Source organism: Bubalus kerabau, chromosome 5 (genome assembly GCF_029407905.1).
Source record: "Bubalus kerabau isolate K-KA32 ecotype Philippines breed swamp buffalo chromosome 5, PCC_UOA_SB_1v2, whole genome shotgun sequence".
NCBI classification, from domain to species: domain Eukaryota; kingdom Metazoa; phylum Chordata; class Mammalia; order Artiodactyla; family Bovidae; genus Bubalus; species Bubalus kerabau.
This window is the reverse complement of record NC_073628.1, coordinates 70,384,263-70,456,351: the sequence shown is the minus strand read 5'-3', so window position 1 is coordinate 70,456,351 and position 72,089 is coordinate 70,384,263. Positions and strand designations below refer to the sequence as shown.

Below are 72,089 nucleotides of genomic sequence, written 5' to 3'. Positions count from 1 at the left end.
ATCTCCAACTCTTCGTGACGCTATGGACTGTAGCCTACCAGGCTCCTCTGTCCATGGGATTCTCCAGGCAAGAATACTGGAGTGGGTTGTCATTCCCTTCTCAGGGGATCTTCCCCTCCCAGGGATCGAACCTGCATCTCTTATGTTCTTTACCACTTGCACCACCTGGGAAGCCTTTTATTCAAATAAATTTTATTTAAATATAAGACTTTATATACCTCTGGCTTTGTTTTATTTTAGTAGGTGTCAGAAGCTTGGCTGAGCTTGGAGGGTGGGGAGCTACCAGTTGTTGGGGTAGCCAGTAAAAGCAATAGAGCAGGAATGAAAGAGTTAAGACTTGAATCACTTACTACAATGAAATAAGAGAAAGGCTCAGGCCTGCATTGCATTTTACCCCATGAAATGGCATGTGGAGCCAGGTAGATAAGGACACTGCCCTGCTTTGGAGGAAGCCCTGAACAAAAGGCTCCAACAGCTTTAGGCACCCCAAGCTAGGGGTTGGGGAGGTGAATGGGGCTGTGACATAACCTAGGGAGGGCCGGGCATGGGAATGTAATTAAGTATTTTTTTTTTTTAATTTATTTACTTTAATTGGAGGCTAATTACTTTACAATATTGTAGTAGTTTTTGCCATACATTGACATGAATCAGCCATGGGTATACATGTGTTACCCATCCTGAACCCCCTCTCCCACCTTCCTCCCCATCCCTTCTCTCAGGGTCATCCCAGTGCACCAGCCCTGAGCACCCTGTCTCATGCATCAAACCTGGACTGGTGATCTGTTTCACACATGATAATATACATGTTTCAATGCTATTCTCTCAAATCATTCCACCCTCGTATTCTCCCACAGAGTCCAAAAGACTATGGGAATGTAGTTAAGTATTAAGTCAGAGTGGGGATAAGTTTTCTTTTCAAGGTTTCCCTTCCTTCCCCAAATACAGGCCTGTGTCTGCCCAAGGCCTCAGCTGGAGAACGGAAATGAAGGTGAGGAAGCTAGGAATTTAAATGCACTGAGTGGATCTGCCAGAATGCCTGCAGGACTTGCCTGGTAGATTGTGATTACTGTTGCTGTTGTTCAGTTGCTAAGTCATGTCCAATTCTTTGCAACCCCATGGACAGTAGATGTGGAGCCAAAAGGAAATATGCAATTGTACCATTCTTTTAAAAAAATAATTTTAATTGGTGTATAGTTGATTTACAATGCTGTGTTCGTTTCTGCTGTTCAACAAAGTGAATCAGTTATACATATATCCATTCTTTTTGGGGTTCTTTCCTATATTGGTCATTACAGAGCACTGATTATAGTTCCCTGTGCTATACAGTAGGTTCTTAGTAGTTATCTATTGTATAGACAGTAGTATGTATATGTCAGTTTCAATCTCCCCATTTTTTCCTCTCCCCTCTTCTCCCATAAGTTTGGTTTTCTACATCTGTGACAATATGTCTACAGTTATATCACTCTTCATATTAAAAATCAAATAACATTTATTGAGCAAATTCTAAAACTTCACAAATACTGTTTCCTGTTGTTACTTAACTGAGTCCTCATTAAACCATGAAACCATGCAAGTTTGGTCATATCTCAGTCCTAATCTTGAGACTATTAAAGGGCAGCTCAGAATGGTCAAGACACTTGCCCTGGGTTACACCCTACTAAAGGGCTGAAGCCACTTTTATCTCATTTCTGTCCTATTCAGTAATGTTTTATAACTCCATATCTGCTCAGGGCACAAAACTCTCAAAATGATAGATAATCCATGACAATGTAAATAGCTACTGTGTACATATTTCTCTCACTTTTTCACAGTTTTTTTTTCCCTACTGTCAAGAGACCCCTTTTGAACTGACAGGAAATAGCAGGCACACAGTTCAGAAAGGTGCACTTTGTCATGATAAGAAAATGATATATCTGAGATTTTATTGTTGATACCAGTTCAACCATTTTCTGCTATAATTTCAATATAGGATTTTGGTTAGATTTTAAATATTTATTTCCATTTTGTAGAAATCACTGTCTCCTGTGTTAAATACATTTTGGGACCGCATTTACTACTAGAGGGTAGAATCCTAAAAAAAGACAATGGTACCCTTTAGGAATTTAGATAACTGATGATATTATCTTTCATATTTTCTTTCTTGTAACTTTGTGTTGATGAAAGCAGGAGCTGGATGTAGAAAAAATGAGCAACATGCTGTCTATGCTCTGAAGTTGCTTAACATGCAGAGGGGCTTCCCTGGTGATTCAGCGGTAAAGAATCTGCCTTTCAAAGCAGGAGACATGGGTTCAGTCCCTGGGTTGGGGCGATCTTCTGGAGAAGGAAATGGCAATCCACTCCAGTATTCTTGCCAGGGAAATCCCATGGACAGAGGAACCTGAGGGGCTACAGTCCACGGGGTTGCAAAAGCACTGCCATGACTTAGCCACAAACAGCAACATGCGGAAGCATAAATAGACAAATATTTGAGAAATTATAGAAAGGAGTAACGGAGAAGGCAATGGCACCCCACTCCAGTACTCTTGCCTGGAGAATCCCATGGACGGAACAGCCTGATGGGCTGCAGTCCATGGGGTCGCGAAGAGTTGGACACAACTAAGCGACTTCACTTTCACTTTTCAGTTTCATGCATTGGAGAAGGAAATGGGAACCCACTCCAGTGTTCTTGCCTGGAGAATGCCAGGGATGGGGGAGCCTGGTGCGCTGCCCTCTATGGGGTCGCACAGAGTCGGACATGACTGCAGCGACTTAGCAGCAGCAGCAGCAGCAGAAAGGAGTAAATAATAAAACAATGGTGGGATGCTATTAAAATGCTTAGGCCTAAAACCAACTCACATATGGGAAAACATGGAATCATTGAACAAATTATTAGCATTGGTAGATTTAAAAGTATTTATTTAGAATAATGATATTCTAAGAAAATGGAATACCATGTGTACAATACTGGAAAAAAACAGATCAAGAATAGTTGAATAGAATAGAGAAAATATGAATTTTAAATATTTTTAATTTTCAACGTTGCTTCTTTTAGAGCTTAATATATAAGACTTTATTTTGTTGTTAATTTTTGGAATGATGAGTTTATCATTTTTACTTCATTTGGAAAAACTTGGGTGTTATTTTCTTAACTATTCTTAGTGTCTTTATTCTCTTTCTGGTATGCCAGTTACATATATATCAGATTATTTACTCTTGTTTCAAAATCCAACTAATATTTGTCCCTATGTATGTATGCATGCATATATGTGTGTTTTAGCTTTATTTCTTTCTTTCTATGGTTTTATTTCATAGTTTTCATTGTTAGATCTTCAGTTTGACTAATTATTAATTCTTCAGTGAAATATCCATTCCACATGTCTCTATCTTTGGAAAACTTTTGCCTATTTATAGACTTTTCATTATATACATGTTCTCATGTAAATTTTGGAGCATATGAATGATAACTTTTAAAGCTTTCATTTCTGTCCATATAATCTGATATTTCTTCTTGCTATGGGTCATATTTTTCTGTTACCTCACCTGTTTCATACATTCATTTGATGTCAAAAGTGATAAATTTTATGTTGCCAAATACTTGATATTATTGTACTCTTTTAAGGAAAGTTGTAGTTTTTACTGATAGGCGGCTAAGTTATTTAAACATGAATTTGCACAGCCGGAAGTTTATTTTTATTATTTTGGCCAAACCAGAGCAGTCTTTACTTTGTGGCTCATTCAGTCCCATTACTCTGATGAGACTGTTCTGGGCTTTCTATTGAATGGCCCCTATACTTAGCAAGGTCTCTGCACTTTGGCTGTTGGCATGTCCAACAGTTTCTAGCCCTTTTTGAGCTATGGTAATTCTTTCAACTTACAGCTCCTTGATAGTTGTTTTTTTAACCTGGAAATTAATTTTTGTCTGGCATTTTGGGAAATTCCATCCATAGATGCATAGATTAGTATCTAGGCAAAGACTCAAGTGGATCCCTAGGTAGAGCTTTCCTAAAGCCCTTTTGCTAAACAGCTCCTTTTTTTGTGGTCTTCTCCATCATTATCTTGCTCTGTGTTCTCTCCCTCACTGGAAGTCCAAATCAGCAATTTCCTTCTCTGAACAATCATAAATTTATACTAACTCTTTGCAAAGGTTGGAAACTGTAGTTGCCTATATTTTTGCTCATCTTTCTAGTTCTTTACAGTGGGAGTGGCAGTAGCGATTCTGATACTACCCCTGACTACAAGTAACACTTTAAGTATCTTTTTATAAGAGAAGTAAGTAATTAAAAAGTATATTTATTTGTGAAGATGTCACCTTTTTTTTTTACACAGAAAGTAATGAGAGAGAGGTAGAAAAGGAGAGGAAAAGGGAGAGAGATCAAAAGGAACCTAGAGAACATAATTGATTTTACTATTTCTGTCATCATAAGTGATTAAAACAAGTATTATAGACATATAAGTAGACAATATGAGTGATCTTTTCTGAATTCTAAATCCAGAGAAACCTGCAATGTCTACGTTTTTAAATGACTCCTGAGAGGATTTCTCTTCAGTTTATTGACATCCAATGATGATTTAAAAAAAAAAGTTTCCATGGTATTATTTCACCTGCTTGGACACCAGCATGTGTGAGTGTCCAGTCTTCATCACTGTCAGTATCCTTCATACATCTTTTTTTAGTTCTATCTTCCTCTTTCTGCAGTATACGAACCATACCTAGAATTACTTAAAAAGTATAAAGTGAAAGTGTTAGTTAGTTTTGCTTGGTCGTATCTCATTCTTTGGGACCCCATGAACTGTAGCCCACCAGACTTCTCTGTCCATGGAATTCTCCAGGCAAGAATACTGGAGTGGCTAGCCACTCTCTTCTCTAAAGGATCTTCCTGACCCAGGGATTGAACCCTGGTCTCTTGCATTGCAGGCAGATACTTTACCATCTGGGCCACCAGGGAAAAAACACAATCACTGAGAAAAAATGAGTATGCTATGTCTCTGGCTAGTGTAGGAATTCATTATTACCTCAGTTATTCATGTGTTTTCTGTCATTTAATGAATAAAAATGTTAATCTTAGTAAACACTGACAATACATAAAATATGTTTTATAATATTTGTCTATGACTTCCCTGGTGGCTCAGTGGTAAAAAATCCACCTGCCATGCAGGACTTGTGGGTTTGATCCCTGGGTCTAGAATATCCCCTGAAGAAGGAAATGGCAACTCACTCCAGCGTGCTTGCCTGGAAAACTCCATGGATAGAGGAAACTGTTGGGCTATAGTCTGTGGGGTTGCAAATGAGCTATACAGGATTTAGTGACTAAACACCAGCTACAAAAACAACACCATTTGTCTATACAGTCGATTCAAAACCTTTTTAAATCACCTAAAATCTGTTTCACTCCATTAATAGTATGCTATTATTTAATACCATTAGTAAGACGAATATAAGAAAAAGGTGTCTGGCTTTTCAGTAACATGATGCTGTTATTCATTTCTAAAGAAATGCATGCACCTTTTAAAGGAAGATCATTACAATATTCCACTTGTATAAACAAGAGAGGGGTGGTTATATAACTAATTCAATATTAGAAAAGACTAAACTTTTAATCACTTAGTGGGTATCCTAAATTACATAGATTACAGTTTCAGAGTTCAAATTAGAAACCAAGCTACATAATATTTTTAATGACTGAAAATACATTTAATCAAAGTATACTTCTATATTATTTTCTTTGTTTCACTTGAAAACTAAAAAAGTGAAAAACACTTTTTTTTTTTTTCGCATTACGATAATCATAGCTATGTCTAACTCCATATACCTCCTGATATTTACAGTTTAATATTCACTGGTACATATTTTATTACATTAGTTTCTTTAGATTTTGTCTCCAACAATTAAGTATTTAAAATTAGATATTTTGCAACAAGTTTAATGTTTCTGTTATTGACAAAATATTTTATTTCCTTTTTATTTTCTTCTTTCAACTGATATTCACTTACTACTATTTACTAGCATTTATTTTGTTTACTAAGTTGGCAAAAGTTATTAGAAGACTTTTAAGATCTCATTGATGCTTCTGAACTGTGGTGTTGGAGAAGACTCTTGAGAGTCCCTTGGACTACAAGGAGATCCAACCAGTCCATTCTAAAGGAGATCAGTCCTGCATGTTCTTTGGAAGGAATGATGCTAAAGCTGAAACTCCAGTACTTTGGCCACCTCATGCGAAGAGCTGACTCATTGGAAAAGACTCTGATGCTGGGAGGGATTGCAGGCAGGAGGAGTAGGGGACGACAGAGGATGAGATGGCTGGATGGCATCACTGACTCGATGGACGTGAGTTTGAGTGAACTCTGGGAGTTGGTGATGGACAGGGAAGCCTGGCAGGCTGCAATTCATGGGATCGAGAAGAGTCAGACATGACTGGGTGACTGAAATGAACTGAACTGAACTGAAGATCTCATTAATACATTGTCAAAAACAACAGAATCTACACAGAGTCAAAATATTGTGTGTATTACCCTGACGTATGATTCTGTGTCAAAATTTAATTTTCTAACCCTAATTTATTTAAGATTTTGTAATGTAAAATATAATAATATCTGAATGCCAACTTGGAAGTATTAGTGGCTGCTGGCAACCTTGAAAATCAATTATTATTCATTTTTCTTCCCTATGACCTGAAGAAAACTGAACACTGCAGTAAAAAAATGAAACCTGATGCCTTTCAAACAAGTACAGATGATCCATTTTTCTTCTCTGTAACAATAAATTATCATTAAAAGAGCTGTTGTAGGCATCACATCATTCTTTACAGAATCTTAGAGCTTGAGTTCACCTTTGACATTATGAGGTAAACTATTTTTGCTTCACATGAACAGTGTGTTTTCTTCAGAGGAAACCTCAATTTAAATTTTTAAAATTCTGTATAAGATTTAGCAATTTTATAATGTGTCTACATAAATCAGAAAGAATTTAGTCACACACACACAAAAAAGAAATTTTCAAGTAAACTGAATTATGGCAATCCCAGAAAGAAAAGTTTAAAGGTATAGTATCATAGAGCAAATATAGTTTCCCTACCACAGATGGTGATTGCAGCCATGAAATTAAAAGATGCTTACTCCTTGGAAGAAAAGTTATGACCAAACTAGAGAGCATATTCAAAAGCAGAGATACTACTTTGCCAACAAAGGTTCGTCTAGTCAAGGCTATGGTTTTTCCAGTGGTCATGTATGGGTGTGAGAGTTGGACTGTGAAGGAGGCTGAGTGCCGAAGAATTGATGCTTTTGAACTGTGATGCTGGAGAAGACTCTTGAGAGTCCCTTAGACTGCAAAGAGATCCAACCAGTCTATTTTGAAGGAGATCAGTCCTGGGTGTTCTTTGGAAGGAATGATGCTAAAGCTGAAACTCCAGTACTTTGGCCACCTCATGCAAAGAGTTGACTCATTGGAAAAGACTCTGATGCTGGGAAAGATTGAGGGCAGGAGGAGAAGGGGACGACAGAGGATGAGATGGCTGGATGGCATCACTGACTCGATGGACATGAGTTTGGGTGAACTCCGGTAGTTGGTGATGGACAGGGAGGCCCGGTGTGCTGCGATTCATTGGGTCGCAAAGAGTTGAACACGACTGAGCGACTGAACTGAACTGAACTGACTGATCATATAGCAAATGTAGTTTCCATAATGCTTTAACTGATTGTAGGAAACTGTGCTGTATTATACACTCATGTCTTCCTTTTATCAAATCCTGCAAGCAAATTATGAAAAAAGATCCAGTTTTGATTGTTTGATACCACTATTTTTTTTTTCCTTCCATATGTGTCCTTTTTGCTTTTTAAAAAAATCAACTGTGAGACACATGTGTTAATCAAAAAGCATTTTTATATTATTGTACTTGGGAACATATCTCCCATTTTTAATTTTTTTATTATCTGAATTTAAGGTTTTATGTATTTTAATTAATATTCAATTCTATTTAGGTAATGGATTTACAGCATTTCTTTAAACACTTTTAGACCTTCTTGACCTAAAGGAGCCACAACAAGGAATTTTAACTCAGAGTGAGTGGATTGGTAAAAACTAATAAAAGTAAAATTTTCTAATGTCAAATAAAGTATATGTTACCTATTTAAAACTCAACAAGACTTTGTTGGCTGGTTGAGTAAGATATAACTTGTTGCCTTTCAAAAAGTAGGGGGAATATCTCACATGCTTTGATATTAAGATCGAAAACTTATTCAGATTCTTGTCTTGACTCATTGCCAATTTTAAGGATTCAAAAATCATATGCTCCAGCAATTTCACTTCAGAGTGTTTTTCTTAAGGAAATTAAATCACTGATTCAAAAACATTATCTGCACTATGTTCATTTCAGCATTATTTATAATAGCCAAGATATGGAAAGAACACATGTTCATTGATAGATGCATGAATAAAGAAAGTATAGAATGTCTATTAAATGGAATATTATTCAGCTCTAAAAAAAATTCTTCCATTTGTGACAACATGCATGTAACTTGAGGTGTTACACTTGCTAAGATATAAAAGATCTTATAAAGATCTTACATAGATCATAGTTTAAGACATAAGCTAAACAGAAGAAGATGAACTTTAAACTTATTGTGATATAAAAATGTAATTATGTGTGGTGATGGATGTTAACTCATCATTTTGCAATACATACATGCATCAAATCAGTTTGTTGTATACCCAAGTGAAGTTGCTCAGTTGTGCATGAAACTTCGCAACCCCATGGACTGGGCTCCTTCGTCCATGGCATTTTCCAGGCAAGGGTACTGGAGTGGGTTGCCATTTCCTTATCCAGGGGATTTTCCCAACCCGGAGATTGAACCCAGGTCTCCCACATTACAGGCAGATGCTTTACCCTCTGAGCCACCAGAGAAGCCCAATATACCTAAAACCAAAGTTATTTGTAAACTATATCTCAATTTAAAAAAAAGGGATTTGAAATTCTCTTTAAAGATGGAGAGGTAGGAAGATTCTGAATTCACCTTCTTCAGACACACTGAATCTAGAGCTATATATGTGGAATAATTTCCTCTGAAAAGAATCTAAAAAGTGGTGGAGTGGCATTTCCACAGGAGGCAAACAAAAGGGACTCCACATTGAACCAGGTAAGAAAGGTTGAGCCAAATTCAGCATAAACACCACTTGCAGTATCAGGACCCAGTCAGGAGGGAACTCAAACCCTGAGTTTCTGCATCAGGAGTGAAGGGTTCATACCCCGGTTTGTGTGTGTGTTAGTTGCTCAGTCATGTCTGACTCTTGACGACCCCATGGACTGTAGTCTGCCAGGCTTCTCTGTCCATGGAATTCTCCAGGCAAGAATACTGGAATGGGTTGCCATTTCCTTCTCCAGGGGATCTTCCTGACCCAGCAATCAAACCCAGGTCTCCTGCATTGCAGGCGGATTCTTTACCACTGATCCACCAATGGAGGGTCATACACCACCCTATTTAGAGTTTAAAAGGAATTTTCTCCTTCCCATAAAGATGGAGTAAAAAGGGTCAGATTTGCTTTAATATCATAAACAACAACAAAGACAGACAAATATGAAAAAGACATTTTCAAGACACTGGACAACAGGCAACACAGGACAATAATCCTTGAGGGATAGGAAAAAAATAAGATAAACCCTGAGATGTCTCCATTTTACAGTCTTGAGAGAGATTCTGGTTGTACCTTGGTAGGAGGAATACAGGGACACCATGTGTTAAAGAGCTGGAGCCGAGAGAGCAAGTTGACCGGTACCGTTGGGGCTTTCGGGACAGGCTACCAGCCTGGAGAGAGCTGTGCAGAGGCAGAGTTCCAAAGGACCTTCCCTGAGACTGACGCACAGAGCACATTCACTAGAGAATGACTGGTTTTGAGGATCACATAAGCCCAGACACAGAAACCACCTGGAAGGATTATAAGGAACAGTGTATGGCACGTGCACAGCCGAGAATATTGTCAGTTTCTGCCAGCAGCCTGGAATATCTAATAATTCACAGAGCTCTTGGTACAGTACTCAGCAGGGCCCTGCTTGGGTGTGAGAAATAATGAAATCCAGACTAACTGCTTCTCTGGAGAAGAATTAGAAGAACTAAAAGCCATGCCAGAGATTGAGAAAAAATTTTTGAAATCATATACCTGGTAAAGTACTTGTGTCCAGAATCTATAAACAACCCTCAAAACTCAAGTGAAATAAAACAATGCATCAAGAATGGGCAAAGTATGTGAGCAGACACTTCACCCCAAGGAAGATATATGGATAGCCAATAAATATATGAAAAAATATTCAACACTGTTTTTTACTGGAGTAACAAAATTTGAAACTGTCAAGAAATGCAAATGTTGACTTCCCTGATGGTCCAGTGGCTAAGACTGTGTTTTCAACACAAGGGATCCCAGGTTTGGTCCCTGGTCAGGAAACTAGATCCCTTCTGCTGTGACTGGCACAGCCACCCCCCCCCCCCCAAAAAAAAAAAAATCTAAATAAAATAATCTTAAAGGAGAATTTAAAAATACGTAAAAAAAAAAACCCACAACTTTTAACCTATCACAATGGCTAAAATGGAAAGATTGGCTGTAACAAATTCTGAAGAGGGTCATCCAATTCATAATCTTATTTGATCCAAGTCTATTAAGAGATTTCCATTCACGCATGAATTTATTTTCTACTTGAAGACATCAACACTTAAAAATATTATCCTAATGTGAAGTTCACTTAGGAATCTAAATTTTTTTATAAATCCAATTTTATGAACACTCTTTATTTCTAAAGTATAACCAGCATGACTTACTATTAACTTTGCTTTGGAGAACTGCTGGAATTTTAAAAATTTATTTTATACATTTGTTAATAATTTAATAATAATTTAAAGTGTGTACATAAAAGATTCATAGCCTAATGCCAGGTAAACCTCAAAGACCATCTTTCCTGAAGTTTTCATAAAATAGTTTTGAAATTATTGGGGTAATACAATGTTGGTTGAAGTTAGGATATTTGGGCATAAAATTTTATGGTCAAGCTAAAATATTTATTTTATTAATATAGCTGCATAATCCTCCTACTGTATTGATCACTTTGGCCTCAGTAGAGTCCTGTGAATGCTGTTTTTAGTTCCTTATTTCTTATCACAAAGGTTTATTTTGACTTCCCAGATGTGTTTGAGCTTTGTTCCTTCATTTCAGCTCAGTATTCAAGCCTGTAAGTTAAGAGATCCAGTCCCAAAACAGAAACTATAATTTTGCCCTAGTTATTCAGATAACCACTCATGGCATTACACTTTTTAATTGCACCATCATTCAGTAGTTGTTTGTTTGCTAGGTTAACAGTGAAACTATTTTTAACTTGGTTTAATGACTGGAAAAAAGACTTGTTACATTTATAATTTATTACCAAATTTACAACATAATAGTCTCCCTAAAATACAATGTGTAATTTTCAAAGTGAAATATATATATACTTTTGATATGGGGCTAGTCCCTTTACTTTCACTTGTGACTTGGTTGAATTAAAAGAAAACATCATCAAATTTTAACTAAACTGCTGCTGCTGCTGCTGCTGCTGCTTCGCTTCAGTCGTGTCCGACTCTGTGACCCCATAGATGGCAGCCAACCAGGCTTCCCCTCCCTGGGATTCTCCAGGCAAGAACACTGGAGTGGGTTGCCATTTCCTTCTCCAATGCATGAAAGTGAAAAGTGAAAGTGAAGTCGCTCAGTCGTGTCCGACTCTAGCGACCCCATGAACTACAGCCTACCAGGCTCCTCCGTCCATGGGATTTTCTAGGCAAAAGTACTGGAGTGGGGTGCCAACTATGTACCTCCAAAATGACTTTTTGTCTTTTCAGACTCTAGGCAGACATTGTAATGATATACAAATCATAAGATTAAAGGATAATATCAATTAATGAAGTGCCAACTTTCTCATTTATATACTATTAATAAAAAGACACCTTCAATTTGCTTGATATTTTATACATCAGTTATCTATCAATAAAGTGGGGAAAAAGACAAAACATTAAATATTATATGACACTTTAGGATTACTCTCTTACTATCTATGTACAAAATTGATATCAAAGAAAAACTAATTAAATGAAGCTCACACTTTAATAGCTAGTCTATATTATCCATTAATATAGATATTACATCACAGAGGAAGAAGGTATGAATTAACAGATTTTCAAGATCCCAGCTAATGGCAGGAGAATAATACTTTCTCATAAGAGGTCTTATTGAAATGTGTGTTTCTCCATAGCTAACATAGTCTATGATATCCTGACTCCAAAAAGATTTGAATGACAGAGTAACTATGTTGGAATGCATCTGATTTATAATTCCACTTGTGTAATTATATACACAATTATATAATTATATAAATACACAATTATATAAGTACATATTATCATATAAGGGTTTCCCACTTGGCTCAGTGGTAAAGAATCTGCCTGGCAATGCAGGAGATGCAAGAGACTCTGGTTTGATCCCCAGGTTGGCAAGGTCCCCTGGAGAAGGAAATGGAAACCCACTCCAGTATTTTTACCTGGAAAATGCTGTAGACAGAGGAGTCTGGTGGGCTACAGTCCATGGGGTCACAAAGCTTCGGATATGACTGAACACACACACACATTATCATATAACATATATAATTTTTTCTCCATCCCATAGGTTACCTTTTAATTTTGTTGATTGCTTTTTTGTTGTTGTTGTTCTATAGAATCATAAATTGATTATCCAGGTGTCATAACTAAACCATACAGCCAAAACACATGTCAAAGAGTTTTTCTCTGTGATTTTCTCTAATAATTTTACAATGTCAAGCCTTAAATTTAACTCTTTATCCATTTTGAGCTAATTTTTAAAGTGGTGTAAGGTAAGGGTCTAGTTTTATTCTTTTGCATGTGAATATCCAGGTTTCCCAAAACAATTTATTGAAAAGACTATCTTTTTTCTAGTGTGTATTCTTGGCTCCCTTGTCAAATATTTGTTGACAATATATGCATGGGTTAATTTCTGGGATCTCAAGTCCTTTCCATTTTTCTTGTGTCTTCTTTTATGCCAATATCATACTGCTTTGATGGCTATTGCTTTTCTTATAGCTTGAAATCAGAAAGTGTCCTTCCTCCATACATTGCATTATTTTAATTTACATGTTTTAATTACCAGGAAGCCTGAATTATTTTTCAGAAGCTTATAGGGCATGATTTTTCTCTGGGCATAATGGGTGCTTGGTTTCTTTAGTTAAGGCTTAAATTGTGTATAACAATGGCAAACTAAAATAGCTATTGATTTTATGTGCAAATGATAAATAACGAGGTAACTTTAAGGAAGTTATAGCTTTCTTGAATTAAAATGTATATAAAGTTTTAAATAAAAATCAATAATATAGATGAGATTGTATGATAAACATAATGATTTGATTTGATTACCTGATAAATATAATGCTTTCCGGGATTTTTGATATGCTGACATTCCAAACCATACTTTCCATCTTAGCCTATTTTACTTAAAGCATAGCTCATTGAAGAAAATGTCTTTGTCTACTGAAAACCAGATTAAAATTATCTGTGCAATAGGATATTATTCAGCAATTAAAATGGATAAAAATTATGCTACATGGAAAAACCATATGCAAAACTGTGTATTATTTAATTACATTGTTATGAATTTTATGAAAAAAGAAATTTTTAGAGAGCGAGAACACATCCCATGGTTGCCCTAGGACGAGGCTGCTTGTGAAGCTGGATTGAGAGCAAATACGATGGGAAGCCTTGTCATTGAAATACTTCAAGTCTGGATTGTTTTAATGTCTACACAACTCTGTGAGTTGACTAGAATCATTGAATTGTACACTTAGTATGGGTGCATTTTTCTGTATATAAGTTATATCCTTATAAAACTGTTCAAATATGTCAACTGTGTCATCTCAAAAATTCGTCAGGAAGATCCACTCTGAAATCATGTGCAATAAAATTGTGATAAATTATGTTGATCCAAACATAGCACGGAAAAGTGTATTAGAATTAGGAATATGCAAAATTGCATAAGAAAAGTATGGCAACATAAACACTTTTAATTGTCAGAACATAAAAGTTGAAAAATATAGTATTTATGTCACTAAATAAAATTAGAAAATATAGTTTTCTTAAATTATTTATTAAGAAAATAGTTTCTCACAGTTTGCAGTTTGGAAATTGAAAATAGCAAAAGACACCTAAGAGAAATATTTGCTAAAAGACTGCTATGTGTTTTGAAAGTGAAAGATTTTTTTAATTGCCTGAACTATGAGTACTAAGTTCAGTCTTTATTCTAGAAAAAACGGCTGTTAAACCATTTTCCTGAATGATACTCGATTATGCACAGATGGGTTACTGATATTACTAAATGGGCCATTCAAAAGTCAGTATAAATTAAGTTCTAATTTTGTGATATAACAATTGCAATCAAAGCTCCACTCAAGGCTAAATTATATTTTCTACACTAAAATGTCAACTTTTAATATTTGATATAAAGTTAAATAATATAATAACATGATTTGCATTTTAGGTAAAACATCATTTAGATTTAACTTATATGCAGAGTATATCATGAGAAACACTGGGCTGGAGGAATTGCCGGGAGAAATATCAATAACCGCAGATATGCAGATGACACCACCCTTATGGCAGAAAGTGAAGAGGAACTAAAAAGCCTCTTTGATGAAAGTGAAAGAGGAGAGTGAAAAAGTTGGCTTAAAGCTCAACATTCAGAAAACTAAGATCATGGCATCTGGTCCCATCACTTCATGGGAAATAGATGGGGAAACAGTGGAAACAGTAGCTGACTTTATTTTTGGGGGCTCCAAAATCACTGCAGATGGTGACTGCAGCCATGAAATTAAAAGACGCTTACTCCTTGGAAGGACAGTTTATGACCAACCTAGATAGCATATTCAAAAGCAGAGACATTACTTTGCCAACAAAGGTCCATCTAGTCAAGGCTATGATTTTTCCAGTGATCATGTATGGATGTGAGAGTTGGACTGTGAAGAAAGCTGAGCACCGAAAAATTGATGCTTTTGAACTGTGGTGTTGGAGAAGACTCTTGAGAGTCCCTTGGACTGCAAAGAGATCCAACCAGTCCATTTTAAAGGAGATCAGTCCTGGAATTTCTTTGGAAGGAATAATGCTACAGCTGAAACTCCAGTACTTTGGCCACCTCATGCGAAGAGTTGACTCAGTGGAAAAGACTCTGATGCTGGGAGGGTTTTGGGGGCAGGAGGAGAAGGGGACGACAGAGGATGAGATGGCTGGATGGTATCACCGACTCGATGGACATGAGTTTGCGTGAACTTCGGGAGTTGGCGATGGACAGGGAGGCCTGGTGTGCTGCGATTCATGGGGTCACAAAGAGTCGGACACATCTGAGTGATGGAACTGAACTGAACTAATTACTATAAATGAGCATAAAGATCAATGAGACAGATTATAGATTTCCTAAATAATCTCACTCCTATATAGTACATGGAATTGAAACAAAAATGCATAAGTAAATCATTGGATAAGAAGAGTCTTTGTAATAAATTTTATCTGTATGCAAACAAGTAAATGTCTATGCCTTCTCTTATACTGTACACAAAATGTATCTTGATATTGACATGAGATCTAATTATAAAGCTAAATATATGAAAATTACAAAATAACTAGTTGAAGGAAACCTTGAGAAGTGAGGTTAAGGGACACTTTCTTAGAGGAAAGAAAATATGTTAATCCCAAAATAAAATAAAATCAGTTGAATTTCCTAAAAGTTAAAAACTTTAGTGTTTTCAAAAGCTCTATTAAGGAAATAAAAAGACATTTACCAATCTGGCAGGAAATATTTGCACAAAAATTCTGATAAAAATCTTTATATAAAATACACAAAGCAATATTACAACATAACAATGAGAAGCCCAGTTCTTCTAATTTTTATTTATATATTTATTTTATTTTTTTTATTTTTGGCTGCACTGAGTCTTTGTTGCTCAGCTTTCTTTGTTGTTTCTGAGCTTTGCGGTGAGTGGGGGCTTCTCTCATTGCAGACCACATGTTCTAGGTGCTCAGGCTACAGTGTTGAGGCTTGTGGGCTTCAGTAATGGTGGCACATGGGCTCAGTAGCTGCAGCTCTGGCTCCCTAGAGCGCAGGTTCAGTAGTTGTGGTTATCCACAGCATGTGATATCTTCCCGGACCAGGGACCAAACCCATGTCCCCTTCATTGGCAGGCAGATTCTTAACCACAGTACCATCAGGGAAGAGCCCCCAGTTCTTTCTAAATGAGTAACATATTTAAACAGTCATTTATAAAAGAAATATAGATAGAAAATTAATCACAGGAAAAGATGCTATAATGATATTAGTCATTATAGAAATGCAAATTAAAACAATAATGAAATACTGTAACTCACCCACCAGAATCGCTAAAATTAGAGACTGATAGCGGCAGTTGCTGCTAGGGCTGGTGGGCACCCAAAATGGCTCAGCTTCTTTGGAAAGCAGTGTGTCAGTCTTTTGTAAAATTAAACATACAGTTACCATACATCTCAGCAATTCCACTTCTACGTACTTACACATGAGAAATAAAAGCATATGTCTAAACTATGTTTTTTTTTTATTCAAATGCTTATAGTAGTTTTGTTCAAAGCAGTCCAAATTGAAAACAATCCAAATATCCATCAATTAGAGAGCACAGAGTGTTCATACAATGAAATAGTTATAAAAATACAAAAAAAAAACCCCACAAAATATTGATATCAGGACATAGCAGAGGTGAATCTCTAAAGAATTACATAAAGTGGGAAAGCCAGATGGAGCAAATGATTCTATTTATGTGACTTCATAAAAATGCAAACAGAGGGAGTGGGAGAAGAGGAGAGAATTGAAGGCCAAAGACAAATTTCAGGGATAATAAAGATATACATACATTTTGAATTTTGCTGTGGTTATAACACCATATACATTTGTCAAACTCATCAAACTGTACATTTCATTATTTTTTTACAGTGTTACAATGTAAATTTAATGAAATATACACTCGTATAAGATTGTGATTTTTTTAAAGGACCTTTATGTTGAGAGGCTGCTTGAATACCCTTTGATTTTAAGTATCTGTTTCTTGTCTTTGCCTATCATGGAAAACCTCAGGTAATACGATCATCCTTTGATATTAGAAATAATCTCTTGATCAGAACCTTGTGAAAATAAATTATTATATGATAAATGGACTTTTATATTCTAGCATGAATATATAAAGATTACCATAGGTAAATGGCAACTCACTCCAATATTCTGGCCTGGAAAATTCCATGGACAGAGGAGCCTGGCAAGCTAAGGTCCAGGGGTTGCAAAGAGTCAGACAGGACTGAGCATACATACACAAATAAATGTAACTGCCATATATGCAGACTCGTAGAATTATGAACATACAGTATCAATTGGCAGTCCTGTTTTAGGAATTGAAATAAAAGACAATTCAAATAACTGCAATAAAAGTTGTTACTGCTAAGTATTTTCTTTATAATATCCTTCTATATAATCAGCTCATGTGCTTGCATGTGTCTTACACTGCTCCCACTAGAATGGTTGCAACATTTTTCATATATATGTTTAAAGTTTGTATTTTAAATCCAGACTTTTTAAAAAAAGTTTCAGTAACTTTAATAACTTCTATTAAAAAGGACCCAGCTCTTCATCCTAGGAACAGAAAAAAATGCAACTTTACTTGCACAGTGCTTCATATCTAAGCTGTATTTCCTCATTGGGAGACTTTGTGGTCTGAGGCATGGTGCAGTGTTTTATTGGAGATAGTCTAAACAGGAAATTCAGTCATGTGTATTAACCACCAGAACTTTTAATATTAAAAAATAAAAAACACCCATTGCTACCTGAGATTTTTAACCAGTATATATCCATTTCATGACATCACTGTATATGCATTTTAGCACATGAAAAACTTGAAAATTCTTTTAAAATTTGAAATCCAAATTGTTTTTCTAACTGCAATAGGTGATCATATCTGTATGACTAATAGATTATATAAATTTATTTTTTTGGACTACTTAACCTTCATATTCTTCAAGTTAAGCTAGTCCAAGAGATTATTTTTCTGTATTTCTAGGAGGGTATAACTCAAAAACACTTCTTAAAACTTCAGAGAATATATTAGTAAACAATTCCTTAAGGCAAACCAACTAGGTATATATAAAATAAATTTAATGTATCCACTCAAATAACTCTCCTTATAATATCTGATATATTATTAAGTGTTGAGTCGGACACAACTGAGCAACTTCACTTTCACTTTTCACTTTCATGCATTGGAGAAGAAAATGGCAACCCACTCCAGTGTTCTTGCCTGGAGAATCCCAGGGATGGGGGAGCCTGGTGGGCTGCTGTCTATGGGGTCGCACAGAGTCGGACATGACTGAAGTGACTTAGCAGCAGCAGCAGCAGCAGCAACAGCAGCAGCAGCAGCAGAGGTACATCAATCATCACTTGTCAGACATGGCCATTTATTTCTTGCCCTTCTCTTGAAAACTGTTTCCCAGCATCCCCTGCTTAAGTTTTCCATGTAAATTTGGCCAACAGGAACTCCTACTGATAGCTAGAGGAGCAAAAAAAAGGGACAGCCAGGAATTTTTGTCTTTTATATTATATCAGTTCAGTTCGGTTCAGTCACTCAGTCGTATCCGACTGGAATTTCAGCTTTAGCATGATTCCTTCCAAAGAAATCCCAGGGCTGATGTTCAGAATGGACTGGTTGGATCTCCTTGCAGTCCAAGGGACTCTCAAGAGTCTTCTCCAACACCACAGTTCGAAAGCATCAATTCTTCGGTGCTCAGCTTTCTTCACAGTCCAACTCTCACATCCATACATGACCACTGGAAAAACCATAGCCTTGACTAGACGGACCTTTGTTGGCAAAGTAATGTCTCTGCTTTTCAATATTCTATCTAGGTTGGTCATAATTTCCTTCCAAGGAGTAAGTGTCTTTTAATTTCATGGCTGCGGTCACCATCTGCAGTGATTTTGGAGCCCCCAAAAATAAAGTCGGACACTTACATCTGGCCTATTCTAGTGGCGGCTGCTTTTCCTCCAGGATGTCTAGTCTTTATCAGACCATCCCTCCTCCCATAAACCCAGATCTCCAGGATCTTTGAAAAAATGTATTCTACAAGATCACTTACTTGTAGGTTCTGTTCATATTACAATTCCAAAATGTAGTCAGTGGCAGTGGCTCAGGCTAATGTTTGTGGTACTTCAACACTCTGTTTGACTCTGCATCTCTTCTTAGTATGAATGATAAGTTTCTTACATTATATTATTATACTTGTCTTTAAAGTACCCAGAAAGCTTCCAGGAAATGTTTCAGAAAACAGATTCTCATCACAACTTGTTGGGTTTATGTGGTTAACCAGGCTTGAGGGTTTTCTTTTATTAGAGTTGCTTTCAGTGAAAACAAACAAAAACAAAAAGAATCAGGTTAATGTAGTGACAGTGTAATTACATGATTTATCACCTACTGTGATTCTTTATGGCTTCCCAGGTGGTGCTAGTCATAAAGAATCCACTTGCCAATGCAGGAGATGTGGGTTCCATCCCTGGGTCAGGAAGATCCCTCTGGAGGAGAAAATGGCAACCTGCTCCAGTATTCTTGCCTAGGAAATCCTATGGACAGAGGATCCTCATGACTGAGGACACTGAACACGTGATTGTTTAGTGTATGCCATTTTGGCTAATCTGGAATCCCATTTTTCAGTATGAATCTGAGTGGAGTTAGGAAAAGAGAAACATGATATTAAGAATATGAAAGCAAAGTAGACACCATGGAAGGACATAGTGAAATAAAACCCAGAGGGGATACAAGGCTCCATATACATTTCATAACTTACCAGTTCATATCTATGCCTGCTTCTGGATTCTAGACCTGCTGACTGATAGTAACTCAGGGATACCACCAGAAAAAGAGGCAAAAAGGCTAACAGACTAGCTCAATGTCTTCCATTTACAGTCCCACTCTAGTAGCTGAGTAAGTCTTGCTACAAATTTGCCTCCAGACTCCAGCTTGTTCATCTACACCATTGCTTTAAAAAGTCTGGAGTGTAATTTTTTCTTATTATCCCCACTACCAACTTCTCATTTCAGATTTTATTATATTTATTCCCATTTTTCCCATAATGAAATAAATCTAATTGTATAAGGCCTAATTCCTCTAATGTATGCCCTTACAATATCATAGTCTTTCTATTTCTCATAGATTTAGCTGTGGTTAGTTGTATGAGCTGGCTGAAGGAAAGATTAGGAATGTCAAGCAAACACTGAATTTAATTTGAAGAGTAATAACAAAGACTTCCAGAGCTAGGACAAGAGATGTCATATCTGCTTTTGATGTCTCCAGAGAACTTGAAGAAAAAGTAATACTAGAGAAACAATCATTAAAATGAAAAAAAAAAAAGCCTCAGATTTTAAAATGCAAATCTCAAGGCAGACTTAAAAATTAGAGTCAAATCAATATTAAGTAATTACATGGGAACTAGAAGGTACATTTGATTTGAGTTGCAAGTATTGTACCTCTTGTAATTCTTTGAAATTCCTTTGTCAGAGGAGATAATTCCCTCTTTACTTATGTGAAAGAATATTAAACTTGCTCATACATACTGTAGTGATTACACCTGAGACTTGTCAAGCAAGAGATACTAATTTCCTCAAGTCCCCTTTCATCTCTTTGTCCCTATACCAATAATCAGAAAGGTATCCTTGTGAAGAATATCGAGGCTTATTTTAAGATGAGACAATTTATACATCAGATAATTGCATTATCAAGCTGCCTTTCAATCTGAGAAACCTGTATAATATATATGGGGTGGGGTTTAAGTTTGTTAGCCCAAGAACAATTTACAACACCAGAACATGTAAAATTTATAATATTGCATGTTCCCAACATCCCAAATTGAATATGCTTGATTTATGTGGTTAGTTGACTGAATTTAGTTTATGAAGCTTGGTTCTTGGTCAATGGGATGTCATTATGACAGAACTAATGTAGAGGAAATAATGAAATAATGTAAAGGAAAGTATAGGAAAAAGATGTGATATGGAGAGTGGAGATCAATAATAGCGGTTAGAGATGCCACCATTGAAATGAGCCCTGGATATCACTGGGAGAGATGAGATTTAGATTGAAAGAAACAGTATGGTAGAGGTAGGATGGATAACTACTGACCATTACTGTAATAGGCAGAAGAGACAGAATGAGTCTCAGTGTACTTTGACTGATAGGAGCTGTGGTGGTGGGAAACTGAATATAAAGATTCTTAAGAGCAAAGTGCCCTTTAATAAAATTTGTATCTAGAGTTTCCGAGTCCCATCACTTCATGGCAAATAGATGGGTAAACAATGGAAACAGTGAGAGACTTTATTTTTTGGGGGGGATCCAAAATCACTGCAGATGGTGACTGCAGCAATGAAATTAAAAGATGCTTACTCCTTGGAAGAAACGCTATGATCAGCCTAGACAACATATTAAAAAGCAGAGACATTACTTTGCCAACAAAGGTCTGTCTAGTCAAAGCTATGGTTTTTCCAGTAGTCAAGTATGGATGTGAGAGTTGGACTATAAAGAAAGCTGAGCACTGAAGAATTGATGCTGTTGAACTGTGGTGTTGAAGAAGACTCTTGAGATACCCTTGGACTGCAAGGAGATCAAACCAGTCAATCCTAAAGGAAATCAGTCTTGAATATTTATTGGAAGGACTGATTCTGAAGCTGACACTCCAATACTTTGGCCACCTGATATGAAGAACTGATTCAATAGAAAAGACCCTGATGTTGGGAAAGATTGAAGGTGGGAGGATAAGGGGGAAACAGAGGATGAGATGGTTGGATGGCATCATGGACTCAATGGACATGAGTCTGAGTAAGCTCCAGGAGCTGGTGATGGATGGACAGGCAGGCCTAGCATGCTCCAGTCCATGGGGTCTCAAAGAGTTGGACACAACTGAGTGACTGAACTGAACTGAGCGTTTCCTAACCAAAATATTTTATAGCAATTTTAGGTAGTTAGAATAGGAAAAAGAAGTCCAGAATGGTGTTGGCTAAAAGACAAAATAGGGAAAATCCCATGAAAATTGAACAAAGGAATGTCCAAGGACTTGGAATGAGAACCTCAGGTGAAACAAATAGCCCTCCTGGCTAGCCCAGTTTACATAAGGCAGGCTCAGGGGGAGGAGAAAAAACATAAAATGAGTAGCCAAAATTAAGCCTTTCCTCTCTTCACATCTTTTGTGTCAACCCATCTGACTCAAAGTCACACCTCGAGGATGTATTTTCCTTTGCTTGCCAAATAAACTGAGCTGTAACACTGATCTGTCTGTCACTTCAAATTTTTGCTGTACCAAGACAGAACCAAGGAAATTACAAACTCCCCCGACAGTAACATTCAAATGTTTGTGTTATCCTATATGCAGTGACTTTGCTGAAACCAATTAATAGGCATCATGGGATACAATATTAAAAAAAGGACAATAAAGGAGCTGCTTCCTCTGTAAGAAAGATCAGAAGGACTTTGCTTTCATTAGACAGGGACAGCAATACCTTTATTGTCTTACCCCAGACTATATTGACCATCCTATTTAATACAATATAATCCACTGGAAAGGTGATTGCCTATCACTAAAAATGTGTTATTAATGATATGTGCTATATGCACACCAGTGATTGAATATAAGAAGCAGAAATAGTAAATGATGTTTCTCTCATGGTAACTGGACTTGTTCTGTTTTTTTGAAGCTAAGAGTACTTATTGTAACAGCAATCCTGTCAATAGTTTTACAGAGAGGCTACTTCCAAAGTACATAATTAAACAGACATAAAATGCTATCACAAAAGTCACATTTTTGTTCAATTTTCTTCTATAACAATCACAGATGTACACACACATCTCTCCAACAATTTCTACTTAAATTGCATATGCTCCCTGAGATCTCTTTTTACATTGCAGTTATGAATGATCCCCGAAACATTTTTAAATAAACAATAATAGCATTTCACTAAAAACATAAAAGGCCATAAATTGGGGGTTAAAGTAAAATAAGTGGTGCTGATATCTGGCCAGATGAAATATGCTCATAAAATGAGATTTGGAAAAGATATCTCTTATGTAGTGCATTATTATCCACCCACTAACAGGCAGATAGAACAAGGTGACAGGAGCATAGAAGAGGGGTTTTCTGGGATAATAGAGAACCCAAAGTTGAATATCTTTGGGGAGCTTTCTTGGAACCACATATACTAGAGCTAGTCCAAGGATTATCAAGCAACAACCAAAAAGTTGTAATATTAGAAATATATAACTGTTCTACTATTATTTTCCTCTGAAATTTAGATTTAGAGTGAATATTACAACATAAAATAAACATAATAGTTATTAAAAGCTTTTAATAATAGTTATTAAAAACAGAAAAATATATACAACTTTTTACTGACTCTAGTATTACATTCGGAGAAGGCAATGGCACCCCACTCCAGTATTCTTGCCTGGGAAATACCATGGACAGAGGAGCCTGGTGGGCTGCAGTCCATGGGGTCGCTAATAGTCGGACACGACTGAGTGACTTCACTTTCACTTTTCACTTTCATGCTTTGGAGAAGGAAATGGCAAACCACTCCAGTGTTCTTGCCTTGAGAATCCCAGGGACGGGGGATCTTTGTGGGCTGCTGCCTACGGGGTCACACAGAGTCGGACACGACTGAAGTGACTTAGCAGCAGCAGCAGCAGTATTACATTATATACAACCTTAGCTACTGTATTGGATTGAATGCTAGATCCCCCAAAGATATGCATATCTGGAACTTGTAAGTGTGAACTTACATAGAAATTTTACAGGTGTAATTCAAGAATTTGAGATAAGATGGTCCTGGATTGGAGTTGGACCGTGGTTTCCTTTCAAAGATTAATTTCGTCAGCATTCATAAATGTTTGGCTTCTATTCTCCTTCATACTAATTGCTATCTTAAATATGTATTACCTCTTCTTCTATAGGGACATTTCTACTACTTCTTTATTTATTTATTTTAGTAATTTCATAATGTTACAGGTCCTTTCAACTAAGATATAAAGTCATGTAGGGATACCAGTGTAACTAAATCTGTAATAAACTCTATTTGACACTCCTTCACTTCTTCAATCAGTAAGAGTTTCAAGGTCAATGCATACAACACAGAACTTCATGAACAGCAGAGTTCTTCAGTTAATTAAGGACCATGAAAATTTTCTATATTTATCTCTTGTACAAACCTTCCAAGTGATAAGCAACATGATTGTGGAACTTAATTGTGAGCTGTGGATTTAATGATGTGAAATAAAATATAGGTAAAAACAAAGCTAAGGGGAAGAATGATATTTCTAGTTCAGATACTATGTAATAATGATCTAAGTAAGTAGAGAGGTAGTACTATATCAATTTTAGTGAATGTAATTGTTTTTGACCTGTTCCTGGGAGTGGAGATAGATAGGAAACCATAATCCTTTAACATGTTTATCTTAGCCAGTCTTGAGCTTTATAGTTGAAAAATATGAAACTTCTGGCTCACTACCATTCTATTAGCAATGTGATCTTTATCCTTCTTTTTATACTGCTTATGTATTTGTCTAAGAGAGCTTACAGTGACCTTATGAGAATGTGAAGTATATTTTGAGATGCTTGAGCGTGTAAGTAAATTGTTACCCAGCTCTGTGTCTGTAGCGGCCCTTACAAATCAGATACATAGTAGGATGCAATCGACATGAGCTCTATGAATGGATGCAAGTGAAAAGAAAAGAAAAAACACATGAAAATGATGACCAGGGAACATATCACTCTGCAAAGAAAAGATTACTTTTTATATCATAATAAATGTTTCTTGCAGATATAATTTTTATATCAGTTTTTATGAAAGGGGATAATTACTTGACTCTTGGACATAATAACCTGCATAATCTCATCACTTAGACTTGACAATTTTATATGAACATAGGTATGATTTAACCAAGTTCTATTGTTTAATTCAAATCCTTTATGCCATTTCTCATTATTTTTGTTGGCTAACGCTGTTAGTTTTTGGGTCATATATGTTAAAAGCTAAATTATGTTCATATATAAGCCATCAGAATTTATTTTATCTACTTCATATACACAAAAATTTGAAGCCATATATTGGATATATAAAGTTCAGAATTGTATCTTCTCTTTTATAATTATATACTACTTTTACTCTATATATTTTTTGAAGGAAATTAAATTTTCTTTTGCATTAAATATTGCTCAACCAGGTTTAATTGGTGAATATTTTGTTTATACTTCACATGTTTTCATAATGTTATTAATTTTTTGATAGGCGATCTCTCTAGGTGCTATAGGTGTAACATTTTGTTCTTTTTACCATGCTTTTACAGTTTTTCTTTTAAAGATTAATTACAGGGAAGATTGTGCTTTTAAAACAATTTTTATTTTTAAAATTGTTACATATACTATACAATATAATAAATAAAATTGTTGTATAAACCATACAGCTTAATAAAGACAAGATGTGGAAATTTCGAAGAAGGAGACTGCTGCTGCTGAGTCACTTCAGTCGTGTCCAACTCTGTGCGACCCCTAGATGGCAGCCCACCAGGATGCCCTGTCCCTGGGATTCTCCAGGCAAGAACACTGGAGTGAATTGCCATTTCCTTCTCTAATGCATGAAAGTGAAAAGTGAAAGTGAAGTTGCTCAGTCGTGTCCGACCCTCAGCGACCCCATGGACTGCAGCCTTCCAGGCTCCTCCATCCATGGGATTTTCCAGGCAAGAGTACTGGAGTGGGGTGCCATTGCCTTCTCCAAGAAGGAGACTAAACCCTCTATATTCAGGAAGTAAAATGGACCAGTTCCTTGGAAGCCCACACAATGTGGCTTTCACAAACACATCACACTTTTATCTTCCAGATATGTATAACATCATATATGAAACGAGTCGCCAGTCCAGGTTCAATGCACGATACTGGATGCTTGGGGCTGGTGCACTGGGATGACCCAGAGGGATGGTATGGGGAGGGAGGAGGGAGGAGGGTTCAGGGTGGGGAACACATGATACCTGTGGCAGATTCATTTTGATATATGGCAAAACCAATACAATATTGTAAAGTTAAATAAAATAAAATTAAAAAAAAATAAACATCCCATGATCCTCAAAAAAAAAATAAATAAAATTTTATTTTCTTTAATATAATACCACATGCATGTCTGTATATTACATTTTTAGTTTTATCTATGCTTGGACATTATGTAATGGCCAAATATTCTATGAGTTTTTCCTGTACCTTGCTCTTTTTTAAAGTTTATTCATATTTTAAAAGTTTTTCACATATATTTATAAGATGTTTGTATGATTTTCCTCATGACGTCTTTCCTCTTCCAGATTTATTAAGTTATAATTGACAGATAAACATATATTTAAGGTATAAAACTTAATGTGCATTATATACAGCTTCTTACCTATGTGCTTAAAGGAGCTTCTTCTAGAAAAATCTTATCATAAATGAAATATAATTTTTGAAATCATTCCATTGGGCTTGACTTTTTCATACCATGCTTTGTTAATCTAAAATTTAGATAAAAGCACTTTTGTTATTGTTTATTTACTAAGTTCTCTCTGACTCTCTGTGACACCATGGACAGAGAAGCACACGAGGCTTCTTTGTCCTTCACTATCTCCTGGAGTTTGCTCAAACTCATGTACATTGAGTGGTGATGCCATCCAACCATCTCATTCTCTGTCACCCCCTTCTCTTCCTGTCCTCAATCTTTCCCAGCATCAGGGGCTTTTCCAATGAGTCAGTTCTTCACATCAGGTGGCCATAGTACTGGAGCTTCACCTTTAGCATCAATCCTTCCAATGAATATTTAGAGTTGATTTCCTTTACAATTGACTGGTTTGATCTCCTTGCTGTCCAAGGAGTCTTCTCCAGAACCTCAATTTGATTCAATCTTTATGCTTCTTTCTCCAGAACCACAATTTGAAAGTGTCAGTGCTTCAGTTCTCAGTCTTGTTTACGGTCTAAATCTCATATCCTTACATGACTACTTGCAAAATCATAGCTTTGACTAGATGGACCTTAACAGATACTAAAAATAAAATATCTATAATCTTTTCTGTTTACATCAAAAGCTTGTATACTAAGAAAAGTTGCTGGACCAAGGAAGTCTAAATCTATAAATAATTAAAAGACATAAAAGTTTCATGTTTAAGTGTTTGCATAGTATGAAATTTACAGTGTGAAGTAATTAATGAAATATGAGACACAAAGAGTATTTTAAGTTGTATTCAAACAAAATTTTACTGCTTATTCAACTATAAGAAGTTAGTATCGCTCAGTCGTGTCCTACTCTTTGCGACCCGTGGACTGTAGCCCACCATGCTCCTTTGTCCATGGGATTCTCCAGGCAAGAATACTGGAGTGGGTTGCCGTGTCCTTCTCCAAATTCAACATTAGAAATGAATAATTTGAAACATATTACAAAGCTTGGAGAGGCATTTCACTTTAATGATTAAAAAAAAGTATGCATTTTTTAGTTTTTATGTGTGGAAAGATAAATAGACACTTGGTTCTAAACTAGACATTAACCCACTCTCAAAATGAAATGAATAATTTGTCCTTGTTATTAATAGTTTAGAGAGTAACATTTTGCTGCTCATTGCAAAGGCATTTGATTTTAAAATTGCTCTTCTAATATTTTTAATCAAGCAAATTCAAAGGATTGTAGAGTAAGAATGATGTTTGACATGGAAGCGTTTCTGAATTCAAAAAACATACTTGACTTAAAATAATCTCTTAATGGATAAATGAATCAAGGATAAATGAATCAAAAGTGTCCTTGTGACATATCTATTGTTCTTCCTCCTTGGCTATTAGTTGTTATCCCAAAATTAGTGTGTGTGATGGGTATGGAGACAGCTGGCCAGTAAAACAGATGATGGCTCCAGCTGTGCTGAGAGGACAGGAAATTAAACGATAGTAAATGGAAATTCACTCATTTCTATGTCAAACTACTTTCAAACCAGTGGTATTATGACCTATTCTTATGAGCAACTGTGACAAGGGGGAACATACACACTAGGCATCAGTCAAGAAACTGTGGAGCTACTCAAGCTACTGCACATTCACACACAAAAGCAGAGACTCATAAAAGTTTCCAAAACATAAATCTAATATTGGTAATCACATTTGGACCATATGGATGACAGTCTTAATCTACTCAGGATACCATAACAAAATACTATAAACTGGGTAGCTTATGAGAACAACAGAACTTTATTTCTTGTAACTCTGGAGGCTAAGACCTCCAAGATTCAGATGCTGGGAGATTCTGATGCAGGTGCTGTTTCTCGTTCACAGACTGCTGTCATTTCACTGTGTCTGCATCCAGCAGAAAATACAATAGATCTGTTTAGGTTCTCTTCTGACTAGGGTGTCAATCCCAGTCATGAGGTGTCAACTCTCATGACCTAATCCTCTCTCAAAGGCCCCACCTTCAAACATCATCTCAATGGGGATGAGTTTTCGACACAGGAATTTTGGGGGGACATGAACATTCAGTCTTTAACAATTCTCAAATGTAAAGTGGACAGAAAAATAAAATTTGAAATATGTTTGATGTGAGATATCATCAAGAACAAAACTGTCTTATTCTATTGAACAAAGAAACTAATGTTAAGTCTTACTCTCAAAAAAATAGAGGGATTATTCATATTTTCTCCTCTAAAGAGTCATCTGGGAGAATATTTCAAGGACTTTTCATTATATAAGGGATGTAATATTATTGTTATTAGAGACAGTTCAATAACTTTCACATCATTAACGTCTGAAGTCTATTCCATTAACACACAAATCCCTACACAACTTAGTCTCTGAGTAGCAACCACTTGGACCCCATCTCTTGTCAAGGAATATGTGGTAGATTGTCTACACTAATAATTGTCCCTAGTGAGTCATATTTATGTGTTCTTTTCTGTATAGATTCTGGCTTTTCAACATTAGAAACATGACTTTAGCAAAGGCTAGTAAACTTCTTGTGTATCAGGACTTGCTTGTTCTTATTCCTAGGGATTCTCTTGTCTCCATGTGCTAAATCATAGGGCAGCCTCTTGGAGAATAAGGAAGAATGAATAGAGGACCCCACTGTACCAGTCATCCAAGACCACTCCTGAACACTTAAGGGAGCCTAGCTGTTGCCATCTGGAGCAGAGGTGAACTAATCCCCTTGAATATGTTGCAATTTGAGCCACAGAATTGTAACCAATAAATAAATTGAAATGACTTTTTATGTAATATTAGGTTACCAAACATTATAAAATTGTGAAACATGTAATAAACTATTTTATTCCCTTAGATTGTTGTTGTACTTACTTGTCAATCATATCTGACTCTTTGCAAACCCATAGACTGCATTCTGCCTGCCTCCTCTGTTCATGGGATTCTCCAGGCAAGAATACTGGAGTGGGTTGCCATGCTCTTCTCCAGGGGCTCTTCCTAACCCAGGGATCAAAGCCAGGTCTCCCACATTGCAGGTAGATTCTTTATCATCTGAGGCATCAGGGAGGCCCATTCCCTTAGATAGATTTTGTTTTTTCTTACCTCTCAATCATCTTTTGAAACCCAACCTAAGCATCATAGCTTTAGAAAGATTTTCTTGAATTTCTATGTTAGATCGAATTTCCCTCTTCCTTTCTCCTATAGAATACTCAGCATATAGTTAATAACTTTTTACATTATTTAAATATATTAACAAGTAGTAATGTATTTAACACGTTTGTTTCTTTCTATTACTTCTGACAGGGGCTTCAAAAACATCTCCCCTGTAGAATGTCAGTTCTTTTTTCCATTTATTATGTTTACTTTAGCAAAGAAAAAGATGATTATGTGGATACACATGTATCGGTACCTACTAAAATTGGTAAGGTTGGTGAAAATAATTGCTATAATCTAATATGTTAAACTTATGAAGATCTCATGTTTTAGGAACATTACAATGAAAAGAGCCAAAAATTGCAATTTTAACACTCATTGTATACAAACAAAAGTATGGTATGAGTGAATGAGTAGATGTTTACATAATTTGTATGATTTTTTTGTTATTGAGACCACTGTATTCTTAACATTTTTGCTTTACCCCACAGGGTGCTTTTGGTGGGACAATGTATTTCCAATTTCCCTGGAATTTTGTTAATATGAAATCATAAGTATATAAAGCCAAATCTAATTTGGTAGATCCTAGGATATTTGTTTTTAGAGTTGGAAAATTCCAGAATTCACACAATTTAATTGGTCATGCTGCAAGTAGTTTAGGTTTATTAGCTAAATTTGTTTTATTTGAAACAATAGCTCCAAAAAGAAAAATGAAGTAAATAAAGGGAAGGGAACAGAAGAAAATCCACCAGGTCTGCTGTGGTCGTGTTAGAGAAGTGGTTTTCTTATGGCACACATGAAGTTTCTATTGTCAAGTAATTTTGAGACCGACGTGCCCTAACCCATATGGCCCACTGATGTCATTAGCTTAACTTAGTTTTCCAAGTTTCTTCAAGAGAGTGGCATTATTGCTTTCATCATTCTTTGGAACGTTGCTTGTCAGCTCTCTGTTCACATTTTTCTCTTTCTCATTAGACAATATGATGCTAAGAGAACAGAGTTTATCGTTCTTGTAAATGTTGCAGCTCACCTTGTAATCCCGACCACTGAGTCTAAGGGAGGTGGGTAAGGGACATGTTTGTTTCTTTCTATTATTTCTAACAGGGGCTTCAAAAACATCTTCCCTGTAGAGTGCCATTTCTTTTTTCCCTTTCTTATGTTTACTTTAGCAAAGAAAAAATGATTATGTGGGTACATATCTATTGGTACCTACTAAAAGAACCAGATTCCTCTGCCAAGGGAAACCTTTCATAGATTCATAAAACTGATGAGGAAGACCCATATCTGTTCTCTCCTATCAACCTCCTAAAACTCTAGTTAACTCCCACCTCAGTAAGACATGCTTTACCATAAGATGGAATTCTCCTAAATGTTTCTAATTAATCTGTGCTTAACATAGAAGGAGTTTAAATAAAATTATGTATTATTTCATCCTTAAGCACTGCAGGAATTTGACAGAAAATAATAATGCTACCCTGTAGCCATGCTCAGTCCATTGCTGAGTTGCAGTGACTGGAGTAAGTCACCCACACTGAGTAAAAATTTCTCACATTTGCTCTGAAAACAAAATACCCCCATTAGAACAGTTTTATAAAAATAAAGCATGCATGCATATTTATGTGTGTATATATGTGTGTCTATAATATTTTATCATGATTATTACATTACAAAATCATGCCAGTTTAAAATTCTTTTTTTTGACAGCATTTTATTTTTTATTTATTTTTTAATATAAATTTATTTATTTTAATTGGAGGTTAATTACTTTACAGTATTGTATTGGTTAATGATAACCCTGTATGCGAGACAGCCAGTTTAAAATTCAATTTCATTATTAATTCTACATGCAAGAGGCAATAATAAAATTTGAAGTATATTTTTTCTACTGTAATTTAATAAATTTTATGGATGATTACTGTAAAATTATAGACTTGAGTTTTGGTTTTTGTTTTGGGGAGATTTTTTTGAGTTTTGTTCTTGGAGAAACCCCATCAATAGATTAGTGGGTTAATTTACTTAAATTGGCTCATAAGTAGGAAGCAGTAAGAAAAGCTGTTGTGTGGAATAAGTACTCCTCTTTATGTAGGAATTAAGTAATTCAAAAAAAGAAAAAGCAAAAGAACACCCTTCTTCTAAAGTATTTGGTTCAGTTTTAGGGGAATCAGTAGGAAATTTGCATTGATATAGAGAGTGAAATTAAAAAATGCAATGTTAAGAACTCCTACTCTGCCCCTTAGAATTTTTATGGGGAGAGAGAGGGGGAGAGAGAAAGAGGTGTACCCACACTAGATTGTATGAAATAGAAGTGGGAAGTACAAAGCTTTATCATTTCTGTACCACCATGAGGTGGTGCCCCACCTAAGCCCAACAGGTGAGTCATTAGAAATTTAGTTTGAAACATTTCAACAATAGGCTCTATTGTGAGATAGTTTCAAAGAGTGAGGAGGAAGGGGTATGGAGAAGGTAATGGCATTCCACTCCAGTGTTCTTGCCTAGAAAATCCCATGGACAGAGAGGAGCCTGAAGGGCTACAGTTCATGGGGTTGCAAAGAATCGGACATGACTGAAGCAACTAACACAGAGACACACAGACACACACACACACACACACACACATACACACACACACAGAGGAAGGGATAACACAGAATGTCCACTCTTCAGTGGGATATTCTGTTCTATTTCCCTTCATATAATGTGCAACTGAGTGGTACTAGGGTTAAACAGATATTTGCAAGCAGGATTTGATGAGTCCTGCCTAACCCTCTTATCTGAGTGGTTCATCTTCTCATCTTGAAGATGATTTTTGCCACTTGCTGTTTCAGAGAAAAATCACATGAATGAAACTTAGAAGAGTTCCTTAGTGTCATCGGGGTTTCAGTGTTACTGGGCTGTGATACACACATATGTATATAGAGAGTGAGTGTATGTACTCTTAATGTGAAAATAAATTGCATTTCCTGTCTTAGTCATATTGGGCTGCTAGACCAAAATATCTTAGAGCAGGTTACTGAAATATCACATATTTATTCATCATGGTTCTAGAGCCTAGGGAGTTTCTATTGACACTTTATAATTGACTGGGCCATGGTTTCCTGCTTCTTCACGCATCTAGCATTTTTCTTGTGAAAAGGAAATTAGGGATGATGCATCACTAAGAAACTGAATTTTGTTCCTTTGTTAGATGTGTCTAGAGTAACCCTTCTATTACTGCAGCATTTCCGGTCTTGAGAATAAATCTTCCACAACAATAATATTTTGGTCTGAAAGATTTTTCATCTTAAGGGCTCTTCTGTTCATTGTAGAATGTATAACAGCATCTCAGGCCTCTACACACCACATGCGAATAGCATCCACCAGGTCGTGGCAATCTCAAAATGTGTCCAGACTTTCCCAAAACTCTCCTGGAAGACATAATTTCCCATAAGGGCTAGCTTATCTTCCTCCTAAAGTATGGTCTCTCTTGGGTTGAATGTTTTCCTTGAGGTCTCTCCACGCTTTCTGATCAGAATTCTAGCTTCTCCTAACTGTATTCATCCTCCTAAATCTCCATTCAGCTCAAAGGCTGGTGGTGGCTGTTTTTAGGCAGGATTCATAGCCCTGTGCTCTTAGGGCTTAATATTCAACCATGACTGGAGAAAATGTCAATGCAGATTTCCTGAGCTCTTTCTTTGCAAAGTTTCCTTTCTATAAGGACCCTGTCGTGCCAATTCTGACTGCCTTATCAGCTCTTCTCCTATCTCTGTTTTTTGACTAAGCAATATTGCTATTCTCTAATCAGCAATGGCACCCCACTCCAGTACTCTGGCCTGCAAAATCCCATGGACTGTGGAGCCTGGTAGGCTGCAGTCCATGGGGTCGCTAAGAGTTGGACACGACTGAGCGACTTCGCTTTCACTTTTCACTTTCATGCATTGGAGAAGGAAATGGCAACCCACTCCAGTGTTCTTGCCTGGAGAATCCCAGGGATGGCGGAGCCTGGTGGGCTGCTGTCTATGGGATCGCACAGAGTCGGACACGACTGAAGCGACTTAGCAGCAGCAGCAGCAGCAGTCTGCTCTGTGGTTTGGAAATCGACCTGAGTAGAAATCTGGAACCTCCCTCACCCATTTGCCTTTTATCAAGAATCATATTCTTGTGTTGAAAGTTGGGCTGTGTTAGAACATGGCCACTGTGATCTCTGGTTTTTTAGCTGTTCACAGCAGAAGGCTGTGACATGCTACTTCATCATTGTTGGAAACAGAACTACATATAACTTTTAAATAAAGCATTCTTTAATGGAAAACAGGAAAATATCATGCAGCTGCATTTTTTTTTACTCTTTTGTAATCTACAATCCACTCTCTCAAGTCAAATTCCATACTTTAAGAAAAAAAAAAAAGCAAAGCCATAGTCCAAACCCAACATTTAATTTAAAAATGTTTCCAGATTAGTTTTTTATTCAGCAAACTAAGACAATACATTTCTTAAAAATAGCAAACCAGTATTTATAAGCCAAAATAGCAAACTGGTATTATAATTTATTAATTACTCTCTAGTTTACAGAGTTCTTATATATGTATTACTCTACTAAGTTTTTATAGTCATGTCAGTTGCGAATAACAGTTGTGAGTGAGCATGTGATCATGGTCACATTCTTCTCACTCACTATAATTCATATCGTAAAGGAGGAAATTAAAGCCTAAAATGCTATATTATTGTTTAAGTAAGGGCTAAATTTTATTCCCGATTCTTCTCAATGAATGTATGTGGCTCTTCATATTAATCATGCATTGTAATCATAGTCTTTCTACAATCTAAGCTGCTATAATAGTATATCCCTCATAATCTCTATCAGAGCAGAAGTGTTTTAACAAATATTTTGATTAATTGAAGACATGCAAAAGTGTTTCAAATGATGAAAGAAATTGACCCCCACATTGGACTATTCCAACATCTCATCCAAATATACTCCAAATCTCTTTAAATAACACACATTTATTTCTCATGGCTCTAGAGCCTAGGGAGTTTCTATTGACACTTTATAATTGACTGGGCCATAAACATCGTCTTTAGTCCTAGAGTGGTATAAATATCATCAGTTAAAAGCTCAGAGAGATAGAGAAATATTAGAGGGGTTTCTGGAGGTTATCTTGTTTCTTCTTTTCACACAGGAGTTAAATGAAATGAAACCTCTTTAGAATACATTAGAATGGAATTTCACTTCATTCTTTTTTTTTTAATTTTATTTTATTTTTAAACTTTACAAAATTGTATTAGTTATGCCAAATATCATAATGAGGGTTCAGGATGGGGAACACATGTATACCTGTGGCAGATGCATTATGATTCACTTCATTCTTAACAAGCCATGGTGACTATCTACAGTGCATGAAAGATGAAGGAATGCGCAATTTATGATTGCCTGCTCTTTGGCAGACGGTGTACTAAATGTCTCCTATACATTAATTCACTTCACCATAGGTCATAGAAGGCACTTTTACAAGGGATGAACAAGCTTTCAGCTGCTCTGTGTAATACATTACATCTTTGCATTTATTTAATCGAAATTATCATATTGTGTAAATAAATGAGGGTTATCATGAAAATTAAACGTTATGTTGTAACTAATTCGTTTTGAAATAATTTAACAGTCATTGGATTTTACACTAATTGCTTTATGAGATTAATGAATTTACATAGTTATTTGAGTCTCATTACTTGGCAGAGTAGAGAAAAAAAAGCTAATAAACTGGTCCAAGAACTTCATTTGGCAAGAAGCAAAGTGGAAAATAAACGTCTGCTTTAAAGCAGCAGCAGTTTTACTTTGTACGGTAGAAGAACTGATCTTAAAATCCATTTCTCCTGTTTCAACACTGTGAGGAAGATCCAGACTGGAATGAGAAAAAGGCATGTATAGGAAATATTTACTTATACCAGTATAAATCAGTATTAAATAGAATAGAATAGTCTATATCTGGGATACAAGTTCCAGGTACAGAAAAGAAGTACATGGAACTTTAGGCAAGTTTATTCCAAGTTATGAATGCTGAAGGTCAGTAATGACAGCGGAGGAAAGTGGCTGAACTTAAGATACATTTTGAAGGTACTATGATTCTGCAGATGTATAGATCACTCTGTTCAATAGAAGGACTTCTATAAAAATTCAAGCAAAATGTAGTGAAACCACCTAAGGAGTAATGGAGGACATGGTCCAGTCATGTCAGGGAAGTCTTATACCTCTGAAGAGGAAAGAGAGGGTTTAGGTGGTAAGCAAAACTCTAAGAGCTATGAAAAGCAGGCCATGTAAGCTAAGCCTTGGCCTTCAATGGAAGAAAAAAGCCCATGTGTGGTGAACTGACAAAGGGGAGCAGACAGAATAACTAATTTCCAGAATAATCCCCTCTTCCTATTCTGCTCAGATTCTCCTGCTGGTGCTCTCCGATGGGCTGCCCCAAATGGAAGCTAAAGAAAGTAAGATGATTATTGGGCAGAGCCTGCCAAGGCAAGGGGGCTGTTGATGAAGAAAAAAAGAGCACATGAAAAATGTACATGGAGGATATTCAGCCACCTGTGTAGTAGGTTTCTTTTGCTTCTGAAACAAATTACAAGTGTAGGAGTTTAAATGATACAAATTTCTCATGAAGTCCTGGAGGTCAGAAGTCTAAATGGCTTTCACCCGGCTAAAATAAAAATGTTTGCATGGTTGCCTTCCTTTTGGAGAATCTGATTTCTTGCCTTTTCGAGCTTCTTGCTATGCTGTGCTTAGTTGCTCAATCAGATACCATTATTTGCTGGCTCATGGTTCTTCCATGGTCAAAGCCAACATCATAGCATCTTCAAATCTCTCCCTCTGAATCTAACCTGTGCTTCATCACACCACCTTCTCTGACTTGATTCTCCTGTACCTCTTTCCCTTTTGAGAACTCACATGGATAATTCAGGATGATGCTGCCGTCTCAAAATCCTTAGTTTAAAAGTATCTTTTGACATATAAGGTGACATATTTGAAGGTTCTAGGAGTTAAGATTTAGGGGGTATTGTTCTGCTTATCAAACTACATTTGAAAGTATAGGAACATGCTTCTGTAACAGGTGACAAAGGAAAAAGTAGTGTACGTTAGAGTTAAAGAAATCTGTAACCTAATTCTCATCCTAAAATATATTTGGTTTATAATTTGGGAACAAATTATTTTACTTTTTAACTTTATGATTATTTTTATTATCTTTGTGTATAATAAGCAGGGATAATAACAACAATGATGATAGTTATAATGATGATCGTGAATAGTAATAATTTATGTCAGGTAACATAAAATCTTCAAATATATTCTTGTGCAGACAAGATACAAACACACAAGACCTGTGTATGCAATCACACATATAACCTTCAAAAATTCATGCTTTGTTTACCCATGTATGTGCTTTTTCTGTATAAATCTTAATAGAAATTTTGAAGAGGATTATTATAATTATGAATATCACTATTATTATTTCTTTTGCTTATACATAATAGTTGGCTAATATATGCACACATTAGACTTTTGTACTTTTATTTAGATTGTATACTTTAGACTCATTACTATACTCAGTATATATGCAGTGTGTACAAAACTACTGATATTAAGCAGAAATAATTTTCTTTCTGACAAGTCATGTACATTGAAACTTTATTGTCAAAACCATCAGTTATTATTGCTTCCTAGACAAATGTTTATATATATATATATACACACACACACCTATTTTATATTAATATGTAATTTTATACATACATACATACATACACAACTTCCATTCTATTCAGGGGAAAATTAAAAATAAAAAGTTCTGACAAACTAGAAAACCCTCTCCTCAAAAGCAGAAAAGAAAGAAACCATTTTTATTGTTGAATAAGTCTTAAGTTAGAGAGTTATGTGCATCACAGGCCATCTGCTAATGAGAATGCAAAGACCGAATGAAATATCACTCACATCACAAACAGATACAATCCTTTACATGCATGTTTTCAAGGTAAATGATAACATGTTCTCATAAAAGATGACAACACTGTTTGCTATATATAGTTCATCCGAATTTCACCTGATAATAGGATGGCCATCTGTGCTAGTTAATTGACTTTATCTAAAAATAACCAAAAGAAAAACTTGACAAGCAGAGAGTTCCAATGAGAGGATACTATCTATCTTTTTAAATGTCAGCATTTCAAAGAGAAGGCTCTTGAGTTGTAAAAACTAGTAAGGCATTTGCTCAGCTTTTAAAAAGTATTAGTTTTACTTACATATTAAAGAAACAGAGAAAGAATTTATACTTGCCAATTTTCTCAAGGATATTCTCCAAGAAAACGAACAAAGGGAAAAGTTCTCTTTTTTAGCACTAGGGAATATTTAATGTTTTAAATTTATTTTTATAGTCTTAATGTTAAAGTAGTGAATTCATTTTTCTTAAGATACTCTGTTAGTCTAATAATATAAAACGTTAGAGTCCATAGCATACCAAGCGTATATGCCATGTGTTCAGTCGTGTTTGACTCTTTGCAACCTCACGGACTGTAGCCCAACAGGTTCCTCTGCTTATGGGATTTCCCAGACAAGAATAATGGAGTGGGTTGCCATTTCACAGGCTACATTTGTGTGTGTGTGTGTGTGTGTGTGTGTGAGTTTGTTGCTTTCACTAATATTCTTTCTTTAACAACTGTGACTTAGGATTTAGCATCCTTGAAAGAGTACATGTAGCCAGACCTAACTATAGGAATGAGAATAGCCCCTATTAAGCTTTGGGACAGGTTCACACATATATTTTTATATTTGTGTGTATTTGTGTATGAATGATCAGCCCTGGGATTTCTTTGGAAGGATTGATGCTAAAGCTGAAACTCCAGTACTTTGGCCACCTCATGCGAAGAGTTGACTCATTGGAAAAGACTCTGATGCTGGGAGGGATTGGGGGGCAAGAGGAGAAGGGGACGACAGAGGATGAGATGGCTGGATGGCATCACCAACTCGATGGACGTGAGTCTGAGTGAACTCCGGGAGTTGGTGATGGACAGGGAGGCCTGGCGTTCTGCGATTCATGGGGTCGCAAAGAGTCGGACATGACTGAACGACTGATCTGATCTGATCTGTGCAGTGTATAGGATATAGAAGAGAGAGAGGCAGGAGGGCACAGGGAGACAGAGACAGACAAACAGAAGACCTCATAACTCTGACAGAGTTTTGAGAAAGAACAATGAACTCAGAATCCTGAGTCTGTCAGAGTGAGTTTGTGCTTTAAGAACAGGAAATCAACCAGTTGACTGAGATCCTCAGGAAGTCAGTCACTTCACTAGTGTTATAAAGATGTGATGGACAGAGCGTCCCAGCACTGTTGAGAAGCTAAACATGGACTGTAATTTGTTGGTCATCTATCGACAATCAAGATTGTTCTGTAAGACTGAGCTTGGTAAGAAGAGGATCCTGAAATGAAAGGAAAAGTGGTTATACTGACCACAGTTGTCCACAGGGCTAGAGTCAGCAATGAGGTGTTGCTATGACCTATGTAACCTGTGTATTTACCCACATAACCAAACAATCAAGAATGGTGAGCAGAAAGTCAACGGTGGTTAAGAAATATCACATCCTTTGCAGTTTTCAGAGATGACCCTGTTCTCCAACCTAGATCTCATCTACTGAAAGGGAAACCAAGTCTTCATAATGGAAAGCTATGAATCTCCATATACAATAAATATCCCTTCATTCTTTCCCCCAAACGATATTTGATTATTTTTATCTAAATATCACATTAAAGATAGTTTCAAAGTACACAGAATCTGAAGTGACAACGACTGTGCATTGATTAGGGGCAAAAAAAACCATGACTCCCCTTTCAGTCTGGTAGTATACTGATGCCAGATGATAAATAGAGTCCTCATTGAAGTCAATCTCATTAAAATGCATAAAAGTACATGTGAACGAAAAATATCACTGTTACTGATAGCAAACATAAATAATCAAAAGATCATCAGTGATAGAGCAGCTTCATATATTGTGGTGGTTTCATACGATATATCATTTTATAACTAACACAAATAATAAGATAAAGTTACAATCACATTTATGAAATACTTAAAAACATTTGGTTTCTGAGAAAAAAATTCTGGTGTGTATAATCATAGGAAAACTGGCAATTGTAAAACTCAAAATATTTTTCAGATTTTTCAGTGATTATTATTTTATATTTAGCTTATCTATAATTTTCTAATTAAAAAGAAAAACAATTAAAATTAAGAGGTGATATTAAAAGAGCAAAACTACATAAATGAAGTTTGAAGATACTGTGAACATTACACTTCTAAGTCATGGGAATGCGCAATAATGGGAATCTAATAATGTTAGATACAGGGAAATTTGAAAATAGATAAGGAAGATTATAAACATAGTTATTCATAAGTTGACTTTGAAAGTTCATCATGCATGTTTGTGTGCTAAGTTACTTCAGTCATGTCTGACTCTTTGGAACTCTATGGACTGCATTTCACCAGGGTCCTCTGTCCATGAGATTATTCTAAATTTCTTTAAAAATTCTCCCCAATTCTTAAAACGTTCACACACACACACACACACACACACCCTATTGAAACTACTAGACATATTTAACAAAGTTGCAGGAAACAAAATCAGCATGCACAAATCAGTTGTGTTTCTATTTACTAACAATGAATAGTCAAAAAGGAAATTCTAAAAACAATTCCATTTGCAATAGCATCAAAGGAAATAAAATAATTAAGAATAAACTTAACCAAAGGAATAAAATATACTCTTTAAACTACAGAGTTTTGCTAAAAGAAAATTTAAAAGACACAAACAAGTGGAAGAACATCATGTGATCTTAGACTGAAAGATTTAATATAGTTATGATATCATTCTACTCAAAGCAAAGTACAGACTATGCAACTACAATTAATATCTCAATGGTGGAGGTTTCTGATAAATAGAAAACTTTACCTTAAATTTCATATAGAATCTCAAGGAACTTCAAGTAGCCAAAATGGTCAATAAAATGAATAAATGAGTGAATAAATAAAATATCTCAAACTTTTTGAAATCAGAACATATTATAGAGATATCATGATAAAAACAGAGTGAAACTATCATAAAGACAGGCACACAGACCAATAGAATAGAGTTTAAAAATAAACCCATGCATAAATGGTTTAATGTTATAGAGTTGCCAAGACCGTGAACATTGGATTCAGTAACAATGGTTTCTTGGATATGGCGCCAAACGCACATATAACAAAAGTAAAAACAGATGAATTGCTTTATGTCAAAATTACAAAATTTTGTGCATCAAAAAATCAACAATAAATGGAATAAAAATGCAACATGTGTAACTACAGGAAATTTTTGGAAAGCATATATTTGATAAGAGATTAATATCAAGAATACATAGAGAATTTTGACAACTCAACAATAAAATAATATGATAATAACCTGGTTAAAGTTTAGGTAATTACACATAGGTCAAAGGAGAGATCTCAAGAAAATGTTTTAAATATTTTGAATTATGTGAAAATAAAAACACAACTTACTATGATATGTAAAATGCAGGAAAGCAAGTACTTAGAAGGAAATGTATAAATATAATTTATAACATATGCATTGAATTGGGCTTCCCTGGTAGCTCAGATGTTAAAGAATCTGTCTCAATGCAAGAGACCCAAGTTTGACCCCTTTGTCAGGAAGATCCCCTGAAATGGATACCAATTCAGTATTCCTGCCTGGAGAATTCTACAGACAGAGGAGCCTTGTGGGATACAGTTCATGGAGTCGTGAAGAGTGGGACTGGACTGAGCAATTAACAAACTTAAAATTATGCTTTGAGTGATATATTAGAATAGGAAAAAGGTCTAAAATTAGTAATTTAAATTTCCAACTTAGGAACAAAAGAAGTAAAACTTAATTTTAAAATAAACAGAAGAAAATAAGAAGTTTAGCAGAAATCAATGAAATTTAAAACAAGAAAACAAAGAAGATTAATGAAATCAAACACTGGTTCTTTGTAAATATCAGTCAAATCAGGCTAAGAACAAAAAGAGAGAAAGGATACAAATTACTAATATAAAAATAAAAGAAGGAACAGCACAACAGATTTTATGGACATTAAAAAGACAATGGACTATAATGAACTTTTCTATGCCCACTAATATGATAACCTAGAGAAATGGACCAATTACTAGAAAGAAACAATTTGTAAAACTTCACACTGGACGATATATACAATCTAAATAGGCCAATATCTCTTAAGAAATTGATCTATCAAAACAGAAAGAACTAGTTCCTATTGTATTTACTGGTGAATTCTCCAAAACTTTGAAAGAAGTGAATATACCATTTCTCTACAAACTTTTTCATAGGATAGAAACAGAAGGCCTGCTTCTTGACTCATTCTATGAGGCCAGCATTATCCTAATACCAAAATGAGATGAAAATATTACAGGAAAAGAAAACTACAGACCAATGTTTTAGTGAATTAGATGCAAAAATCCTCAACAAAATATTGGGAAGGAAGTTGAATTCAACAAAATATAAAAGGAATTATACTCCACAACCAAGTGAGATTTATCCCCAAATTCCAAGGCTGATTCATGTTCAAAATCAATTAAGGCAATCCATCACATCAACAGACAAAAGAAGATAAACCACCTGATCATATCAATAGACACAGAAAAATTCTTTGAAAAAACCCAGTGCCCATTCCTAATAAAATCTCACAGTAAACTAGTAATGAAGGGCATGTCCTCACTTTGATAAAGAATATCTAGAAAGAACTTACAGCTAATTTCATTATGAGTAGCTCTAGCTTTTCTTTTTCCCTCTAAGATCACATACAATATTTTTTTCCTAGATCAAATCATTTCTTTTCAATATTTTGTATTTAACTTCATCTAATGCAAAAAGTAAAAAAAGGAAAAGGAAAAGTGTGTCAATTAGGAAAGAAGAAATAGTACTATCTTTGTTTGCAGATGACATGATTGTACATGTACAAAGTAAACGTAAGACCAGAAACTATAAAACTCCTAGAGGAGAACATAGGCAAAACACTCTCTGACATATATCACAGCAGGATCCTCTATGACCCACCTCCCAGAATATTGGAAATAAAAGCAAAAATAAACATTTGGGACCTAATTAAACTTCAAAGCTCTGCACAACAAAGGAAACTATAAGCAAGGTGAAAAAACAGCCTTCAGAATGGGAGAAAATAATAGCAAATGAAGCAACTGACAAACAACTAATCTCAAAAATATACAAGCAACTCCTACAGCTCAACTCCAGAAAAATAAATGACCCAATCAAAAAATGGGCCAAAGAACTAAATAGACATTTCTCCAAAGAAGACATACAGATGGCTAACACACACATGAAAAGATGCTCAACATCATTCATTATCAGAGAAATGCAAATCAAAACCACTATGAGGTACCATTTCATGCCAGTCAGAATGGCTGCAATCCAAAGTCTACAAGCAATAAATGCTGGAGAGGGTGTGGAGAAAAGGGAACCCTCTTACACTGTTGGTGGGAATGCAAACTAGTACAGCCACTATGAAGAACAGTGTGGAGATTCCTTAAAAAACTGGAAATAGAACTGCCTTATGATCCAGCAATCCCACTGCTGGGCATACACACTGAGGAAACCAGAAGGGAAAGAGACACGTGTACCCCAATGTTCATCGCAGCACTGTATGTAATAGCCAGGACATGGAAGCAACCTAGATGTCCATCAGCAGATGAATGGATAAGAAAGGTGTGGTACATATACACAATGGAGTATTATTCAGCCATTAAAAAGAATACATTTGAATCAGTTCTAGTGAGGTGGATGAAACTGGAGCTGATTATACAGAGTGAAGTAAGCCAGAAAGAAAAACACCAATACAGTATACTAATGCATATATATGGAATTTAGAAAGATGGTAACAATAACCCTGTATGCGAGACAGCAAAAAAGACACAAACGTATAGAACAGTCTTTTGGACTCTGTGGGAGAGGGAGAGGGTGGGATGATTTGGGAGAATGGCATTGAAACATGTATAATATATATGAAATGAGTCGCCAGTCCAGGTTCAATGCATGATACTGGATGCTTGGGGGCTGGTGCACTGGGATGACCCGGAGGGATGGTACGGGGAGGGGGGATGGAGGAGGGTTCAGGATGGGGAACGCATGCATACCTGTGGCGGATTCATGTTGATGTATGCAAAACCAATACACTATTGTAAAGTTAAAAAATAAAATAAGAAAAAAAAAGAAAAAATCTAAAACAAAAAAATGTGTGAAACTAATCTTGTTTTCAAAAGCAGCAGCACCATCCCCATGTACCATGTACAACAATCAAATGTTTCCAAATCCTTGCCAACGTGTGTCATTTTCTGTTTTCTTAAGAGTAGACATCCTACTTACATATAGAATTACTGTATGCTACAGCAATTTCACCTCTAGGTATATGCCCATAAAAATTGAAATCAGAGCCTGAAGGTTATATTTGGACAATTATTTTCATAGAAATAATATTCACAATAGCCAAACTGTGAAAACAATTGAAGTGTCCATCTGATGAATGAATAAACAAAATGTGATGTATATGAAATGATTATTATTATTATTTTTTTTTTGCCTTAAAAAGGAAAAAAAAACCTTCTAACACATACTACAACATGGATGAACCTCAAGGACATAATGCCAAGTGAAAGAAGCCAGTCACAAAAAGAAAAATATTGTATGATTCCAACTATCTGAGGAACATAAGTAGTCAAACTTACAGGGACAGAAAATAGAAGGATGGTTGCCAGAGATTATGGGGAGGGGAGGATGAAGAGATGCTTAATGGACATAGAGTTTCAGTTTTGGAAGCCAAAAAAAAAGTTCTGGAGGTTGGATGTGCAGCAGTCAATGTGTATGAATATACTTATGAACTGCACACTTAAAATGGTTAAGATTGTAAATTTTATAAGTGTACTTTGTGTGTGCATATGTGCTCAGTTGTGTCTGACTCTTTGTGACCCCATGGATCTTCCAGGCTCCTCTGTCCATGAAATTTTCCAGGCAAGAATACTGGAATGGATTGCTATTTCCTCCTCCAGGGGATCTTCCCAATCCAGGGATCAAAACTGTATCTCTTGCATCTCCTGCATTGACAGACAGACTTTTTAATCAACTGCACCACTTATAAGCCTTATCACTATTAAAAGTAATTTAAAAAATATTTTAAAAAATCTTCCCAATGATTCACACAAAAATTCCTCTATAAGACTCATAGGACCTGGATAAAATTTTTCCTCTCAATTTGATTTTAGTGATAAAGTAATTTGAAATTATCATTATAAAAATACATTTTTACTAGTAAAATATTCCTATGAAATAAATTTAATATCCCTTTATATTGTTGGTCTACTTAACCTCTATAAATCTTTTCCCATAAATATTTTTAAATTTGTCCTATAAGCAGAAAACTCTAATTCATCATTTATTGTTTAGATGAAGCATTTAAAAACTTGATGGAAACTTGGAAAATTTGTTTTTAATTAAATATATCATTTTCATCAAAAACACATTTCCTGTAAAGAAGTATTGAGTTTTTCTCCTAGTCTTAGAACTATCCAGTGTGTCTCTTTCACCCAGGCAGGAAGCTATAGCTGTGTGCAGTCACAGGCTCTAAATTATCAGTTAATCTCCTAAGAGTTTATGCAAGAGAGTAATGTCAACACAGGCTAGAAAAATGTATCCAACACTTAGACTGAAGTGATAAGGAAGGCACGGCAAGAATAAATCTTCAATACTGGCAATACAGATGATTGTGCAAAAGCTTTGCTAGATTCACCAGTCTTGAAATATGTTTATCTATGTGTGTGGTGTAGCTGGTTGACAGTAGCTTTATTAAGTTGTGTCCCTAGCAAAAAAAAAAAAAAAAAAAAAAAAGGAATGGCATTTATGTTACATTATGGTTTCAATATTCAAGACATAGTACCTCGTTGGTGTCAGTACACGGGTGAAGAGTTTGTAAGACCACTTTAATGAAACTATACCCACTAGTCCAATAAAATTCGACCTTGTCCTTCTCAATATGAAAGTAAAATATTGTCAAAAATGGCCCAGGAATGTTTATGTTCCCTCTCTTCTGCATTTGCAGAATTGTATTTGGTATAGGGAAAATAAAAGGCATTAAAGTTTTTCCTACTTCTCTAATTTCTTAGGATTTCAATATTTTGTTGTTCAGTTGCTCAGTCGTGTCCAACTCTTTTGGACCACTTGAATGCAGCGTGTCAGGCTTCCCTGTCCTTCACCATCTCCCAGAACTTGCTCAAGCTCATGTCCATTGAGTTGGTGATGCCATCCAAACATCTCATCCTCTGTTGTCCCCTTCTCTTCTTGCCTTCAATCCTTTCCAGCATCAGGGTCTTTTCCAATGAGTCAGTTCTTCGCATCAGGTGGCCAAAATATCAGAGCTTCAGCTTTAGCTTCAGCATCAGTCCTTCCAATGTGTATTCAGGGTTGATTTCCTTTAGGATTGACTGATTCAATCTTGCAGTCCAAGAGACTCTCAAGTCTTCTCCAACACCACAGTCCCAAAGCATCAATTCTTCCATGCGCAGCCTTCTTTATGGTCCTACTCTCCTAAAAACTCAGTTTTAAACTGGATAATACACTAGAATACTTAAATAAAAAAAATACAAAGCCAGTTAGCATTTGCTCTTTGTTCTCTCTCTCTCTCTTTTTCCCTGTTTGAGGATAATTCCTTGTTTTCCTTTTTTGAATAATTTGGTTGTGGTTATATTCCATTCCAGGTGGCTCAGTGGTAAAGAATCCGCCTTCAGTGCAAGAAATGTGGGTTGGATCCCTGGTTTGGGAAGATCCCCTGGAGGAGAAATGGCAACCTACTCCAGTATTCTTGCCTGAAAATCCGCATGGACAGTGGAGTCTAGAGGACTATAGTCTATGGGGTAGCAGAGAGTCAGACATGACTGAGTGAGCACACATCCAAATATGTAATTATGTGTTCTTTTATTTTTAGACTATATTTAGACACTGAAATTCTTATATTTCTTTTTGGAATGCTAAGCATGCTACACTTAATTATTACCTTTTTCTAATCAGTCTTGGAAATAAGGACACACAAATTGCTATCTAAAATATATCCTATGGCAACATGATTTTGGAGTATGCATCCATTTGGGCATATTCCAATACCAATGGCTGAAGCTATACCCTATGACTTTAAGAGTCTACATGAAGATGAAATAGTTAATATAAATGTTTGTTAAACAGAAAGCAAAAATCCTAGTCCAAGTTCTCCAATCATCATCTCCTAGACAATCCGATCATTGGTTATAAAGAGATATGGGCTAATAAAGTTATGGGAGAGGCAAAAGCTACAAGAATTCAACAAAACAATTTTTTTAATATAAATTTATTTATTTTAATTGGAGGTTAATTACTTTACAATATTGTATTGGTTTTGCCATACGTCAACATGAATCGCCACAGGTATACAGAACAATTTTAATATTTAAAAAAAGAGGCAGAAAAGAGACAAACTTAAATTTTGTCAAAATTTACTCTAAGCATGCTTTGAAATTTTGCATGATTCTACAATTATGGGGCAATTATTGCTTTCTTTTAAAAGTTCTTACTTAAAACGTGTGTAGACTACCATCTGTTCTTATCTCATTAACATTGGAATTCATGGAAATTACAGCTAAAGGGGAGTCATGAGGTGGGATGAGAAAGGGAAGATGTCCAGAAATTTTGTTTGATTGTGCTCTTAACCCCAGACCTGGCCATGTCACTACAGAGAAAACTCTTGTATATTGATTTTCCAGACAGAGAAGAAACAAAGATATGCATCCAAGTGATATTATATAATTTCTGCTACTGCTACACTTGAGTCGTGTCTGACTCTTAACGACCCCATGGACTGCAGCCCACCAGGCTCCTCTGCCCATGGGATTTTCCACAAGAGTACTGGAGTGGGGTGCCATTGCCTTCTCCGATATAATTTCTACTCTAACACAAATGTCAGTTCCTTTTTATTTTGTTTTTTTTTTTCTCCATGGTGTAACATTTAATTTCATCTCTATTAAAGAAGATATGTTTTCCCAGATTTCCACGTTAACTGCTGACTTTCATTAACTTTTAATTTCTGTTTTTTTTTTAAGCAATGCATGAAAATTTGCCTCAAGTTAACAGTATTTTGAGTCACTTCAAATTACTCAAAGATCTTTCTGAAGAAGTACACATGTTGTCAAACTGCCCATGCTCAAGTTCAGGGGATTTCCATTTGAAAGGCTCTAGTGGTCACTAAAAATTGCCTTGTGACAGGAGCCATATGTGTTGGCTGTCTAGAAGTAAAGATGGAGAATGCCTGGCTATTTCTGTAATCCTTTGGCTCCTTATAGTACTCAAGAACTCACATCCTCACAACTTTAGACTCCAGGGCCCTGGGGGACTGAGTACCTGGCTTTTGACATGATGAATTACATATCTCAAGGTTGCAAATTGTTCAGTGAGTTACTTCAAGGAGTTACATTTTTTAGAATGCTTGTACTCACAGCATAGATAAGGGTGTCTACAGTGAAATGTTTATAAAAGTAAATTTTTTTAGTAATGGATGTTGTTGAAGTACATATGTCTTCAAGAAAGCCCTCCAAAATTAAGCAGCTAAACAAAAGCAATACAAAAAAATCCAAAGTATTTAAAGTTTATAAAAAAGAATTGATTTAAGGTCACAAAATTCCATTATTTATTAAAACCTCCATGTTCCTAGTTTGTATGTAAATGTATGTATATCTGTTTATATAACATTTGTAATATGAAATGCAGCTTTCTGTTGTTTTGTTTTGGGTGCCTTTCTTTGAAGCATGAATATAAAATTTAACCCTTATAGAAAGGATGGGTTAAACTTAACTTTGTAATACCTTTTGTTTAATACCAAGAACTGTATTAAAATATTGGGTTTAAAAAAGTATTCCTGCACTCAAACATTTATTTTTCCTCTTCTGAATAGTACTTTTGTGAGATGTATTCATAGATATGCTGTGTTTATACTGTTAACTACCTTTGAATTTTAACTTATTAATCATCATAGCAGAAATATGAAAGTTGAAGTTTAGAAAATGAAGTGATATGCCCAAGGTTATTCAAGTAGTAAGTGGCAGTGTTTTCTAATTCCAAGCTTCATGACTATCCTCATTCTCATCATTTCATGAATTAGATTGGTATATATATATATATTTAACTTATGGATACAATTAGAGGATAAATATCTCCTTACTACTAAGTCAAGGACAGAAAATGCTTATATAAAAAAAATCAATGGATAGGTCTGAGAAATAGATGTAACTTAATATTTCTTTTTGCTAATTAAAGTAATATATAGGACACTGGAACTAAATATTCAATAGTGCTAATTCTAACTTAGCTTTAATATTTGGAAGATGAAGGAACACTTGTGACTTTTTTGTTGAAGTAATTATAATTGATAGTACATTTGTTCTCACTGATTGACATGTTTTATCCTTGACAGTTGAAAAACTTAAGGATAAAGTCAATCATTGATTAACTGTCATCTCATCTCCTTGTCCCATGAAAGACTAAATTATGTTTGCATTTCAAATGAGTTAATGTTAGCCAAAGGATCACATAATAAAAAGGTTTTAATGAATACACTGAATGAAAAAACATTAATAATGAATTATATTGATCCAGATGTTCAAGCTGGATTTAGAAAAGGCAGAGAAAACAGAGATCAAATTGCCAAAATCTGTTGGATCATCGAAAAAGAAAGAGTTCCAGAAAAATGTCTACTTCTTCTTTATTGACTATTCCAAAGCCTTTGACTGTGTAGATCACAACAAACTGTGGAAAATTCTGAAAGCGATGGGAATACCAACCACCTGACCTGCATCCTGAGAAATCTGTATGCTGGTCAAGAAGCAACAGTTAGAACTGGACATGGAACAACAGACTGGTTCCAATATGGAAAGGAGTATGTCAAGCCCTTATACATCACCCTGCTTATGTAACATATGCAGAGTACATCATGAAAAATGCTGGACTGGATGAAGCACAAGCTGGAAGCTAGATTGCCAGGAAAAATATCAGTAACCTCAGATATGCAGATGACACCACCCTTATGGCAGAAAGTGAAGAAGAACTAAAGAGCCTCCTGATGAAAGTGAAAAAGGAGAGTGAAAAAGCTGGCTTAAAACTCAACATTCAAAAAACTAAGATTATGGCATCTTGTCCCATCACTTCATGGCGAACGGAAGTGGAAACAATGGGAACAGTGACAGACTTTATTTTTGGCGGCTCCAAAATCACCGCCGATGGTGACTGCAGCCATGAAATTAAAAGATGCTTGCTCCTTGGAAGAAAAGTTATGACCAACCCAGACAGCTTATTAAAGAGCAGAGACATTACTTTGCCAACAAAGGTCTGTCTAATCAAATTATGGTTTTTCAAGTAGTCATGTATGGATGTGAGAGTTGGACTCTAAAGAAAGCTGAGCACCAAAGAGTTGATGCTTTTGAACTGTGATGTTGGAGAAGACTCTTGAGAGTCCCTTGGACTGCAAGGAGATCCAACCAGTCAATACTAAAGGAATTCAGTCCTGAATATTCATTGGAAGGACTGATGCTGAAGCTGAAACTCCAATACTTTGGCCACCTGATGCAAAGAACTGACTCATTGGAAAAGATTCTGATGCCGGGAAAGATTGAAGGCAGGAGGAGAAAGGGATGACAGAGGATGAGATGATTGGATGTATTCACCAACTCAATGGACATGAGTTTGACTAAGCTCTGGGAGTTGATGATGGACAGGGAAGCCTGGCTTGCTGCAGTCCTTGAAGTCACAAAGAGATAGACATGATTGAGTGGCTAAACTGAACTGGTTAATAATGAAAAGAAAAAAAAAAATGTAATCATCACAAGTGAACAAGCAACTTCAAGAAGACAAATAATTTATTTGGGTTCATAGAAATTCAATGATACCCTGGTAAATGACATTGTAATCCTTATCATCTGAGATGTCAGGGAAGCCCATGTACACATAAGCCCATATCCATCTATATACCTGTAGATTTATTATAAGGATTGTTTTTTATGCAGTTGTGGAAAACAATTGATCAGCTTATACAAAACTACTTCCTTTGCATTTGATCTTGGGCCTGAGTCAGCAGGGTAGATAGTGAGATAATGGGGGAAGAAAAGATTGATGTGGGCTAAAAAAATAGAAACTCATGAAAATGAGCTAGGACACATTTTGATACTCACTGCCTCCAAGTCTCCAATTTCAAAGACGTGCGACCTACAGGAGAACCTTTTGTCAAGAAACTAAGCTTACATCTGTCCCCAGAGTGGAAGAAGACAGTGAAAAACTTCAAGCAGGAGCTAGAGGTACAGAAGGTCTGGCTTTTGCCCATGTCAGGAAGAAAAGCCAGAAAATTCAGGGAAAACAATCTTGAACTTCAATAGTACAAGACCTGGCACTGAACTTCCTGGTGTAAAAAGAATGTTTCTGATGCTTTGAAGCCCCATTTTAATTATGCAAACCATACCTGTGGCCACTACTAACCCAAGGATAGAATTTTAGGGAATTTAAGTCCATCCAGCATAGCTTTCCTGATGGCTCAGCAGGTAAAAGAATATACCCACAATGCACAAGACCCAGGAGATGCAGGTTTAATCCCTGGGTTGGGAAGATCCCCTGGAGGAGGAAATGGTAACCCATTCCAATATTCTTGCCTGGAGAATTCCATGGACAGAGGAACCTGGTGGGCTACAGTCCATGGGGTTGCACAGACTCAGACATGATTTAGCACATTCTGGTTTAGTTCAGTTCAGTCGCTCAGTTTAGTCCAACTCTTTACGACCCCATGGACTGCAGCAAGTCAGACTTTCCCGTCCATCACCAACTCCCAGAGCTTGATCAAACTTATGTCCATCCAGTCGGTGATGCCATCCAGCCATCTTATCCTCTTTTGTCCCCTTATCCTCCTACCTTCAATCTTTCCCTGCATCAGGGTCTTTTCAAGTGAGTCAGTTCTCGCATCAGCTGGCCAAAGTATCACTGCAGAGGGTGACTGAAGCCTTGAAATTAAAAGACTCTAGCACATCCGATCATAGCTAAATTATTGCATTACAAATCCATGATTGTTCTAAGTTATGCCAGTCTGAGCTTTAGAAAAATAATAATTTGCCATATAACCTTATATATTTTAAATACACTTTTTCAAATTCTGATTAAAGAGAAACATGCAATTTAATATTATTTATTCAAAAACCATGTACACATTAACTAGCGTAGTACAACAAAAGTAAGGATAACTGAAAGTCAAGGACAGGAGTATCCAGAGGTATGACATGATGCAATGTTGGAAGTCACATTTTCAAAGATGTTGTCTCCCTTTATTTTTGAGTAATCAATTCACCTATTATTCCTCTATTCTTATTTTATAAATATTTTCTACCTCTTTTTTTGTGATGTAGGTTTTTTTTATGACCTTTTCTCATGGAAATCTTATCACAAGCTCCAAGTCCTTTGAAAATACTTCTTGGAGACACCCTTGAGGATGGATAGCTTTCAGGATTAATGAGGAAAAGGTAAGTTTACAAAGCAGAAATACTGATGCTTTGACATCAGAAATGTATTAACTAATATCCCCAATAATCAGTGAACAGAATCTTTGTCCAAGGTGTATAGTGCTTACATGTGGTCATTTCATCACAAATCATAAATATGTCCAGCCCTTCAAAGAGGGAATCAGAAATAACTCCTTGGAAATGTAAAGCCTCTAACAATTTGCTTTATCTATGACAGTTAATTTAGATATTTCCACACACAAATGGCAAACATTTGTGTGTCAGTGTATATGTGTGCACACTTAAATATTTGTGCTTTACTAATTTGTGCTTAACTGCCAAGATGCTTTCAGGTGAATAGAAATTACTCATATTATTTATTTTAGCAAATGAAAATTAAAATAATATATTAAAGAAATTACATGTACCTTTAGATATTTTATTTGTGGCATTAGGGTATCATAGACATTATTGCCAAACTCATAAAATGCATTTAAGACTTTTAAAAATTAGAAATAAAATGAAAATGGGCTTGGCTTTCTATTGCATTTATTCATTCAGAGAACATTACAATAAAACAATAATTCTGCTGAATACCATATATATTCAAGGAAAGCACTATAATATTTTTTTTCTTTTTTCAATTCTTTATTTAGCATTGGGGTATAGCTGATTAACAACATGATAGTTTCAGGTGAACAGCAACTGGACTCAGCCAAAATTACATATAATATGCTTAAATGTTTGAAAGAGTTCCTGGTTTAGAGAGATTTGGTTTAGAGATGCTTGATATAATATAAACACAATATAGACACTTTTCAAAGGCTATCCTGCAAATTTAAATTAGCTAGGGGGAGGGCTTCATTGTGGGCTAATGGTACAGTGAAGGAAATACATAGGTATACATTTTTAAATAGGGTAAATGTAAAATGGAATATTTCCCATGCTGCTGCTGCTGCTGCTACTAAGTCACTTCAGTCGTGTTCGACTCTGAGTGACCCCATAGATGGCAGCCCACCAGGCTCCTGTCCCCGGGATTCTCCAGGCAAGAATACTGGAGTGGGTTGCCATTTCCTTCTCCAATGTATGAAAGTGAAAAATGAAAGTAAAGTCGCTCAGTCGTGCCTGACTCTTAGCGACCTCATGGACTGCAGCCGACCAGGCTCCTCCGTCCATGGGATTTTCCAGGCAAGAGTACTGGAGTGGGTTGCCATTGCCTTCTCCAATATTTCCCATAAATGATCATAAAACAAAATTAATCATATCTTTCAGTGTTTTAATACCTATTGCATTTTACTTCAATACTATGTACTCAGTATCCTTTTTATGTTTACAACATCAATATATCTCAAAACACAACACTAAGTTATAATCATTATCTGTGATCTGGTCAAAGTCTAATGGCCTGTGTTTGAGTTAATCCATTACATCTGTGACTCAGATTTTTCTGCTGTAAAATAAGCAGTTTGGTCCCACTAATGCTTACTGTCCATAATCTATGCCACCTTTTACACAGCAGTTTCTGGAATGAGAAGCAGGTTCCGGGTGATTCTGAAACATGTTGAATTTGGCAAGTAATTCAAACTCTATAAGACTTGATTCATGAACCCTGAAATGGGAAAAATAAAGAAAGTAATGAAATAACAAATATATATTCAATTTATTTTTAACAATTATCATTTAGTCCTCAAAGAAACCTTAAAATGGAAGTATAGCTAGCACAATTATGACACTAAAATGTGAAAAGAGTATCTAATTTGCAAATTATTAAAAAAAGTTGATAGGTTAACTAAACTTTCTCTGGCTTAAATTAATTCTTTCACCAAAATACAAGATCCCTAACTTACCTTATACAAATCAAGTGAAAGTACTTTAAACCTGTAATTCACTGTTCAAACATTAAAAATGATGATTGATTAGTAGGACAGTTGAATCCATAGTACTAGGTCTATATCTAATGAGGCATTATTTTCAAATTAGAGTTTTCTGATCAGATTTCATAGATAATTTTCAGGTAAACCAACTCATCAAGAACTTTTGCTAGATCTATAACATACTGTATATATTAAAATACTACATCACATGCTAGTTTCTAAATATCTGTTTATAAATTTCCTTTAAGATTATACTTCACAAGTAAATTATAAGTTATGGTGATTTAAAAGACAGAAATGAAATCATATAAGGGCTTGTGTAAGACCTCCAAGTGCTTCAAAAGGGAATTGTGCTTTGGGAATTTTAAACTGTGCTCACATGATATGCTTTGTAAATGTCACATACTGTTAGAGATGTGCCAGTGAATAAAATGATCAAGTAATATAAATGAAAAATATCAGCCTCAAATCAGCAGTAGTAAGTAACCAATCTGCAACACCAGATGGAGAATTAACTGCAATTCAATTATCTATATTAAAATGACTCCTAGGTGCAATTGAAAAAGATACAACATAAAAAAGAGAAATTGACCATATGTAGCTGGTAAAAAAATGATTTGTCAATGCAAAATGAACGATTGCTGTACATACGGCATTTGTTTTGTCATGGGAGGTATTTATGAGTGTGATTCTAGTCACATTGTGTTGCTGTTGTGAAAAAGACATTGTATTGTCCTGGTAAATCTGTGGTTTATTCTTTCCTAATTAGAAAAGTTATACAAGAAAAAGACATTTTTATACAAAATAATTTTTTTTCCTTCTACACTCCACTTGAATTGTGCAGTGATTCAATGAGATTGTAAGTAGAATTCACAGAAAAAAAGTAAATATAAGCTATATAAATATGACAGTGAATATTTGGAATCACAGTAATCAGAAAATTTAGGTTGAGGAAGCAATGGAATGGTTTTACTTATTCTTATACAGATAAGGATTAATTGATTGATAGCATCCAATCTTAGTGTGGATGTAGGCAAACAAGAGCTGGTGCTATTATAAACAATTAACAGAAGTATAAATTTAACAGTATATCTGAGGACAATTTGGATGTAGTCATCCTATTTTAACATGTTCATTTATTTTGGATCAGAAATTCCAGTTCTGGGAAGCTATCTTTCAGAACCCCTGGTAAAATATGTACAGAGGTGTTCATTGCAACATTATTTACAGTGGGTTAAGATTAGAAAAATCTGGGCTATCTCCTAGCAGTGGGCTATCTCTTAATGTTTTAAAATAAAAACTAACAAATTAACAAGGGAAAAATATATGCTTATAGAAAGTACATTAATAAAACCACTGTGGCCTAAAATTTGTAATATTTCTCACCTCCGAAATGTATTGAGGGTACTTAATAGTTTCATTGCAAGTTCATTAAGCATACTGTGTAATTATGCATGTAACACACACTTATACAGACATGAAAGGACAAGGGACAATGTAAACAAAATATAACTGATTCACTGTTTTGATGTCCGTTGTGTCCTTTTATGTAGGTAATTGGGTTGAAGATTATGTGCATGCATCTTTAAACCTGAATCAAGTCACATGTGTTAATTAATAAATACCTGAACATATAAAAATTATTTTATTTGCATTTTCCACTTCAGTTAACACAATGCAAAATACTATTTTTAATAACGGCATACTAACAAGATTTGAATACATGTCTACTATTGGGTGTTTTGTCTTTCTGATTTAAAGATAGAGACATTGGTTAACTTCATGATGACAGTGTACAAACATGATATTTGTATATATTACTGTCCATGTTTAAGTTATTTTCTCATTTTGGAGTCTTGCAATAGTCAATGAAGCATCAAAGTTTATGAACATATTTTAAAGTTCTTAATAAACATCACCAGTGTGTTTCCTAAGGGGACTGCAGTAGAGATGGTGGGTGTCTCTATTGAGGCTTTTGTGTGCTTTTCTTTTTCTGTTATTTTGATGTGTGTGAACAAGTGCCTATTTAAATTTTTTTTTCTTATTTTTTAAATTTAATTTTATTTTTAAACTTTACATAACTGTATTAGTTTTGCCAAATATCAAAATGAATCCACCACAGGTATACATGTGTTCCCCATCCCGAACCCTCCTCCCTCCTCCCTCCCCACTCCACCCCTCCGGGTCATCCCAGTGTTTTGACTACTGGTGGGAATACATCAAACTTCATATGTATGTAGGCCATCTTTATAAATTTATGTATGGATTTGTTCAGTCATTCTTTTAAATTCTTTAGATAAATCCTTACCTTTTGGCCCATTTCTCAGGAACTGGGTATTTGTAAATGAATTTATATTTTAATCACATGATATTAAGGAAAAGAGAAACAAACACTCAAGCAGAGGATAAAAATTCGGATAGGTTCAAAGAACCAATATTTTGATTGACTCATCAGACTGTAATTGGCGACATAATTATATGCAGTTCTTGTTGATGATGATGGTTAAGTCACCAAGTCGTGTCCGACTTTTGCAACCTCATGGGCTGTAGCCTGCCAGGCTCCTCTGTCCATGGGATTCTTCAGGCAAGAATACTGGAGTGGGTTGCCATTTCATTCTCCAGAGGATCTTCCCGACACAGGAATCGAACCTGGGTCTCCTGCATTGTAGGCAGATTCTTTACTAACTGAGCTACAAGGGAAGGCTGGGGTATGCATTTATTTATCCCCAAAAACTAAAATGAGTAATAGTAAGAACTAAATTTTGTACACAGCACAAATGAGACAATAGTTAACAAAATAAACTTTCTGATTCTGGTTCTGCACATCTGGTTTTCTCTATCACTAGGCTCCTGGGGTGCTCACACCTTTCCCAGGGCTTGTTCTTGCAGTGAACAACAGCCAGCAAGACCCAAGGGCTGGTGGCCGTCCTCAGCATGTCCTCTGAGAGATGGTCATTCCCCGTATGAGGCACCTACCTGTGAATGGTTTTCTCAGCACCCTGGAGGGCCTACTGCAAGAAAGTTAATGAAGACAGAATTTCATCAATTTCTGCCTCTGCAGCATCATAGTAACTTCCCTGCCATCCTGTGTGCCAAGGTCCTGCCTTTTCCAACAAGATGAAGGTCTCAGCCCTGAGGGTGTGGTAGGGGGATGGTATCTTGAGTGCCCTTTCTCAGCCCCAGGGTTATTGGCTGCTCTTTATATCTGTTATTTCTATTCTATTTGGTATTTTCTTACTTCTTAATAGCTATACCCTTATTACTCCAGTCCACTGTTATAACTAATAATTTTTCAATATTAAGCTTTCTCTGTTTAAATTACTATGTGGCTGTAATCCCCTCAACAGAGTCAGATTGATAAGAGAAACTTTGTTTGAGTCCTAGGAATTGAAGTTTAATTGGAATGACTTGAAGGATTGGGAGTCGGGAACTGCGGAACTGAGTACAAATAACCCTTCTGAGGAGAAGTGTTTTGCTATACAGAGGAGCAAAGAAACATGGCATGGGATTCGAAGGAGTAATGGGGCAAATTACTGAATATTTTTGAGGATATGAGAGATGACAACACTTACCATGTGCTACAGTAAAGACCCACAACCACTTCTGAAAACATTCAAATATCTGGGTCGGCTCATTGATCTAGCAGGCAAAATATAATTATATTTACTGAAATGTGTATTCCCCAAGTTAATGTAGACAGAGAGGAGGACTAAGACCTGACCTCTTGGTAGTCAGGGATGAGCTGAATTTCTGTCCATACTAAACAATGCAGAGAATATTCAGAACAGAAGTTGAAGACAGAGAGGGTTAATTTAATGCTGGAACATAAATTCCAGCAGTCCCACTGAAAGGGCTTACAGATGGGAAGAGATGGGGAGAAGACCAAATGGCTTGGTATACACTGAGAGTGCATGGGGGGCAATGATTGAGAAGTGTGAGGCATATGACAGTAACCAACATTCACAAGGAAAAGAGGATATATTGAAATGGTCTTGGTAGACATTAGAGATGCAGTGATGATGATTGTGGGGCCATTCTGGGGGTTTCTTTTAAAACTTGTTAATGGCAGTGTGGAGGGTAGTCCCTGAACAGGAAACTCCTTTTTCACTATGTCCGTGATGAGAACAGTCCTTGAAACTCTCCTTTGTTATCTCACTAAAATGTCTTTCTTTTTCTTTTTTTCCCCCCTATTCTGTTGTCATTGTTGTTTAGTTACTAAGTCGTGTCCATCTCTTTTGCGACCCCGTGGATTATAGCTCATCAGATCCTCTGTCCATGGGATTTCCTAGGCAAGAACACTGGATTAGGTTGTCATTTCCTTCTCCAGGGGTATGTTTCCAACCCAGGGATTGAACCCATGTCTCCTGCATTGGCAGGCGGGTTCTTTATCAGTGAACCGCCAGGTTTCCTCTTTCTACTATTGAAAAATTACTTTCCCACTAAATTATGGTTGCTTGATAAGGTTCACATCTTAGCATCTTATTTTTTTTTTCTTTGTAACTACTTTTTGGAAAAGTTTGCCATGCTTACATTTTCATTAAAGCATATTTTATTAATCCCTTAGGGTGCATCAGGTACTGAATCAGTCATTAAAGGAAGGAAAGTGAAAAAGTTTCAGTTCCTGTTTCAAGGACATTACTGTCTATAAAAGTTTCTTCTATGCCTACTTCACTGAGAGTTTATAAATCATAAAATATAGTTGAATTTTTTATCATAGGATTTTTCTGCATCTATTGATATAATGTTATTTATTTATTCTGTTTACATGGTGAATTGTAGATTGATTTTCATGTTGAAGACAAACTTTCAATCCTGGAATAAATCTAACATTGTGGATTTAGTTGAAACAATATTGTTCAGGAGTTTTTCTTCTAAGTTCAGACTGAGAATGCTGTAAGCTTTTACTAGTTTATAATGTTCTCATTATGGTTAAGAATAAGTTTATCCTGATCTCTTAAAACCAGTGGAAATATGTTCCCTCTCTTCATTTTTCTCCCCACTTCTCTGGAAAATTATGCCTCACTGGTGTTATGTATTTCTTAAATATCTGGAGAGTTCCTTTCCTTTCTGATAAACATTTTTAATGGTGCAATCTTTTTCTCCTAATTATCTTTTAGTTATGCTTCACAAATTTCAATACATTGTGCTTTAGCTTTTATTCCACAAAATATTTGCTAATTTCCTGTGTGATTCTAATCTATGAGTTACTTAGAATCTTTTTATTTTCCAAATATTTGGAAATTGTCCCAGGTATCTTTTTGTTATGAATATTGGTTCAATTTCTTGTTCTCAGAAAACATACTCTGTATGAAATCTACTTGTTTATACTTTTTGAAATTAGTTTTAAGCTTCAGAATGTAGTTTATCTTGGTGAACCTTCAGTTTGAAATTATAAGCTACGTGCACTCTGCAATTTTCAGGCGGAAGGTTGTATAAATGGCCATTAGACCACATGGGTTGGCAGTTATTTCAATGACAGCTTTTGGTCTTGTTCTTTGAATTTGCTGATATTTTTCCAATTTTTATTTCATATATATAGGATTTCTGATTATCTTTTTATTTTTTGACTTCTAAATTATTTCCACTGTTTTCTGGGTAATTTACACTGTATACTTACAATCTTTAAATTATATTCAGATTCATTGGGAGCACACCAAGGTTATTTGTTGGTTAATAATTGTGTATACTTTAAAAGAATATTTTTTTAAAAATTTACCTTTTTTTTTATGAGGATGGAGTGTCAGTGTCACTGTTTAATTGGATGATCTTCAATTTCTCCTGTAAGAGTTGTAACTCTTTAAGCTTTTTCTTCATATAGAATGTTGATTTGTTATTTGTATAGACATATATGATTCTTTCATTCTAAAATAGTTGGTTTGAATCAATACAAATTTTTCTAGCTGTTCATCTTAACATTTTTGATTGACTTTCATTTACCTGATATCAGTATTATTACTGATTATTATTTCTCCTTACAAGTTCTGAATCAATCAAATTAATATAAAACACATCTTAGAATTTTTTAGCAAAGTGTTGTTTTTCTGAGCTAGTCCCACTGATGCTATTTTAAATTTTCCAAAATGTATTAGTACTTTAAAATGTTTTCTGCCTCTTAAATATTATCTCTAATAATATTGCAAATTACCAAATCTTCTTAGGTTCTCAATATTACTAATATGATATTTGTAAATATATACTCATTTACTTATTTTGCTTTCTTCATAAGCCTGTTTCCTTTTTAATAATATTTGATTTTGTTACTGATCATCTTATCTTTCTAATGGTTACAGTATGGATTTGAAGAGAGACTGGGTTCAAGTTTCAATACTTAACTTACTAGCTGTTTGGTTTTATGCAAATTGCATGCTTAATAATAATTTCAGACTGAAAGATTGATATGATGATTAAATTCTTAAAATATATATAGTGCTATTAGAATAGTGTTTTGATAGTAAGAAATACTATAGCCCTTAGTTAACATATTTATTTATTAGCCTCAGCCTAAATTCTATAATTTTCTAATTATTTTGTTGACCAAACTAGCATACAATTTATCTGTCTTTGTTTTCCTTATTTTATAACAAATGTCCATCTATATATTATTTCTTAAAGAATACCTACATAATATATCTCATAGGCAATATTCTTTAAGAAAAATTAGTGGCTATAATGTTTGCCAATATTAACATAGCAACATAAATATAAATAAGTCAAATAATTCTTGTACAAAATTCAGCTTATTATACAAATTTACAAAATTATGCAAATCATAATGTTTATTATGCTTAGAGATAGGGCACTCTATGTCTCTACTTCTTAACTTTTATAACAATCCTGTGTACTATGATTTGAGCTAGTGAAGATAGCATAGAATGATGTAAACATTGTTTGGAGTTTGTGTTATAGGGCAAACAAATACCAGGTGGAATAAGCACAAGTCTAAATGCTTAATACATGTTTGTATATCTTAGTAAACTATTGTAATTCTTACCATCTTTTAAATATCTGATCTCAAGAATCCAAGAAGAAAATTATTAATCAGAATGCCAAAATCTGCATTTCATATGGTAAATCATCATTTATAAGGAATCATAAATGTCAAAAGTGGGATATTCTTAGAGAGTAAAGGTTGAATTTATTATCAATAATATGCATTATTAACAACTTCATTAATCAGTCATCAGAATTCTCAAATATGTCATTACAAGTAAAAAATAATGCTTAATAGACTGCTTCCCAGCATGATTCTTATATCATAAACATTAGATAACGCTGAGGTTGAAAACCTCCACATTCTACAGAGTGCTTGATTCTCTGACTCCTATGACAGTATATTCACAAAATTTTACTGTACATTAATTGCAAATGTTCAGGTAAATTGAGAGGACCAATCATTTATGCTGCCTTTTTAAAGAAGCAATGTTTCTCCTAATATTGAAGAATTATATCCCAATTTTACTTTTGATATTTTCATGACTACTCAACACAAATATTATGCATTATTTGGTTTAGTAACAGTGAGCTAGCTTCTAAATTCTGGAAGGGAAGCCTGGAGGTGATTGCTGCAAGTACATTACATAGCAACATGAAATGAATTCCAAAGGATGTGTCTGTATGTGTTTCATATACTTTAAGATATATATTTAATGCATATTTGGCCCTACCTGAGGTTAGTTCTTATAAATAGAGAAATGAGAAACAATTTCTGTTCTCATACACAGATAGGCATACAGACCATTGGCATTTGGAAATTAGGTTTATGTGCAAGTTAATACTGAGAACTTTAGGTGTTCCCCAAAGTGTGCCAGTTCCATTCTCACTGTAAACGAGCATGATTAATTGCCATATTTCACAGGGATTCCTCTAAGAGCTTTATTACAAGGCTCTAAGTAAGTAAAGCCAATATCAATCACTAATGTCTTCATGCTGTAGAAACATTATTGATAATGTACTAGCTTAGGAAGTAAGAGTCATGGGATTCCCAGATGGAGCAGTGGTAAAGAATCCACCTACTAATGCAGGAGATGCAAGAGGTGTAAGTTTGATCCCTGGGTTGGGAAGATGCCCTGGAGGAGGAAGTAGCAACCAGCTCCAGTATTCTTGACTGGGAAATCCCATGGACAGAGGAGCCTGGTGGGCTACAGTCCAGGTATTAGGTCACAAAAATTAAGACACAACTGAGCACACACACACACACACACACACACACACGTAAGAGTCAAGCCAGAAGGCTATTTTTTAGTAACAATAAAGCTAACAAGAAGTGTTATTTGAGCAATACACCTGTGCCTCTTAGACCTTCTTGTGATCATCCAATCAGTCTCAAAGACCAACTTTCTTTCTCAGAACATTTTTTGAAGTCCATTAACCTCATGATTCAACTTATCCTGCCTCACAAAACTCCAGATGTCAACGTGCTTTATCTCTACAACTTTGAAGCATTTCTTCAAGCAATTCTAATATATAGAATTAAGGACAATAACTTCATGATAACAAATTCTGGCTAGGAAAGTTATAATAAACAATCAAATGCAATTTATGGCAGATGTTGTTGTCCAGATTAGCCATCTTGTTTGAGATAAGACATTTCAATGCATAGAGCATATGAGCTCAAGCCCACTATTGGAAATGTGCTCTCTGAATATGTTTATGAACTTACCACTTTTCTAAACACCTACTGCAAAATACCATTCTGCTGTCTAGATTATTTAATAATTGAATTCATCTCAAATCAAATAATTCTTGGACCAAGTTCTATTACTTTTATGCCAGCTCCTAAAACGGACATTTAAAACAGTGGTATTGGAACAAGGCCAGCCAAATGATGTTAAACAGCTTTGAAAAGTCACGTAAGGTGACTGACACAGTCAAGCTTCAGTTTATTACATTGAGAAGTAGAGATGATGTGATATTAGTTAATATTTTCCCAGAAAATTATCTCAGGTCCTACTGTACCTTCACACCTGCTCTGTGTGAGGTTACGAAGACAGCAATTCCTACATGGAAGAACAGAATCTTAGGATTGAGACTATACACAATTATTCCAATTGCTAATTTACTAATTAATGATTGAATAATATTATATCCTTATTGTTTAGCTAAAATATAGTGTAATAGCACAAAACTCTGAAAAGAATGAGGAAGATAATTTGTATATAATTAATGAGGCTAAAGAGGAGTTGGTATTTTTCATGAAGCTTGGATCTAAATCTTTGGATATTGTTCTTTTGCTGCTGTGTGTAGTATAGAAAATTGAAGCAGTGCATACAACTTCTGTGTACCCTTGGCTGGACAAGCAGTAAGGTCAACTTAGGAGGGATAGAAGAAATGAAGAAAAGTGAAAGGAAATGAAAAGATAAGAGAGACATAGATTGAGCTTAAAGATTCAGCAACATAAAGACAAATAAAAGAATGTGATTTTAGCCTAAGTTACTATCTTGACTTCAAATGGTTCTATAAGCAAATCCTTCCTCTGAGAACTAGGCTGGAAGTAAAAGTGCAGAAATGCAAGAGACAAATTGATATTTTCTCTACACCTTTCTGTGAATTTCCTGAGAGTTTTGCAATGTAGTTAGTGTACTACTAGTTAATAGTATAGTAGTAGAGTATAATAGTATAATCATATGCTAGTATAGTATACTAGTATAATAGTATACTACTAATTAATTGCAGAGTACATCATGCAAAATGCTGGGCTGGATGAGGAACAAGCTGGAATCAAGATTGCTGGGAGAAATATCAATAACCTCAGATGTGCAGATGACACCAACCTTATGGCAGAAAGTGAAGAGGAACTAAAGCCTCTTAATGAAGGTGAAAGAGAAGAGTGAAAAAGTTGGCTTCAAACTCAACATTCAAAAAATGAAGATCATGGCATCTGGGCCCATCACTTCATGGCAAATAGATGGGGAAACAATGGAAACAGTGAGAGACTTTATATTTTGGGGCTCCAAAATCACTGCAGATGATGACTGCAGCCATGAAATTAGAAGACTCTTGCTCCTTGGAAGAAAAGCTGTGACCAACCTAGACAGCATATTAAAAAGCAGATTCATTACTTTGCCAACAAAGTTCCATCTAGTCAAAGCTATAGTTTTCCCAGTAGTTATCTATAATGTGAGAGTTGGACCATAAAGAAAGTTGAGTGCCAAAGAACTGATGCTTTTGAATTGTGGTGTTGGAGAAGACTCTTGAGAGTCCCTTGGACTGAAAGGAGATCCAACCAGTCAATCCTAAAGAAAATCAGTTCTGAATATTCATTGGAAGGACTGACGCTGAAGCTGAAACTTCCTTAGTTTGGCTACTTAATGTGAAGAGTTGACTCATTGGAAAAAACCCTGATGCTGGGAAAGATTGAAGGTGGGACAAGGGGATGACAGAGGATGAGATGGTTGGATGATATCACCAACTCAATGGACATGAGTTTGAATAAGCTCCAGGAGTTGGTGATGGACAGGGAAGCCTGACTTGTGGCATCCATGGGGTAGCAAAGAGTTGGACAAGACTTAGGGACTGAAATGAAGTGAAATGAACTGAACTAATTGATTCTCTAAGAGTAGAAAATCAATATACACTTTTTAAATGATTGAATTTATTTGCTAAGCTGTCTTTCTACTTTATATATTTCTCAATTTACTATTTTGGTAATTCAGAGTGGTAGACATTATCTCTTTTCCACAGAGGAATAATTTTAAACACACACACAAAATGCCATAAAGAGCTGTTAAACAATAGATGTAAATTTCAGACTCAAGTCTAATAGATTCTGATTCAGATGGTTTTCTCATTTCCTATTTTTATTTGCTCTGCCATTACTCTGCACACTTTATAATAATGTTGATGATTTTCATCTGCATTGATCTGCAACTATATTTAATTTTTCTTCATATATAATCAATTGAATAATACCTATACTATAAAATAAAGATAACTATAAAGGAAAAAAATAAAATAACTGGCTTTTTCCCAGCTTAGAGCCAAGAAGGTACTACTTGAGAAGGCACTAGTCTACATGAAGAAACATTACCACGAAGAGATATTACTATCAACTCTCAATGAGAACACAGATTTCCCAAGGAAATAATGAAATTAAGGCTGAAAACATATTTTCTTTTATGTAGTTGAGGAAGGTGGGATTGTCAGGAAGTGATCACATCCAGAGGAAGGCCCAAAGGTCCCTGATTCTGAAGAAAAGCAAGGCAAATGCAAAACCAGATATGCTTTCAGTATGGAAAAAGTGATAAGCCTAGAGTTACAGCTATAGGCCTTTTAAACTATGTTTAGAAATTTGGAAAATATTCTGATGAAAGATGAGGGTTTTAGAAAGTTTTATAAAAAGAATACATGATTGGTTTTGAATTTACAAAATAACCCATGTTTCAATGTAGAGCCTGAATTGAAGGAGTCATCAAAGATAACAATGAGAAACAAGGATAATCTATCCAAGAGATGACATGATTTTGAAACAAAGGGATTAAAGGATTGGGATATATGGAATGAATGGATTACAAACATGTTGAGATTGACTGTGAAGTTGAAAGATGGAAAAGTAGAAGCTTGTGACACTAAATAAGTTAAAAACATCCTATTATATGATGGCAAAATATTAAATTTGATGAATTAATCATTTCAATAAATGTGATATTTTCATTTTCTCTATTATAATGATTACTAACATCTGCTGCCATTTGTATGCATACTTTATTTTTTATACAGTAAAAATTGTATAAACAAGATAAAATTTAAAAAACTTGAGATAAAAATTTAAAATGTGGTCTTGTCGGGCAATCCATTGGTTAAGACTCCATGCTCCCAATATAAGGAGCACAGGTTTGAACCCTGGTCAAGGAACTAAGATCCCATATGCTGCATGGCATGGCCATAAATAAATAAATTATTAATTAAAACAAAATATTTTAACAAATTTTCAACTTTTAAAATAAGTATATTACTTTTGTCTGCACAATTACTAGTTTCTACTATGACTACATTGCATCCATTGTGAAAAAGTTTTTTGACCATATGGTTATCAGAGTTTTAAAAATGTTTTTACTTAAATAACAACTACATTCAAATAAAATCATGGGAGATTTGGAATAAAGAAAAATGCATAGTCCTTTGTAGTCATTGCTACTGGATATTTCACAATTGACATGAAATAATCATGTATAGAAACCTTTTTTTTAATTTTATTTTATTTTTAAACTTTACAAGATTGTATTAGTTTTGCCAAATATCGAAATGAATCCGCCACAGGTGTACATGTGTTCCCCATCCTGAAACCTTAAAATTAAAATATACTAATTATCCACAATATTCCATAAGCATTACAGAGTAAGTTAATTAAAAGTAAAAATATTGAGAGCAGTACGGGATGGCAGAAGAGTAGGTGGACATGGAGTGCATCTCTCTCTATGGATACATCAGGAATACACCTTCAGACACAGAAGTGCATGCAGAATACCCACTGAGAGCAGAAAAGAGTACTGACCAGTGGAAAAGAATACACAGAACCACGCAAAACTTGATGACAAAAGAACTAGGGGGAAAAACAGAAGTGTTATTAGGACTGGACCTGCCCTCAGCAGTGGGGGAATTGAAGCAGGGGTCCAATCCCCACATCGGGACAATTGTCTGAGTCAGAGGAGAAACATGTAAGGCTTGGAGTGAAACCGCTGATCTGTGGCAGCCTAAATGGAATGAGAATCAGACACACCTTGCCTCAGCCATACATACCTTGGACAGGGATGAAGGTCCCCTGGAAGGCACAGCAGCTAGGAGCTGGAATTCAGGGATTGTGGAGAAATCCCAGGGCGAGGGCTGCTGTTGACTGCAGAGAGACGAATGGAGGGGATGTGAGGGAGGAGATCATGGTGGGAATGCCTTGGAGGAAAGCCAGGCAGCCATGGAAGCAAGGCAATATACTGCTGAGTCATGCATAGGGGGTGGAGCCATCACCACAGCCTCTCTCCCCACAGGACAGCAGCTGAGCAATAGAGAGGCTGGCCCATCAAAGCCTGACGCACTGAACTACAGAGTAGGACCCCAGCAAGTGGGGCCCCTCTATGTGCCTGATGTGCTGAACAACAAAGACTCCAGGCAAGGGAGCCCTCTAAAAGACTGAACAGGCAGAGCTATGGAGAAAGACTGGCCACAGAGGCCTTCTGATCACCAGCTAAAAGAGGCTAAAAAACAGACTCCAATAGGGCCATAACTCCTGGGGTGGAGGCAGTCCATGTCCCTGCACATTTGTGCTGCCAGGGTCCCTGCAAGCCAAGCAGCTGAGCCACATTCATCCTCAGTTCTCATTGGGGCAGAGGACTCTTTGCAACCCTGTAGTCCATGGCCTGCCAAGCTTCTCTGTCAGGGAGGTTCTCCAGGCAAGAATACTGGAATGTATTGGCCAATATTGGTTGCCATGCCCTTCTAGAGCACTATATTTCCTGCTGCTCTAGCTGCCAACTCCCCTGAGCACCTGGTGCTGCCAGAAGCCCTGGCACCCAAGCAGCTGCACCACCTGCACACCTGGCCTCCCTGGGGCAGACCCAAGTCCTCCAGGGCAGACTCAGGAGCAAACCCCAGTGGACGACCCACATACAGAGGTGGAAACAAAACCACAATTGAAACCCACGGGCAGTGTGGGTAAGGAAGAAGACCCAAAACCTTCCCACCAGCTATACAAGCTGCAGATTAAATCCACATGATAAACTAGGCAGACTCTGTGCCTATGGAATATATAAAAGGACCTTGAGAGCTTTCACAAAAGAAAATGCACTAGTTCTTATAGCCGTGGACACTGGAGGCAAGAACATACAGGAGTAAGACCAGATTAGACTCTGAGCGGCCCCCACAGCAGCTCCAGAGATCAGCAGAGTGTTGGAGGGCATCTTAGGGAGGTGAGGTGGACTGTGTGTGACTCCCAGCGAGGGAAAGGACTCTGACAACAGTGACTCAAGAAAAACATTTATTATTCTTGTATTTTCACTTGTTCTGTAGATTCTTTTTGATTTTGTTTTCTCCACCCCTTTTTTTTCCAATTCTGTTGTAGTTGTCAATCTTATTGGCACTATGAAATCTAATTAAGCTTTTGAGTTTTTTTTTTTTTTTATCCTCAGTCACATTTTTTATTGTCATAAATCTCTGCCTCTACATTGGGCTTTTGCAGTTCTGTGGAGTTTTTCTTTTTTTCTCTCTCATTTTTTAATTTTAATTTTTAATTTTTTAAACCTATTATCATGTTTCTACATTTATTCCTTTGTTTGCTTTTCCTATTATTCTTTTCCCCTTGCAGATAATCCTTCATGTATATAAATTTTATCTACCTCTATTTAACTTTGCATATCTATTATTTCTTTCTTCTCTTTCTTTCCTCTCCTATCATCATATTTGTTAATTTTATTTTCATTGCTTTTTTCCCCAATTGGCACTTTGCTTTAGTTTTGTTTTCCAGTTTGTGCTTTCGTTAGTTTTGTTCTCAACTGGTAGATATAATTTTTGGTTTCCTTTGTTAGCCAGGCCAATCTATTTTACTATATTTTTTGTTGGACTATTTAGATTTTTCTTATGGGTGTACATGTATATGTGTATATAGAGTTACATTTTTATTTTTGTTATAAACCTATGCCTCTTTCTTGGGCTTTTGGAGTTTTGTGGAGTTTAAAAACTTTTTTTTTTTCTTTTCCCTTTTTAAAATTTTTTAACCTATTATTATTTTTTTCTACATTTATTCCTTTGTTTGCTTTTCCTACTGTTCATATCCCTTGCAGTTAACCTTTAATGTATATAAATCTTCTGTATCTACCTCTATTTAATTTTGCATATCTATTCTTGCTTTCTTTCCTTCTCAACGTATTTGTCAGTTTTCTTTTAACTGATTTATTCCCCAATTGGCAAGTTGCTTTAGTTTTGTTTTCCAGTTGGTGCCTTAGTTAGTTTTGTTCTTAACTGGTAGATACAAGTTTTGGTTTCCTTTGTGTGCTGGGTTAATCTACTATAGTTTAATTTTGTTGGGCTGTTTAGATTTTGCTTATGGGTGTATATGTATATGTGTATATACCATTATTTTAATTATTATTTGCCTGATTTTGTAACTGCCATTTGTCTGGGATTTATCTTTGGTTTTTCATTTTTGGGTATTTGTTTTAATCCCAATTAATACCATAACAAACCACTTGTGGAATCTTCATTCCTGACCAGAGATCAAGCCCTGAGCCTTTGGAGTGGGAGCATTGACTCCAAGACCCTAGACTGCCAGAGAACCCTAGGAAGTATCAAGTAGTGAGAACTCACACAAAGGAAACCACTTGAATACAAAGAACCAGCATCACTCAACCACCAGTAGCACCCTGTGCAGGCACATCTAAACAACAAACAAAACAAAAATACAAACCCAGTCATCAGCAGACAGGATTACCACCTCACTCAGCCTTGCTCATCAAAGGAAAAACAAACAAAAACTCAGCACAAATCTCACCCTATAGGAAGCTTATACTATCCAATGGACCAACCTTCAGTTCAGTTCAGTCGCTCAGTCGTGTCTGACTCTGCATCCCCATGAATTGCAGCACGCCAGGCCTCCCTGTCCATTACCAATCCCAGAGTTCACCAAAACTCATGTGCATCAAGTCAGTGATGCCATCCAGCCATCTCATCCTGTCATCCCCTTCTCCTCCTGCCCCCAATCCCTCCCCAAATCAGGGTCTTTTCCAATGAGTCAAAACTTCGCATGAGGTGGCCAAAGTATTGGAGTTTCAGCCTCAGCATCAGTCCTTCCAATGAACACCCAGGACTGATATCCTTTAGGATGAACTAGTTGGATCTCCTTGAAGTCCAAGGGACCCTCAAGTCTTCTCCAACACCACAGTTCAAAAGCATTAATTCTTCAGCGCTCAGCCTTCTTCACAGTCCAACTCTCACATCCATACATGATCACTGGAAAAACCATAGCCTTGACAAGACGGACCTTTGTTGGCAAAGTAATGTCTCTGCTTTTGAATATGCTGTCTAGGTTGGTCATAACTTTCCTTCCAAGGAATAAGCATCTTTTAATTTCATGGCTGCAATCACCATCTGCAGTGATTTTGGAGCCCCTAAGAATAAAGTCTGACACTGTTTCCACTGTTTCCCCATCTATTTGCCATGAAGTGATGAGAGCAGATGCCATGATCTTAGTTTTCTGAATGTTGAGCTTTAAGCCAACTTTTTCACTCTCCTCTTTTACTTTCATCAAGAGACTCTTTAGTTCTTCCCTTTCTACCATAAGGGTGGTATCATCTACATATCTGAGGTTATTGATATTTCCCCCAGCAATCTTGATTCCAGCTTGTGCTTCCTGCAGCCCAGTGTTTCTCATGGTGTACTCTGCATATAAGTTAAATAAGCAGGATGACAATATACAGCCTTAACGTACTCCTTTTCCTATTTGGAACCAGTCTGTTGTTCCACGTCCAGTTCTAACTGTTGCTTCCTGACATGCATATAGGTTTCTTAAGAGGAAGGTAATGTTAGTAGTAGCTTGTAGTAAAGAAATAAAATTGGAAATAAGACTGTGTTGTTTCCTTAGCACACTTAAACAGGCAATATAATACATACTATACATAAATTTTAATAAACATGAAGTCTTTTTTCTTATGAATTATGTAGTTTATAATATACCCACTCCAGTGTTCTTGCCTGGAGAATCCCAGGGATGGAGAAGCCTGGCAGGCTGCAGTCCATGGGGTCGCACAGAGTCGGACACGACTGAAGCGACTTACCAGCAACCAGTTTATAATATTCATGGAAAACACAAATTAGTATACTCACTGATTCAAAACAAATTAGTAGGTATTAAAAAAAAATTCTCTTAAATACTTCTAATGTAGGCTAAATTAGTAATTCCTCTTGACTTTTCCTCTGTAATATATAAAAAATGTAAACATTTCTAACCATATTTGGACTAGAATAATGCAATAGTTTTTGTTGTTGTTGTTTTCCTGATCTACCTGCTATACATTTTAATTCCTCAAAGTCAGTTCTACCCTAATATTGAATCTTTCTTCTTAAAACGTAAATCATATCATATCCAACATGGTTTTAAATCCTCCACTGGTTTTCCATACCCTTAGAATAAAGTCCAGCTGCCCTAAAAGAGCTTGAAAGACCTCTTCGGGTCTCTGCCCTTCTATCTGATATTATTTCCACCCTTCTCTTCTTTCCTTACTCTGTCTCCAAAAGCACAGCGTTTCTTTCAACTTCTTACATAGGCTAAAGTCACACTTGCTGTTTCTTCTTTCTGTTCTCTCAGACTTCTCTCTTTATTTTGGATTCTGTTTAAGTGTTACTCTTTCAGAGAAGGCTTTCTGGCCCACCCTATCAAGATTAGTGTCCCTACATTTAACACGATGCAGTATTTCTCTCTAGAACCATTATCACCATCTGCATTTATATTATAAGATGTTTCCACCTTTGGTGAGTTTACATAATGAAAAATAAGCTTTAGGAAGCCGCATGTTCGTGCATCTAAGTCTATTCAGTCATGTCTGACATTGCTAAAAGGTATTTACTGTTCATAAAGAAGGTTTCATAAAGAAGAGAAATATGTTTATTGAATGCTTGTTAGATGAATTAATGAGTGTAATACAATCTGCTAACAACTTATATTTTAAGAAGTTTTAAGAAAAATTTATATTGAACAAATGACAAAGGTCTGCATAGTCAATGCCATGGCTTTTCCAGTAGTCATTTATAAATGTGAGAGTTGGACCATAAAGAAGGCTGAATGCTGACGAATTGATGCTTTCAAACTATGAAAGTGAAAGTTAGTCACTAGGTCATGCCCAACTCTTTGTGACCCCATGGACTATAGCCCACCAGGCTCCTCTGTCCAGGGAATTCTCCAGGCAAGAATACTGGAGTGGGCTACCATTTCCTTCTTAAGAG

General features: G+C 35.8%; 1 long non-coding RNA gene across 1 annotated transcript; it reads right to left on the bottom strand.

Moving 5' to 3' along the window:
• Positions 1–16,404: 16,404 nt before the first annotated feature.
• On the bottom strand, positions 16,405–67,116 carry LOC129653915 (uncharacterized). The gene is made up of 3 exons (XR_008715276.1): positions 66,906–67,116; positions 53,783–53,905; positions 16,405–16,504 (listed from the first exon to the last, which is right to left on the bottom strand). It is a non-coding gene; the product is annotated as an uncharacterized LOC129653915 (long non-coding RNA).
• Positions 67,117–72,089: the final 4,973 nt, after the last annotated feature.